Raw genomic sequence first — 72,089 nt, 5'->3', positions numbered from 1 at the left:
ACACTTCGAATGTATACAATCAAACAGTTGGGGTATTGGGCCTAAACAGTAACAGATACACAAGCAGTCCAGTTAACAGATAATCCAACAAGCTCTTTGGCCCAATAACAGCCCAGTCGAGACAAGGGTTCATGGTTTCGAATCGCAACTAAGGATTGCGACTCGCAATCTCGGTTTCGGCCCGTCATGCTTTGGTTCCGAGTCGCAACCAGAGATTCCGACTCGCAGCCTTTGTTTCGGTTCATCATGAGCTGCTTGCGAGTCGCAACCGGGAGATCTCGACAAATCATGCTGTGGTCTCGAGTCGCAACCAAGGGTTCCGACTCGCAACCATTGTTACGTGCTCCTGAATCCTTCTAGAACCTGTGCAGATGTACTATCCAATAACATTGCATTTTCATGAAATATAACACTAACCAATGAAATTGCATAATCATGTTTTGTTGTCTAACCTTTGTCTAAAACAGATCAAACTCACCATTTTGAATATTCAAGCAACCTTCAAAGTGTTCATCATTTATCATCAATTGTTCATCATGCTTAAAACTTTCTAATATAAATCGGATAACAAAACCATTTTTATATTCAAGATACTCAATCATCATGCTTATTCATTCAAATAGACACCATTTTTAACACAAGCTACCCGGTTAACCGGAATCATGAAAGCTAATAGTATCCACATAAACCGCATGATTTCGAACACCCTATGCTACCATTCTTTAGTTATTTCACAAGTTCTAGCAACACATTAGCCATCAATTCATCATTCAAAGTAACATCATGCATATTATCAACAACATCACTTCTTTCCTAGCTAACAAACTTCAAAATCAATAAGCAACCAAGTAATCACCTAAAAAGTCACTAACCGGTTGATGAGGTTCAAGGGTGAGAATGAAGCTTCTAAACGGGTGCACGTGAGAGTCGATCCGAGAGCTTGGTTCCGAGTAGAAGGAAGAAGATGATGGTGGATGTTGGTGTTTGTAGGGTTTTGGAGAAGGAGGATGAGGGTGAGTGAGAGGAGTGTTGTAAAAATGGCAAAGGGGTGTGAGGGTTGGGTTATATAGTGTTCCGAGTGGGCTTAGGGGTTCCGACTTTGGGCTTCTCGGTCGCAAGGCCCTAACCGGCCCAACACTTGCTGTTCACTCGAGACCAAGCGGTCTCGAGTCGGGTCTCGGGTTGGTTGTGGTTTTGGGTTCCGGCTTGTCTCTCATACACCCACTATTATATATATATAAATACATATATACGTACAATTCCTCAACAATTAACACGTAACGATAAATCACCGATTTTCATTTAATAATAATATATAAATATATACAAGTTGATTAATTACAGGAATGGTTGTCCGGGAAAACCCGAAGTGTCACATTATCCCCAAGTTTGAAGAACTTTCGTCCCGAAAGTTAAGGCAGTCACTGTCAAGCTAGTGTAAGCGAGAATGTTTCAACCGGGGTGTCACATCATCCCCCCGTTAGTTTGGAATTTCGTCCCGAAATTCGGCTGTAGCTTCAGTGCTGGGGTTTTCGTTTGGGAACAACTGGGGATACTTGTGCTTCATCTGGTCTTCCCGCTCCCAGGTAAACTCTGGGCCACGTCGCGAGTTCCAACGGACTCGTACGAGAGGTATCTGGCTACGTTTGAGGATTTTGATCTCTCGATCCGTGATCTCAATCGGTTCCTCAGTAAAGTGTAGCTGTTCATTAATAGTTAGTTCTTTGAAAGGAATTACGAGCGTTTCATCTGATAGACACTTCTTCAGATTAGATACGTGGAATACGTTGTGTACCGCACTCAGTTCTTCAGGCAGGTTCAATCTATAAGCAACCTTACCGATTTTCTCGGTAATTTCGAATGGTCCGATATATCGTGGATTAAGCTTGCCCCGTTTACCAAAGCGAACCACACCCTTCCAGGGTGAGACTTTAAGTAGAACCCGGTCACCGACCTGGAATTCCAATGGTTTCCTACGCTTATCAGCGTAACTCTTCTGACGGTCACGAGCGGCCGCCATGCGTTGTCTGATCTGGGCAATCTTTTCCGTTGTATCTACCACCATTTCTGGGCCCGTGATTTGACTATCACCGATTTCCGCCCAGCAAAGAGGTGACCGGCATTTACGACCGTACAATGCCTCAAAAGGTGCTGCCTGAATACTAGTGTGGTAGCTGTTGTTATAAGAGAACTCTACTAGCGGTAGATGCTTCTCCCAGTTCTTGCCAAAATCGATCACACACGCTCTAAGCATGTCTTCTAGAGTCTGGATGGTGCGTTCGGACTGTCCATCCGTTTGCGGGTGACAAGCGGTGCTCATGTCCAAACGTGAGCCAAAGGATTTGTGCATAGCTTGCCACAATTCTGAAGTAAAACGAGCGTCTCGGTCAGAAATAATTGAGGTTGGCACTCCGTGCCTCGAAACTACTTCCTTTAAGTAAATCTCCGCCAAGGTAGAAAACTTGTCTGTTTCCTTAATAGCCAGAAAGTGTGCGGACTTGGTCAATCGATCTACTATTACCCAAATAGTGTCATTTCCGCGTTGAGACCTAGGTAGCCCTGTAACAAAATCCATGGAAATTTGCTCCCATTTCCATTTCGGGATTTCTGGTTGTTGGAGTAGGCCTGCTGGCTTCTGGTACTCTGTTTTGACCCTTGCGCAAGTCAAACATTTGCTGACGTATGTTGCTATGTGGGCCTTCATGCCAGGCCACCAATATGTAGTCTTCAAGTCGTGGTACATCTTGTCCGAACCAGGATGTACTGAGTAGCGGGACTTGTGGGCTTCGTCCATCACGAGTTCACGTAAGTCTCCATAGAGAGGGACCCAAATGCGCCCTGTGACATAGTAAGCGCCATCTTCCTTCTGTTCTAATCGCTGTCTCGATCCTCGCAGAGACTCAGCCCTGATGTTTTCCGGCTTCAATGCTTCGACTTGAGCATGTCGGATCTGGGTAGGGAGGTTAGACTGGATGGTAAGTTGCAATGCTCGCACGCGCTTTGGTATAGTGTCCTTTCGGCTGAGGGCGTCTGCCACGACATTGGCCTTGCCCGGATGGTATTTGATGGCGCATTCGTAGTCGTTTAAGAGTTCGACCCAGCGGCGCTGTCGCATGTTCAATTCTTTTTGCCTAAAGATATGCTCGAGACTCCTGTGATCGGTGTAAATAGTGCACTTGGTACCGTACAGGTAATGTCTCCATATCTTAAGAGCAAAGATCACTGCTCCCAATTCCAAATCATGCGTAGTGTAGTTCCTTTCATGCGTCTTAAGTTGGCGAGAGGCGTAGGCAATAACTTTCTCGCGCTGCATTAACACGCAACCGAGCCCATGGATAGACGCATCGCAGTAAACCACAAAGTCGTCAGTGCCTTCAGGCAACGAGAGAATAGGAGCGCTACAGAGGTTATCCTTTAGCCTTCGAAAGGCCGACTCCTGAGCTTCATTCCACTTGTAGGCAATGCCTTTCTGAGTAAGAGTCGTGAGGGGTTGTGCAATCTTTGAGAATCCTTTGATGAATCTGCGGTAGTATCCAGCCAATCCCAAGAATTGGCGAACTTCGGTTGGAGTCTTGGGTGTGGGCCAATTCTTTATCGAGTCGATCTTAGCGGGGTCGACGTGAATTCCGTCCTTGTTGACCACATGCCCAAGGAAATGGACCTCTCGGAGCCAGAAGTCACACTTCGAGAATTTGGCGTACAATTGCTCATTGCGTAAGAGTTCGAGGATAAGGCGTAGGTGTCGTTCATGCTCCTCTTGACTTTTCGAGTAGATCAGGATGTCGTCGATAAACACAATCACGAATTTGTCGAGGTAAGGCTTGCACACTCGGTTCATGAGATCCATGAAAACCGCAGGTGCGTTAGTCATTCCAAAAGGCATAACGAGGAACTCGTAATGACCGTAACGAGTCCTAAACGCAGTCTTGGAGATGTCTTCATTACGAACTCTCAGCTGATGATAGCCTGATCGCAGGTCAATCTTAGAATAGTAGCTCGATCCTTGCAACTGATCGAATAGGTCGTCGATGCGCGGGAGAGGGTAACGATTCTTGATGGTGACCTTGTTCAACTCACGATAGTCGATGCACATTCGGAATGTGCCATCCTTCTTCTTGACAAAGAGTACTGGCGCTCCCCAGGGTGATGAACTAGGACGGATAAATCCTTTATCCAATAGTTCTTGTAGTTGCGTAGAGAGTTCTTTCAGTTCTGCAGGGGCTAGACGGTAAGGTGCACGAGCTATGGGTGCTGCTCCGGGAGCTAGCTCGATTTGGAATTCGACCTGACGGTGGGGAGGGAGTCCAGGTAGTTCCTCAGGAAATACCTCGGGATAGTCACGTACTACAGGGAAATCTTCAATCCTCTTTTCCTTTTCGTGGGTGTCGGTGACAAGTGCTAGGATAGTGGTGTGCCCTTTTTGTAAACACTTCTGGGCTTTCAGGAGCTAGATAATGCCTGTGACTTCTCCACCTTTGTTGCCTTGAACGATGAGGGGTTGGCCAGAACGACGAGGTATACGAACTGCTTTCTCTTGACAGAGGATCTCAGCGCGATGTTTGGATAACCAATCCATACCGATGACGACGTCGAAGCTTCCAAGCTTGACAGGGAAAAGATCGATACTAAACGTGTGGCCAGACAATTCTAGTGTGCAGTCGTGGATCACGTGCGTGGCCTCGATGTTCCTACCATTAGCTATCTCGACGACGTGCTTAGAACTTAATAATGCAGGCGGGTGCTTAAGTTTCTTACTAATGCGAAGGGATACATAACTGGCATCGGCACCGGAATCAAATAACACAGAAACATAACGATCATCAAGTAGGAACTTACCCGCCACGACGTTGGGGTCGTTCCTTGCTTCTCTAGTTCCAATCACGAAAGCTCTTCCCCTTGCACCATTCCCAGCGTTGTTGTTTTGCTCATTGTTCCCAGCTCCCTGATTGTTGTTGCGATTCTGATTCAGTTCAGGGCAATCCTTTCGCATGTGCCCTGTTGCCCCGCATTTAAAACATGCTCGGTTGTTTCCCTGCTGATGTTGCTGTTGGGGTTGTTGCCGATTCTGCCTTGCTGGGAACTGACTTCTACAATCCTTGGCTTCGTGCCCCATTTTGTGGCATCGCTGACACTGACCATTGTTACATGCCCCATTGTGGTGCCTGTTACACTTGTTGCACTTAGGGTAGCTTCCCCGGTAGCCACCCTGTTGCTGAGTGCCTTTGTTGTTGTCAGTTTTCCTTTGCTGAGCTGGGGCTTGAGTAGAGTTAGCATCTTTGCCCTGATTTCCATCCCACTTTCGTTTGCCATCATTAGAAGTTCCTTCCGCAGCACTGATCCTTTTGGGCAACCTGCCCTCTTCCACAGCCTGGTTCGTGAGTTTGTGGGCAAGACGAACCACAGGCTGTATGGTAGTGAGGTTGGCCGAGGTCACATGGCTCCTGATTTCTGGGGCTAAGCCTTTGATGTACAATTCGATCCTTCGGTACATGGGTCGGGACATGTTTGGGCAAAGAGCAGCATAGTCGTTGGACAGCTTGGTGTAGGTCTCAATCTCTGACCCAACCATCTTGAGTTCATAGTACTCGTCCTCAAGTTTGTGGATGTCATCCCTGTGACAGTACTCTTCCTTGATCATATCCTTGAAATCTTTCCATGCAGTAGCGTTAGCAGTCTCCAAACCAAGCATTTGAATTTGCGCCTTCCACCACGAAAGTGCGCTTCCCTCAAGAGTACCAGTAGCAAACTTCACCCAATTAGCAGGGGGACACTCGCAGACAGCAAAGACAGCTTCGACCTTCTCGATCCAGTGCAGAAGACCTATGGCACCCTCAGTGCCACTGAATGGAAGAGGCTTGCAATCCATGAAGGTCTTGAAGGTACAGACACGTGGTTGCACAGGCGCATGCTGATCTGTTGTGGGAGCGATACGAATAGGTTTAGAGGTGAAAAGACGATGTGGCGGTAGGAACTAAACATCCTAAAACAACGAGCTTACCTATAGGGTGAGCTGCGAAAGCTGCAGCCACCGTGTTGAGCAGGTTAGTGAACTGAGCCTGGGTCATGTTGACGTTTCCTCGTCCGCGTCCACTCATTGTCTTCATAACCAGAAAACATAGTATGAGTGTGATGTCGTAATATAGCGAGAAGGAGATAGAAGAGGGAAGGCATATCTATCTAATCAGGCAAACTAGTACGTATAGTAACGCAGAAAGCATAAGACAACAAGCAAGTAAATATGGGTCCGAGCTATGAGGTCAGATAAGTCGAGCCTTGCACTTGGAGTGTAGTGTCGTCACGAGTCACGGGTTATAGTCTGGTTTTTCTCAAAAAGATTTTCCTCTTTTTAAAACCAAGTTCACTATAACCAATGGCTCTGATACCAATCTGTCACACCCCCAAATTCCACCTGCGGAGTAACATCCGCTTGAGGGCGTGACCGACCAGGATCCAGCCACCAATTATACTAAGCATTGGTTAATAGTAAAGTAAATTGCTATCTTGAGTAGTTTAGCAACATCTTAGTTTAAGTTTGATAGTAAGTTTAAACAAAACAGCGGAAGCATAAACCAAGTAGTTTTAAAAGATAGTTCATGGTTCAAGATAAATAAAACCCAACACACGGGTTTTGACGATCACTACACATTCCCAAGCAGCAGCTCCCCAGTCACTGGTTACCTGCAAAGCATGCAGTAAGGGGTCAACAATAACGCTGAGTGAGTTCACTAGTTGTCCAGTTTTAATTACCAAAAACTTGTTTCACCAGTTAATTTATCCGTTTATACATGCCATGGGGAGCTACCCCAAAAGTTAGCGACTAAACTGTTTTTCCAATACCGAACACTAGGTAACCGTTTGCGTTTCCGCAGGATGCCCCGATGTCAATGTTCTATCATCATTGACGGATGCCTGAGTACATTAGTTCACGACCGATCCCAAACCATGGCACGGTGTGAGGTTGGTAAAACCTAAATAGCGCTATCAACTAATAACCCGTTCGCCTGGCCCCGGCGACTAATCGGTATTATGTAGTAGGGACTTGAGTGATAGAGTTTCGTTTAGTGCCGTTAGTTGCAATCCGTATAAACAGTAATTAACCAAAGGTTCCCAATAACAAGGGAAGAAAAGTAAGTTGTACCCCTCATAGGGGGATAGTGTTGTATGTAGTTCCGTTTCCCAAACCACCGGGATCGCATGCTTTAGGTTGTGAACTCACCTTGGGTTGCTCGGTAGATATTTTACTTGGTCAAACACGTTGGTCACCACGTCCTAGCATGGTTACCAAATATAGGTCAAGTTGGGGTACAAGTAGCCACATATAGCAAACACGTATAAACACACTTAGAATGTATACAATCAAACAGTTGGGGTATTGGGCCTAAACAGTAACAGATACACAAGCAGTCCAGTTAACAGATAATCCAACAAGCTCTTTGGCCCAATAACAGCCCAGTCGAGACAAGGGTTCATGGTTTCGAATCGCAACTAAGGATTGCGACTCGCAATCTCGGTTTCGGCCCGTCATGCTTTGGTTCCGAGTCGCAACCAGAGATTCCGACTCGCAGCCTTTGTTTCGGTTCATCATGAGCTGCTTGCGAGTCGCAACCGGGAGATCTCGACAAATCATGCTGTGGTCTCGAGTCGCAACCAAGGGTTCCGACTCGCAACCATTGTTACGTGCTCCTGAATCCTTCTAGAACCTGTGCAGATGTACTATCCAATAACATTGCATTTTCATGAAATATAGCACTAACCAATGAAATTGCATAATCATGTTTTGTTGTCTAACCTTTGTCTAAAACAGATCAAACTCACCATTTTGAATATTCAAGCAACCTTCAAAGTGTTCATCATTTATCATCAATTGTTCATCATGCTTAAAACTTTCTAATATAAATCGGATAACAAAACCATTTTTATATTCAAGATACTCAATCATCATGCTTATTCATTCAAATAGACACCATTTTTAACACAAGCTACCCGGTTAACCGGAATCATGAAAGCTAATAGTATCCACATAAACCGCATGATTTCGAACACCCTATGCTACCATTCTTTAGTTATTTCACAAGTTCTAGCAACACATTAGCCATCAATTCATCATTCAAAGTAACATCATGCATATTATCAACAACATCACTTCTTTCCTAGCTAACAAACTTCAAAATCAATAAGCAACCAAGTAATCACCTAAAAAGTCACTAACCGGTTGATGAGGTTCAAGGGTGAGAATGAAGCTTCTAAACGGGTGCACGTGAGAGTCGATCCGAGAGCTTGGTTCCGAGTAGAAGGAAGAAGATGATGGTGGATGTTGGTGTTTGTAGGGTTTTGGAGAAGGAGGATGAGGGTGAGTGAGAGGAGTGTTGTAAAAATGGCAAAGGGGTGTGAGGGTTGGGTTATATAGTGTTCCGAGTGGGCTTAGGGGTTCCGACTTTGGGCTTCTCGGTCGCAAGGCCCTAACCGGCCCAACACTTGCTGTTCACTCGAGACCAAGCGGTCTCGAGTCGGGTCTCGGGTTGGTTGTGGTTTTGGGTTCCGGCTTGTCTCTCATACACCCACTATTATATATATATAAATACATATATACGTACAATTCCTCAACAATTAACACGTAACGATAAATCACCGATTTTCATTTAATAATAATATATAAATATATACAAGTTGATTAATTACAGGAATGGTTGTCCGGGAAAACCCGAAGTGTCACAGCTTTAACCATGCGCTGAAGGGGATTAGGATGATGCCGATAAAGGCCATCATTGAGCGTACTTTCGACAAGACGGTGGGGCATTTTCTAATGAACAACCAGGTTGCCCACAATTGTAGAACCCGGTTAGCTCCGTATAGGTACGAGTGGTATCAAATTCGTTACCAAAATTCAAGACACCATTGATTACAAGAGTATAGTTACGTTAGTGGAAGGTACCGAGTTATATCAAAGATACAGACAAATTAATGCGGAGGCAACGATTACACCGTTGAGTACTACAAAAAAACGTGCACATGTGGTAAGTGGCAAATGCAGAGGTTTCCTTGCTCGCGTCGCAGTCAGCCAAAACAGAGGGGACTCACCGTACAACACCATTAATAAGATATACTATAATGCTGCTTACAAGGCGCAGTACGCAGGTGAGTTTTTTCCATTGGACGACCCAAAAACATGGGTAGAACCAGCTTGGAAAATAAAACCAAACACGTCAAGAATAACCACTAAACATGGTAGAAGGAAGTCAAGGCGTATTCACAACGAGATGGATTGGCCCGAGCACACAACAAAGTATAGATGTGGAATTTGCCATCAAAGAGGTCACAAGAGGAATGCATGTACAAGCCATCACCAGTGATTAGCAGTGTCTTTTATTGTCTTCTACTTATCATTAACGTATTTCCTTGTATTAACGTTATGTTAAGTTTACCATTTGTACTGGTTTCATATTAATGTAAGCATGTACGTCGTTGGGGTGTGTTTTCCTTGTATTAATATAATGGTCCCACCCGAGAACCCCAAATCACCATTTTTCACCGTTTTAAAAAATGACCGAAATGGGACTTTTGGGGTGCCGTAACTCGCCCGTGCAACTCCCTCGGCCGGCACTAAGGCCAGCATATGTTAATCTCAGGGGATTGAACAGGAAAACACATGGGTTTGTGTCGTCGGATGGTGTTTTCCTTACAGAAAAACCCACCCAAGAACCCCAAATCGCCATTTTTCACCGTTTTCAAAAATGACCGAAATGGGACTTTTGGGGTGCCGTAACTCGCCTGTGCAACCCCCTCGGCCGGCATGAAGGCCAGCATATGTTAACCTCAGGGGATTGAACAGGAAAACACATGGGTTTGTGGGAAAACACATGGGTTTGTGTCATCGTATGGTGTTTTCCTTACAGAAAAACCCACCCAAGAACCCCAAATCGCCAGTTTTCACCGTTTTCAAAAGTGACCGAAATGGGATTTTGGGGTGCCGTAACTCACCCGTGCAACCCCCTTGGCCGGCACGTAGGCCAGTATATGTTAACCTCAGGGGATTGAACAGGAAAACACATGGGTTTCTGTCGTCGGATGGTGTTTTCCTTACAGAAAAACCCACCCAAGAATCCCAAATCGCCATTTTTCACCGTTTTCAAAAATGACTGAAATGGGACTTTTGGGGTGCCGTATCTCGCCCGTGCAACCCCCTCGGCCGGCACGAAGTCAAGTATATGTTAACCTCAGGGGGATGAACAGGAAAACACATGACCGAAAAAACATAATTAAGAACAACTAACATTAGGCAGTTTTATTTAAAATTTCTGAAAATTACAAAACACAAAATACATCTACCAAAACACAACCTTGCATTTTATTTCATTCATGCTCTGCTCTGGAATCAAAAGGATGAATCAGAATTGCTATCAGTCTTGTAATAATTTTCCCATGGGTCATCACTAACGACAGCGTCGTCTGATAATGCATTAGAGTCACGATCGCTGTCGTATTGGTGCTTGCACAGATCTCTGAAGATGCATCCATACCTACATATCGGGAGGCGTGGTTGTGAAACACTCGACGACCTACGGTTAGGTTTTCGTACGATCGAGGGACCCTGAGGTCGTTGCATGAAGGAGGTACGAATTTGAGGTTCGTGTTGAACATCTCGGGGTGGGTATAGATGTTGGTGCAGGGGTGAAGGGTCGGGTCGGCTTGCGTGTTGTGCACTGAATGGCAAAACAGTGTTGTCATTGGGTTATGGAACAATAAAGTGACGTATGGTTTGTGGTTCGAGAGAGTTATAGTTTTGTTGTCGTACAACTGAGCTACGGTTAGGGTGTGGGTCAGTGTTTGCAGGGTTTGGTTCCGCATCGTGTATGTGCAAATGGAAGTGAATGTGGAGTTCATTATCAAAATCTGCCATTTGACAAAAAACTAGATAAGTGAAGGTATGCAAGTATATGGGTGTGATGGGGGGTATATATAAGGGGACTTGAGATAGACACTCCATCCACAACATGTGTCATTTAGTACACACTCCATTCACAATGGCGATTTCTGTCATTTAGTGATCATCGCACCGCTATAAATATGGATACATAAACCTCTTTAAGTTTGCACCAAAACAATCGCCAAGAACATTTACCACATATAATGGAGGACCATGAAGATTCGTTACTAGAGTTTGAGGTAGTTCCCGACACACCCCCTGAAAAGATACCCAAAAAGAGACGCTGGTATTATCACCCAACCGAAGAGTCAAAGTACTGGTCAAAAAATGTATTGGACTTCTATGTAAATGGGGATTCTTCGTTCTGTTATTGCGGATTTCTCGAAAGAAAAAAACTCGGCTCGGAATTTTGGGGGGCCCTGCTTGGATATGAAAACCACGGTTACTTGTCACCACTGGTAAGTATTTTGACTTTAACTTTTGTAACAAATATCCTTTAATTCCTGTATTTTATAATTGTCCACCCTATAGCATGTCGATGGTTGGGTCACCAGAATGATGAGGTTCCGGTGGATTTTAATAAAAAAAGTCTAAAAAACCAGAGCAGTTGTATCCATGGACCATTCTCCCCTCACAATTTCTGGACCTTTTGTGCGAGAAACCAAACCACGGTGCCTTACCTTTTGCCATTGGATTGAAGGAACACTACCCTTCTTTTTGGGACATTGATACGGTAACACCGTAATTAATATATACATTTTTTGGAAGCAAATGTTAGGCCTAAATATTTCAATTAACAACTTCGTATCTTAGGTTTATATTCCAATATGTGTCGAGCTACAAGACTGGTTCATTATTCGTGTTGATATGCGGACACTTCACCTTACATTGTACTTCACTGGAACGTCCGGTTCAACCAGTTCTTCTGATGGATCAAACTTGATTCAAGTTAGTGTTTACCCAACCCTAGTAAAATTTGAAGCACTATTCAAATCGTTTTTGGACCAAATTTCGTACTGGGAACATTCAGGACGCCCATTCATCGAAAAAACAATGGTTACACATACTGAAGTTTGCCAGCAGTGTAAGGAAAACCCAGGCGCTAATTCAGGGGTTTTAGTTTGTATGTTACTAACAAACCTAGTGAACGACGAGCAAGTCAGCGTTGAGAAAGATCTTGAAGAGGCTTGTGCGAAGTATAGACGACATATGGCAGATGAGTTTTACGCAGCCCGTTTTACACCGGGAAATGTGTAATAAAACAATAAATATTTTCCATGATATATGTAACATTCCGCTGTACCGCTGGTTTGTTTAATCGGAACTAGTGCAGGTTCCTTGTTTTAATAATTTGTTATCTGTATCATTTGTCTGCTTGTCATTCGGCTATGTTTGTTGGGATTTAACTTGTACTATGAGGTTATGTTTTGTTTCCAAAACAATCAAGTAAAATTCTAACATTGGATGAATTTGATCGCTTTTATTAGAAAACAATAAAATAGTATACTACACATAATTATATAAAATGTAAATACAAACAATTTATTTTTTAATAAAAATAAAAAAATGGAGTTAGCCAACTTTACATCTATAAATACCAATGCAACTCACCAATACTCCACAAGTGTGGAAATGGATGACCGGGGTAAGAAGCGTTTACCTCCGTTCTCCTATTTTCAAAAGGGTGTAATGTCAAAGGAAGACATCGAAGCTTGTATAGAGCATGCCTCAAAGCTACATGATTCTCGTGAACGAAACAAATCGAAACCTGCAGGTGAAGGAAGTTCCTCTACCACTGTTGTTGTTAGTCGGGAGGTTGCCAAACAGAAAGATAAAGATGTAGATGGGAAGCACAAGCCAGCTGAAGTGAATCCTGTTCTTAACAAGGGTCGTGAAGCCACTAAGGAAGAACTTGGTTTCAACCCTAACCCAGAGGAGCATTACGACCTGGAAGTCTTAAAGGATGCATGGAACTATGAAGAAGAAGAAGAAGATTGGTCCTGTGTTTGGCACAACCCATATTCAGGGGAAGATTCAGATTCAGACCTATCATCGCGAGGAGACCGTCATTGGAAATAAGCTGTTGAGGTAGTTTGTGTGTGGTTGGTTGTTTGATGTTTGTTGTAGCATGTTGAATATGCTATTAAATAAATTGGAAGGTGTTGTCTTATGATGGACGTATTATGAACTTTTTGACACTGTTTTAATTTATATTTCTTATAAACCAAAACCATAATATAAGGTTTTTCATCTACACCAATTAATTGTTACAGAAAGAAAACAATACAACACAACTTTCCTTTTCGTAATATAACAAACTGTTTAATTAAGTAATTCAACAATATTACACAACATTACTATAGGATCCACCAAACGCTTCGTAATTTTAATGAAACACTTCTAATGGAGATTGAAGGTGCCAAACAGAAACTAAATGAATTTCCTCGTATCCTGCTTCTTCGGATATCGAGGTTGTATAAGGTTGAAAGGTCGTAACCGGCTCTCGTACCTTCAGTAACGATTCTGCAACTCCAGTGATGTTTGGTGATTTTCAAAAGAATGGATACGCGTGAGAGGGCAGGCTAAGCAAAATCCCCGCTGATGCAGTAACATTACACAACATTACTATAGGATCTAATCAACACGTTTTCATCTCCAAGTCACATGGGGTAAAATGCGACTTCAGATGTGTTGTAATCCTCATCACCTACCGAAAACGGGTCAGAGAATGATGGTTCTCAGACCATGTACCATCACCAAAAGCTACACAAAGTTTAAAGCTAAGGAACACGTCATAAAGCAGGTAGAAGCATCTATAAAGCAGAAGGAGGCACCACAAAACATTTGGGGTGCCGTTATTATTGTATACCATAATTGAGAAGGTGGTGGAAAAAACGAGCGTTCCCCTCCACATACGGTCTTCTCAAAAGGTATACAAACTTTAAAGCTTAGAAAAATGTCGTCTTGCCATTCTGAATGGCGTAATCTGGAAATTTTGAGAGTGGGAAATTTGGTTTTACAGAATGTGGAGAATACGGGTTTGTGTGAGCATATCTAATTTTCATAGGGAAATTTGGTTTTACATAAGGTTGAAATCTATGGGAGTGAAATGTGGTTTTCCAGAATATCTCGACTCACTCTGCTTCATATATTATGAGGCAATCCTTTAATTGTTTATAAATATTTTGCCATTTCAAATAGAAAATTCTGCATATTGACCACCTTTTCGCCATTTCAAATGGCATTTTCTACAAAGATTGTACAATTCGCCATTTACAATGGCTAGATGTACCTTTTCGTCATTTATAATGGCTACCTTCTACCTTTTGTATCTTTTCGCCATTTATAATGGCTACTTGTACTATTTCTCCATTTGTAATGGCTACTTGTACTATTTCTCCATTTGTAATGGCTACTTGTACTATTTCTCCATTTGTAATGGCTACTGTACTATTTCGCCATTTGTAATGGCAATCGTGCAGCTTTTCAACAAATTTCACCATTATAAATGGCATTTGTTTAGAACTTTGCAGAACATGTCAGATTTTGCCATTTTAAATGGCGAAATCTCATAATTCTCCAATAGCAATGGCGAAATTTTACATTCCTAATGATTGGATCTGATTGGATTCTGATTATTCTTGAAAGTAGCCTGACACCACCCTATAGTTTTAAGGAATTCGCCATTACTAATGGCAATGGCATTACTTGTGCAACATTTTTGAACCCAACATTAGTTGTGATCATCATTCCAATATTAGCACTATTTCAGCAAAAAACTCCCTCCTCCTCCCTCTTCTCTCCCGTTTTTCCTGCCACACATACATAATCCTCCATCCTCTTCTCTCCCGTTTTTCCTGCCACAGCCCACGCCACAGCCACCTGCACCTTCATTGGCCCCTCTTTCAATATCTTAACAAAAACCGAACACACACCTGAGTGAATCATATGATCCACAGAGATCTTGGAGGAATAACAATGGAGTTGTGATGATGAGGGATGACAGCTTGACATGGGTTTAACCAAGTCAAAAGTAAAACTAAACAAAAATTATAAAGAGTGTTAATAAACAAGGGTATTTGGTCATTTAACATGGACTTAGCTGAGAAATTTAACTGATGTTTGGGCTGGGGACCAACCGAGTTCATTTTTTACAAGTTTTGGGACCACACGTGTAATTAGTAAACCACTAGGACCAAGTCTACAATTTTTGAAAACCACAGGGACCAACCAAGCATTTAACTCGTTTGTTTTTAGGTAATTAACTAATTACCCATCCTGACCCATCGTCAAGTTTCAGCAAACCCATCCGGACCCACGAAATTCCTTTTATAATTTATACCCCGGACCCATTAGGAAATAATGTACAGCCCATAACAACCCATGGCCTTAAATTAAAAGTCCATTTGAACCCATTTTTAAGTGGGTGGGTTTAAATTGTCAGGTCTAGTTTAGATCTATAGTGAGCTCAATACCCAATTTCATTAAGGCGTAAGGGCACGTTTTTTCGAGCTCGAACAGGGTACACGAATTCTCAGGGCCGGCCTTGTTTCTTTTGATAACTATTGAAGCAAACATACATCACACATGGTTCAAGATGAATAAGATGAATGATTTGGCTAGGGAGAGGTAGCATATTGCTTGAATGATGAGATGTGATCTGAACAAACACCAGACTGACTGTTAGACGCGGTACAGTAAGAATGAATTCCTTCATGTGAGCTCCAACATGAGGATAACTATATGTGTAAAAGCGAGATAGAAAAGTGTAGATAATCTGACTATTTTTTCCATTCATTAAAGCGAAGGAAAAGGACAAAAAAAAACTGGATATTAACCGAAAAATTTGACCAGATTTTGTTTTGGATGAAAATGGCAACAAAATTGAAACAACAGGGACCCGGATTAAAAAAAGTTTGAGTTTTGGACTTATGTGACAAAAATGACCAAACCTCATGGACCATTTTGACAGTTTACTTTTAAAAAAAGTTACAATCTTATATTTGAAATGCAATCTTTTCGTAGAGGGTATATTTGACACAAATTGTCTATATAGTATAAATGCTATGGTAATAATAAACAATAAAGTATCGTATAGACTCCTTATACATCATCTCATTAAGTTATAAAAATCAATACAATTTATAAACAATCTAAATCTATAAAAGCTGCAATTTATAATGTAGTAAACATTAGAGACAAAAGGAGTTATTCCTATTCACTTTTGGCTACCTTGTCTACAAAATGGCATTTGAAAGTAGGTGTAATGTCATTCTCAAGTCAATATTTTGGCTTTCCGACTCTTTTACCTTAAGTTTGTCTCTCAAATAATCAAAAGTAAGGTATCCAATAAATTGCGCACGTCCCCTTTCAATCAAGTAATGTACTTAAGTGTTACCTCATCACAAGTTTCCAAAAGCCAATGGATAAAAAAATGCAAATTTAGGCTTTATTTTTCCCTACATTTTAACCTTTTTTTTTCTAAAATATGAAGATATAATTTGTTGATTGCACAAAAATGTATCGATTTTATCATTGATTAAAATTTTCAAGAAGTATATTTTTGACATAACATATTTTCACCACCTATTCGGATTGCCTATCTCACAACTAAAAATACAAGAAAAAACGCCTCTTCTTAATTCATTTCTCCTCCCTTCTTACATAATCTGTTCGACCCATCACACGAATGAACCATCCAAAAACGCTTAAAAACATCAAATAAGTAACCGAGATAAGATTTAGGTAACCGAATAAGTAAAAATATATATATATATATATATATATATATATATATATATATATATAATGTTGATATAGGAGAAAACAATACATACAGTTGCACAAGTTCAGGCATTTAGTTGTAGATAGGCCTATCAAAATATCTACATATCTTATCTATGTGAATTTTATTTAACATCCAATCATGTTAATTTGTCTCATTTGTTTTGTATATTTATGTTGCAGTTTATATACCGGATCGATAGCTAAACAAGCACCACGGGCTTGTTACAATGAGCTCACCAATTTTCTTATTCACAAGTCCTTGGCCGATCCTTCATTATTTATGTACCAAAGGGACAATCAAGCTTTGCTACTTCTTAGTATATATGTCAATGACATTGTCATTATTGGAAGTGATAATATCTTTCTACAAAAGGTTGTTGACACTAAAATGGTGTATTTTAGTATTAAAAAATTATAGAAGTTGTAAAAACTGTTTGAGGTAACCATTAACCAAACTGGATAAATGTAGAGACTTAGAAGTAGTATTAGAAGGGTCTCCAAGTTAGCCAGTAAATAAATAAATAAATAAAAACCATTAACAAAAACCAAATCAAATGAAAGTTAACTACCATTCAAAAAAACGAATAATAACTGACCTTTCACACAAGGGCAATTGTAGAGGTTAATAGACTTTTAATTTTGTTTTATATTTTGCAATGTTTGAGTTTGAGAGTTAAATGTTAAACAGGGAATAAAATTAAACATGACTTATATATTTTGTTGTGGCACACTTATTACCATGTCATGTTTCGAGTTAATCTGTATAATGTTCATTTGTGAATACTAGTAATGCTCTAATGACTTAGTAACAATTTAAACAAGTGACTTCATGTAAAAGTAATGCTCTAATGACTTGGTAACAATTTAAACAATTGACTTCATTTAAAAAAAAATATAGTTGTTACCTTTTTAATTGTTTTTGTCTTTTTTATCTCAAACTCCTCGTTTATATATTTAGCTTCAGATTAGATGAACCGAATGAAAAGAGTTGAAGAATGAGAATGTAGTTGAGAGTAATTAACAAAGTTGATGGAAATGAAAACTTTTAAAGGGTTCAAAAGTGAAAATTGAGTTCACTACTGAAATTAAAGTTTAAACTAAACAAATTTTCAAACTTTTACTATAAAAACTTTAAAAAAAAATATTTTTCTCTTGAATTCATCTAGTTAGACTCTTTTATGGACCCCTTAAATAGGTTAACATATTATTAAAAATCCGTGTTCAGGTTAACATGTATATCTAGTAACGAGACCTATTTCGTTACACCATTTAATAAATGGGCATATTAGTCGGTTGATTATGTTCATGTTGTGTTTAGTGTTCATACAAGAATTACCGGGCTAATGTTCATGATGGTTAATATACTTCTTTCACACTTGCACGATATATCCCTATAATTAACGGTTTAAAGTTTAAAAAGGTAATGTATTATTCCTCTCCACATGCTTGTTGGCTTTGTATAAAGTTTTACCCAATCATTTTGACTTCAACTCCACACAAAGTAATCTAGACCTATAAATTCCCACATTCCCTCTTTATCACTTATCAAACAAACTTTTTTATCCCACCATGGCAGTTGATGTTTGTTCTTCCTCCGAACCCTTCATAAGCCCAAGAATCTCTTTCTCCCATGATCTCAACAACCAATCATTCGAAACAACCGCCGTTAGTTCCACCGTTGCCACCATCACCACACCCTTTGATTTTTGTATCACTCCAAACGTTACGTTGCCACCAATCATATCCGCAGATGAGCTATTCTTAGATGGTGTACTCCTCCCTACCCAAATCAAGAAGCCCAAAGCCGCAGTGTCAGTGTCAGAAAATGAAGTCATGGATGTCCATAGAAAACGTCTCAAAGAACTATTATCTGAAAACGACGATAAACAAGAAAAATCTTCATCAAGATCATTGTTTTGGAAGTTTACACGAACTACAAGTTTAAACTCTAGTAATGGTACGGGACCAAAAAAGTTGTTTAGATCTTTATCGTTAAAACGATTGTTACATAGTCATCCGACAATACTAAATCCAAGGGGAAATGAGGATATGAAGGTTATAAAAAAGTCAAATTCACGAAAAGAGCCATTGTCATCAAGCTGTTTTAGTTCGATTCATGTTGATACACCGGTATCTTTTGGTTGCAATGGTAATGATTCACGTCGGCGGTCGCTAACAAGGAAGGATTCCGGTGGTGGAGTTCAAATCAATCCTGTTTTGAACATTCCACCGGCTAATATGAACTTGTTTGGGTATGGTACTTCATTATTTTGTAAGGGTAAATCCAAAAACAAAAACAAATAAGTTATTATTTCTTGTAACGTTCTTTTTTTGTAGATGTATATTCTTGTTAACCTACATGCATAATATCTATTTCACTCCCATTTTTAATATATTGATAATTAAACTTTAAACATTAAGTTATGCTATCCAATATTTGAGCAATGCAAATAATATGACCAAAAGCAATTTTAACTTTTTTAATTCGGTAAGCGTTCTAAATAAATTTTGGTAGGTCTTACATTAATAATAACTAGTTTCGGAGCCCACGCTTTGCAGCGGGGCCGTAGGAGGGTGCTGGTGAGGATGCATCTGTTACATAATATATCGATGATTTATTATAGACCATGCATGCTTTAATCTATACAAGCGTAAAAATAAGCAATCGTATGGTTAAGCAAACATCTTTAGAGTTAAAAGTTAGCCTTAACTATAATCAAGTAAGTAAAACAATAAATAAATTTGTTACTTGGTATATTAAAGGGTTAATTTAGACCATGTAGGCTTTAATCTAAACGATGTTAAATATGCACGCAACACAACTAAATAACATCTTTAGAGTTAAAAGTTATCTTTAATTATAATAAGTTAAATAAATAAATAATAAGTAAAATAGAAAAAAAAAATTAACTTATAAAAAAGATAAAAGAACAAATATTTGTTAAAAAATGAACTTTATTAAACTTTAAGTATCATATGTTAACTCTATTAAAGTTTAGGGATTGAAACGTAAACCGTTCATTGGAAGAGAATTATTACTAAAAATCTTATAAATTTTTTGGGTTTATAACAAAAAATTTATTGAAGTTCAGGGGTCGTATGATAACTTTATTAAAATTTAGGATTAGAAATGTAAGTTATTTAAAGGAAAAAAAAAACAACAATATTGTATCCCTACAAACAAAAATCAAACCCATAAATGTTATTATATAGAATCACTAAATCTTATTATATTGAATTAACACTGTTCACAATTGCAAATGTTAATATATAGAACTAGTACAGGTACTCCGTGCTTTATAACGAGAACTCGGTTGGTATCGTTTTGGTATCGTTTTGCTTCTTTAAGGTATCCTCACTCGCTACAATAATCGAAAGAAAAAGCCCAAGTCTAGAATATTTTTGAATTAAAAGAACAAAAAGAGTAAACCAATAAATAAAAAATATATTCCTATAACTAAATATAAAACTTTCCTAACAGAGATTTATGGAAATGTATATGTATATGTTATGTTTGTATATTGATAAGATTTGTAATAGAGTTATACAAATCTTGCTATTGATGTTTAACTTCGTAATCTTTTTACCGAAGCAAAAATTTCAGCGAATATGTTTGTGAAACTTTGTTGAATTTCCTAACCATTGACCACAATTGGGTGCTGATTAGACTTGTGTTTGTTGAAAGACTTTTTGACAATCATCTTGGAAGGGGGTTATTTGAATATAAACTTAAAATGCAAAACATAATAAAATTTTTATCTATATTGATAAATAGATCGATAAGAAACGTTGCATTATAGCCTAGTGGTATCTTGGGGGTGGGATAAGATTTATGACCATTTGGTCATGGGTTCGATTCCCACAAAGGGGGTTTTTCCCAAATTTATTGGGTTTCCTCCTGAATTGGTGTATAGGCATTATTGCCTAGTGGAGATGGATATGATCGGGTGGTTCTGCTGGTGGCACGATGATACTCCAGTGGTCCGTCAGTGATCCAAATTTGCCGTTCAAAAAAAAAAGAAACGTTGCATTAGAACCATTATTAATTTGATGATTCAACCCGATCATAAATGGTGTTACTACATATCAATTATTATAAACGTGTGAACATATATGTGTGTGTAATGTCTTTATAAAGCATTTTCAAAAGAAAACAATAATAAATGGTTATGTAAAAGCTTGGTTGTAGCTATAGATCGTATAAGTGGTGGAAAAATGGCAGAGATAAATTCATAACATGTCAAAGATTTCGAGAACAAAAGAACACGTTACCTTGTTTTAAGGTGAATTCTCATTACCATTCTTTTCCTTTTGAAAATGTGTTCCTTGCTTTAATAATTGCATGTCCTGTTATATCAAGATTGAAATGCCTCCCTTTTCTTCTTTGTCTTTTTGTATGAAGTTTTTAAAGAGAAAATCGCAATATTTCTATCGAGTCCAAAAAGCGCATTCTAGGGTGAGTTACAAGCATTTTTATGTTTTTCTTCATGTTTCGTGCATTTTATTTTTGGGTTTGTGTTTGGCCCATGGCCTTTTTATGGCTCGTTTAGAATTTATGTTCTTATCTAAGTTTTTGTCATGTAATTTGGATGGTCGTCTATCAATTTTTCAATGAACATCCTATCATTTCAAATTATATGCCCTTTTAGACGAATTTGAGGGTTTGGGAAAATTTATCACGGGTATCCTAAGAATCAACGTGATCAATTCGTCGTTATAGTTTCACACACCACATCACAAAGCTTAGCTTTATATGGAAATAAACACCTTTATATCACCTGACAAAAACTATTTTTTAAATCTTATACTGAGACACATCAAGGGAAAAACTCTAAGAGAGAAAATTGATATTGATATAACATTTAATATCTAACCTATTACATCAATCCTTCTTCTATTGGTAAAAGTAAATTTGACAACTTAAGTCAAATTTAAAAAACAAAAACTAAAATTCACTACCTAATAACCAAACTAACTTTTACACAAATCAAATCCGTGTGTTTACCATCAAGAGAAAATAAACTAGAAACTGCTAAACTTAAGGAACCGTTAGTGTTTGAATCAAGATTTCAGATGATAAATACGGGTCCAACAGTTGTGACAAACCGTGTATGACAGTTTGTCATATTATCTACACATGTTTTAATTTCGGTGCTACGAAAAACCGAGCGAAAACGATCCGTTCGATTCAAATTCAATCCGAGCATGAGCATCACTTTTGTGCTCGGTTTTGCAAATTCGATCCGTTCGGATCGGATCGGTTGTAATTCAATCCGAGCACGAGCAGACCCTCGATCGGATCGGATCGACTCATTAACACCCCTAATTAAAACGTTTATGTCCATAACGTACATCTAGACAAAGTGAAAAATATGCCCGTTTTATGTTACCTAATTTTCTTTTTTCATCTACCCATGTCCAACTGCTCGAATTATACTGCTTGCATTAAGTAACCTTGCATTACATACCAAATTTATTTGATCTAGAAAACTGTGTTAGACAAATATTATCTTTTTAATAAAAATAGGGGAAGAAGATTATAACTGAAGAAGCAAATTCATGAGTCTAGAAATATATTTCAACAAAGTAAGGATTGCTGAAGAAAATTCGATGGGCCTCGAAATCCACTTCATATAGTGAAGAGTTACTGAATCATATAACTAATCAATATTATGTGGTATCTAGGTATATCAAAGTTGTTAGTTAAAAAAAACTAATTCGTATTACATACTTACATCGTATTTTTTTTCTAAGACAGGTCTTTTGAAATTGGCCCAAGGCCTTTTTGAGCATCAATCGCCTATTTAATAATGGTTATCAAGGCCCATTGTCACGGAGTTATATCTTTAACTCGTGTGCGGGCTTAAATCACCGTCTAAGTAAGTTTTGCCGACTTAGTGTCATTGGGTTTTGGTTATGAAAGTCTTTGAAGGGAAAATTGGATCGCAAGAGTGTGGCTTGTAATACTTAAACACAAGTATATAAGAGAAAAGTTGTGTACAAAGAAAGTTTACAAGAGTGATTATGTTTACAAGTGTTTGAGCATGTCTCAAATGAGACCCCATCATACCTTTTATACTACTTGGTTAGCTATCTAGTGAACACTCTTTACAAGAGCTCTAACTTTAATATCTAGATAATTCAAATATAATGATACTTTACTAAGTTCTTACAGTACTCTTGATAGATTTTTAAGGTTGATTTGACTAGTCTTTTCTAGCATTTTCTAGGTCTTTCTTGGCTGAATCTTGGTCATTCTAGTGTCCCCAAGTTGCTGGAAAAAACGGGATGTTCCGAAGTCTTACGAGTGGCTCCTGAAGCGACTAGATGGCCCCGGAAAGTTCTAGAATGCTAAAATTTTATGCTGAATTTTAGTGGCGTGACACCATGCTAGTGATGGTACAATACCGTTTGGACTATGAAAATGTGATATGCATAAAACATGAGTTGCTATGTTTCATGTTCAACCCAACTTTGAATCAGATGTATTGCATTGAATTGAAGTTCTTTTTGATATATTGTAATCATGTTGTGGTTTTCAAGAATATAAGCTTGTACAAATAAAGATTAGGTTAGAGTGAAATCATGATGATCATTCTTTCTTAATGTGAAATCAAGTATTGGTCCTATATCTAGATTCATATACCCGTACCATGGATTTGATGCAAGATATGTTGCTGATAGTTTCACAAATGTTACATGTTCAACCCATCTTTAAACATTGTTTTGCTTTTTAAAATGATCACTGACAAAAAAATAATCCACTGCATCACCTCCATAAATCCATCACTTTTTTAATACTTATTCAAACTTTTAATCTTAATTAGTTAATTTGTAGAAAGTTGTATTCAACAATAGTAGCATAATTTTCTATCCTTTATGCATTGATAATTTATTTCACATGTAACTATAAATAAAGCAACTATATTTTGCTTAGAGGAGTTGTAACATGTGTTTGGAGAGTATTTCAAAAAAACTTGATTTTTCATTTTTAACCCAAACATTTCATATGTTATATTTTGACCCCTTTTATTTTTTTTACTTTTAACCCAAAGTTTTCCATCTTTTATAATTTAACACAACACTTTAATATCTACAACTTTGGTCCCCTATACTTTTTATCTTTCGCAAGTTTTTCGTTTTACGTTTTGTTCAGAATTTTGCGAGTTAACATGTCGTAGCGTGCATGTGAGTTTAACGTTTTTTGCTCTATTTTTTCATATTTAACAGACCCGTCGCAACGCGTCCATTTTTTCCCTTTTGAAAAGTTCGCCGCAACTGACAAGTCCTAGATCGACTAAGTTATTATTTTCTACATTTTACGTTTCTGGTTAATTTCTTCGCATTAACACACTGTAACGGGTGTACGTGGTTCAACGATTTTAGTCTGCTTTTCGTTTAGTGTAATTTTTACCATTTATCTATTTTATTTTTTTACGATGTTGAGAGTCGATGTCGTTATGGCATTGGTACTGTTGGCATGGTTTTACGAACGTTTTTAACCTATTAAATTTTTTACTCATATTTTGTTTCGGTTTACCCCTCTACTTCCTTTACTTAAAAACTATTTTTTACGTGCATATTTTATGCACGGGTATGTATAAATATGATTTGTTCTACATTCCGATGTAAACTTGTTTTATAGACGAGTCAGATCAAATATAATACGTTTTCGTTTCTTTTTACGTGCATATTTTATGTACGGGTATGTATAAATATGATTTGTTCTACATTCCGACGTAAACTTTTTTTATAGACGAGTCAGATCAAATATAATACGTTTTCGTTTAAAGAAACCATTTTTACGTGCATATTTTTATGCACGTTTTGGTATAAATTCAAGTTGTTCTACGTTTCGATGTAAACTTTTTTGGGAAATGATTCAGGTCAAATATAATATGTTTTCGTGTTTATTTTATGTATGTTTCGTAAAGTTTGTTTCGAACCGAGTGGAGTCAAATTATGGTTTCTTTTTCTCTCCTTTTTTCGAAAGCTCTAATTAATCCCTTTCGATTACATGTGCATATTTTCCTTCATACCCGTTACGTTTTTTATGTATGAGTTGGGTCACATATAATACGTTATGATTGTTCGATATGAATTTGATTTACTTTACGTTTGATCCAATCACAATGCTTATACAAGTTACATTGAATTCACTTGGATACGTCGAAATGTGTGTTTTCATATGGTTAATGTATCATATAACGTCTGGACTAATTCATTCATTGTTTACGATATACCCGCGCCGCAACGCGGACGGTTCTTAACCCTAGTTAGTAACATATTTTGCATCAAATCCACTTTTATTTTAAAAAGTACACCTTGTCATTTTTAAAATCTAATCTACTCATAATTCTATACAATCATCCATTGTGGGACTCAAACTCTCCATTGTTAGGTCATTTGTTCCTTTGGTAGAAACACAAATAGTTAAGAAAGAATATTTTCCACATAGGCCACGAATCCGACGACAGATCGTCGGATCCTACGTTGTGATGGTCTGAGCCTACTTGGGGACGGTCAAACCCGACATTAGTCGTCAAATGCAAACTGGTTCAAAGTAACTTCCTTGCAACAAACGACCACATGACATCCGGTTAGGGGTGGTCTAAGAAGATGCATTAGTTATTATACTTCAAACATAACCATCTCAATATCACTCAAGTAGTAAAACTACAATAATGCATACATGTTTGGAATTCATCATAATATTAGTATTAGACTAGGAGATGTTTGGATCAAAGATTAGATGACCAAGCACCAAGCTTTACAACTTAAAAAGATTTGGGGAACAATAAACCAAGTACACGAGTAAAGATAATTGAGAAAAAAAAAAAAAAGATTGATTGGAGGAAGGAGACACAAAACTCACATCATAGCATGTATATAATTTCACTGTATATAGCTAAACAAGTACTAGATATGTGCTTATTTGACTTAAAATCGACTTATACAACCACCATACCAACTAACACAACTCGCTAAATTGATACATATCATAGTACTAGGTGTCTAGGTCCTTGTAACGTATCCAATCGCATTAACTAGCATCTTCTTCAAAACATTTTGACAATTTGGATTGCCTGAACAAGTTGAACGATTCATTATAGTAATACTAACATCTGCAAATTATAAAATCAGTAAATTCCTATCGGAAAAACAGCAAAGATTTGGAGAATATATTAAACCACGAATGAACAAAATTCTAGGACCGAATCTTCATCACTAACTGCTATAATTCATATATGACTCAAAACCTAGTGTAAATAAACGAAGTTTTGTTTCACCATTTTGCCCTTTGCCCTCCCGAAAACCACTATACATGTAGCGGGGACCACCAATATTGGCAATTCTTGCACGTATAAACCAGAAAGAAGAACTTCTGCACATGAAATTCCATCAATAATCACAAAGCATCCGCGTAAAGATATTAGAATAAGATTGTACTTCGTACAACATTATAAATATTACAAATATACCCTACAGTCCCGAGATTGTAACATGAAATAACAGACAATAGTTGAACAAAAAGTTGACTTTTTATTGCATCAGGATATAACATAAAAATACAAAAAAAAAAAAAAAAAAAAATGGTAACATAAATGCAATCAACAACATTTGATCTTGAAATAGATGTTTTCTAGTTTCTACAAAGATCGGAAAAGAGTCGGTATATGAAGTATGATACTAAACAATAGAACTTAACTACCTAATGTCAAAAGATACTTACATATGATGTTTACCCAATTGAGCTAATGTGCTGAACATATCAGTTTATTTTCGCAATCGTCAACGATTAGAGAGAAAGAATCCTTTAAACTTCAATCACTTGGTTTCCCATCACTACCTCTGCTTTAAAGGAAACAAAACAAGAGAACAAAATCAAGACTCTAGAATAAAAAATAAACTGGATTTCAAGGACCAGTAATAAAATGTTCTGAAATATAAACCAGCATACCTTTTTTGTATCGGAAACTCTATAAAGATCAGCGTTTATCTCAGTTAACCACAAGCCAGGAAATAGAGTCTGCCATAACGTTAAAATGAACTAAAGTTATTACATATCAACAATGGTCGGAAACCCACAATCCGCTCAGTAAATCAGTAAGTTCTCAAATAGTGTTGTAATAATTGGGATTAATTGGTAATTGGTAGTTTAACGAGTAAATTTCACCAAGTCAGACCTAGAATCTGTAATCGGTCAAAGGCAGTCGATTCAAAATCGGTCAAAATCAATCAAAATAAGTCAAAATCTTTGAAGTATTTGAAAAATCATACTTATAAATCCAATCCGATTAATAAGTTCGAAAATTATACATAAAGTTCGAAAATTTTTGTGTGTATATATAAGTTCGAAAAATTACATACAAAATTCCAATCCGATTAATCGCGTGTCACCGACAAGCACCTAGCAATTTTTACAACCATGTTCTCAAACCATATGAATGTTGCAAGTATTACATAGTTTAGTTATCGATATATGTATTTGCTTTTCATTACAAACAAAGTTCTCAAAGAAATGCAAGTTTAAAAAAAGTCACTACACTTTGAATCTACGTTGTTTAAACACATGAGGTGCGCGCCTAGGCGCAGTAAGTGGGCTGCGACTGGTGAAGCGCACTTTTAGGCACCGAGGCCATAGTTGTCAATAGCGGCTATAGCGACCGCTATAGCGCGCTATGTAGCGAGGCGACCAAGTGTCGCTATTTGGGTCATAGCGACCAATAGCGTGAATAGCGACAGTTAGTTTTTTTTTTTTTGATGTAAATAGCAATTAGATATAGCTATAAAATAGCTGGATTTATAAGTTTCTGTTAAATATACATGTAAAATAGCATATATACCAGGATATTTTGATGTAATATACATATAAAAATTTTCATAATTCTTTTTCTAGTGTATCACTATTCATAAAATAGCGGTCGCTATTTGTCGCTATTCGCTATGTAGCATATAGGTCCCTTGTCGCTGTTTGTCGCTATTCGCTATTAACAACTATGACCGAGGCACAATTTCCAGCCAAATTCAGGCTAAAAGTCGTCTGAAACGCCTAAAAGATCCTAAACCAACCATAAATAAGTCCTAAACAGCCCTAAAACATCCTAAAGTAGCCTTAAACAAGCCTAAAACATCTCTAAAACCCCTAAAAAGGTATTTTATATCATTCTCCTTATTTAAAAAAGCTCTCGTTTTTTAAGCGCTTAGAGCCTAGGTTCCGGGCTCGGCCTATGCGCCTAGGCGCTTTGAAAAGGTAGCTTTGAATGAATCAAGCGGATATACCCAGAGGGCACAGTCTACATTACTCTATAATAACTTCTTCCCCGTTAACTTTTTGCAGAAACAACGATTCAGTTACCAAATAGCCAATACATACGGTTAATTTAGTCGAATTCTGCGGGTATCAATGTAATAACAATCTATGTTAACAAATCTTGATTACAACTGCAGAATCTTTCAATATATAATATTTATTTCATTTACATCTACACAATAATATCTCTACATACATGCTATAACAAACTCATCAACTAACATGAATCAAATCAATGAACATCAAAACACGACTTACATCCAACTGATTCTGAAGAGATTTGGGCCGCTTCTTGGGCTTTCTGGGCAACCTCCGTTCTCCCATATCCTCAAAATCCTTCTCCATCTCCCTCCGTGAAAGCGGAACCGAAAACTTTGCCCTAACCCTAACCCCATCTCTCTCCTCAATTCCACCACCACCGCCACAGCTGCTACTATTGACCACATCAGAAGTCAACGCCGGCTTCAATTTCTCCTTCTCCTCCTCTGCAGCAAGCTCCTTTTTGAAATTGAGAATAATTTTCTCCCAATTGGCTTCTGTGTCGGGGTCTTTTGCTTTTAATTGAAGTATTAATCTGTCAACTGTTGCTGCTGTTGGTGGCCAGCGATTCAGTTGACCGTCGGCGGCGGGATCGACGGGGAGTTGTGGTGGGTTGGTGCATTTGGAGAGATTTGATTGAGATGTGAATTTGGAAGAAGGCATTGTGGAATTTGTGAATGGGTTTGATATCGGTTGCTTGCTTGCTTCAGTTGAGTTGATGTTGATCTAACCATCAAGGAGTTATGTTTGGGGACCTTTTAACTTTATATACACTCGTCGCTTTGTCCCCAAGTTTTTACAGCAAGACCAAAAAAAAAAAAAAAAAAAAAAAAAAAAAAAAAAAAAAAAAAAAAAAAAACATTCTTAAATATATGTTTTATAATACAAATAAAAAGAAATGGTAAAGAAAAACTAACATCCAATATATGTTTTAGAATCCAGTTATAGCGGTCCAAAATTAAATAACGGTCAAGGGGCAGTGTTTAAGAGGGTAAGGATATAATAGAAAGTTTATTTTGGCTATGAAATCATCCTCCGACTCCACATCAACCAAGGCATCCAAAATAACGGTCAATATCACTGAAATTGCGGTCAATAGCGCTGACATTAGCAGATTCACTATTATGGACCGCTATTTGATATCGCTAGTTTGGAAGAGCCTGATAACTGCTATCCTACCACTATTGATTACTTAGCTAATATATTTGATTACGTTTTCCGAAAAGAAGGGTCAAAGCGATTAAAACTGATTTGAGAAGAAAATGATTCTAACTTCCTTTGACGAAACCAAAAGTTTGGTCCCAAAAAGTGGTTTTTTGTATCTGTATATATGATTATAATGTATTAGCAACATTCACATGTATAACAAGGTGTTTTCTTTTTCATATAAATAAACCAAATATATTGTCATATTGTTTATCAACTGATAGTCACATACATACTCTTAAACTAATATTTTAACATAAATTAGGAATTTGTGTTGTGTTTGGTAGGTAGATATTATCTCCAAAATAACGGGTGATTATAATTGGACATCTCCAAAATTATTTTTACGTCTCCTATACGACGCGTATAGGGTTTAACCTGCAATAAATAAGTCCCCCTATATGACGCGTATAACACTATATGATGCGTATAGTGTTATACGCATCGTGTAGAGGGTTGATTGATGTGTCTGACCCAGGAATCATGTAGCGAAAAGTAAACCTTATATGACGTGTAGCGTAATACGCCACGTATATTGACTAACGGGTACAATCCGAGAATCCTGGGGGTTGGTAGGTGTAAAAATAAACCCTATACGACGCGTATAGCGCTATACGCGTCGTATAAAAATCCTTTAAAGCTATGCAATTGGTTGGATTTTAAATAAAACGAAATCTCACAACAAAAGTCATCTGATCGAATCGTATCACGATGTCGTCTTGGGTCGTTAGTTATGTTTTTGCCGAACATTCGAATGAGGCATGGGTCTCAGAATACGTTTTCAGACCCGACGTTGAACGAGGATAGGTAGTTGTGTCCGTGATTTATTGTGATGACAGGAGAGTGTTGCCTGATTTGAGGGAGGTAAAAAATCTCTATAAGATGTGATGCCGTAATTTTTACCAACGTCTCACTATTTAGTTATTTCAGGAGTTCATAGAATAAGCTAAACCATCTTACGTGGCACAAAGTTATCCTTAACACACATACGTGACTTACCATTTACACGTGGAAGAACAACACATGAGAGAGTACGAGGAAGATGCTAACGATTGCGAGACAAAACCTAACCCGGATGTTTCATTGTGTTGTATACGACGCGTATAAGAGTCGTATGGGTCACTGATACGTGAATGTTAGAGAGAGAAAGTGAGTTAGAGAGAGAAAGATAACAAGAAGGATTTCACAACCAACCAACTGTTCTGTTATTACTCCACTCCTTAAGTACACTATTACAACTGTCATTAACTGTCTTAACAACTATTAACAGTAACTATTATAACAACCCCCCCCCCCAACTGTTACAATTTTACAATTAAGACCCTGTAGTATATTCACATATCAATACCCCCTTCTTTAAGTAATTTTGTCCCCAAAATTACCAATTCCTTAACAATTTCAACTCCCAAAGTCAAAATCAGGGAACCGCACTTTCATTTCTTCAAGATTCTCCCACGATGCCTCTGTCAATGGTAAGCCCTTCCAACTAATTAACACATCCACACTGACACGATTATTCTTCTTAACCATCTTCCGATCCACCACTGCAGCTGGATAAAACAAGAACCGAGATTGCACTGGTAAAGGAAGAACAGTAGAATGATCACCTCTTGCTGGTTTCAACAACGACACATGGAAGGTAGGATGAAGTTGTGCTTCCGCCGGTAAGTCAAGCTTGTATGCAACTTTACCAACTCTTTCTAAGATTAGGAATGGCCCAAAGTACTTAGGGCTTAACTTGCTATTTGTGTGTTTCCTTAGAGAATGTTGTCTGTGATTCTGTAGTCGCAAATATACCCATTGCCCCACATCAAACTCTCGTTCACTTCTTTTACCATCTGCCACTTGTTTCATCTGATTCTGGGCGACCAACAAAGCCTGTCTCAGCTGTTTAATTGTTTATTCCCTTTCAATACACAATTCATCCACAGCTGCGATAGTGCAATCCTTAGGAATATAGGGAACAAAAATAGGCGGTGGGTACCCGTACAAAGCCTGGAAGGGTGTAGTCTTGATTGAGGAATGGTAATTTGTATTGTACCACCACTCAGCCAAGGTTAACCATTTAATCCAGGGCAGTTTAGTACTGAGTGTCATGCCCCTCAAATAAGACTCAATGCACCTATTAACCACTTCAGTCTGGCCATCAGTTTGAGGATGGTAGGCAGTTGACATGTTCAGCTGTATACCATGCATTTTAGTGAACTCTTTCCAGAAACTACTTAAGAATAAGGGGTCTCTGTCAGATACAATGGTTTGAGGCCATCCGTGCAGCTTAAAAACATTATCCATGAAAGCTTGAGCAACCCCAGCAGCTGTATAAGGATGTCCCAACGGAATAAAATGACCAAACTTAGTCAACCTATCCACCACCACCATAATAGAATCCTTTCCTTGCACCTTAGGCAATCCTCCTATGAAATCCATTGAAATATCGGAAAAAATATACTTTGGAACAGGCAAAGGTTGCAACAATCCAGGATATGCCACATTTTCAGACTTAATCCTTTGACACACATCACAGGTTCGAATAAAGTATCGAACTTGTTTATGTAATCCCTTCCATTTAAACATGCCCTTGATCTTTTGGGTAGTGGCATGTACACCCGAGTGCCCTCCCATGCTTGAATCATGGCACAACCTAATAATATCTCTTTGTAATTCCTCATCATTTCCCACTATCACCCTGTTATTCTTTAATAATACTTCCCCATTCCACTTATATCCTTTTACAGTTTCTCCCTTCATCAATTTTTGTATCCTTCTTTTAATCACACCATCCTCTTGCCAAGATTTCTTAATTCGTTCCCAAAGAGTGCCATCCAATGTAGACAAGGACATAGTAAACAAGGCAGGACTTTGGACTCTAGACAATGCATCAGCCACTTGGTTTTCCACCCCCTTTTTATACACTATTTCATAATCATATCCCAACAATTTGGAGAGCCAAGCATGTTGTAAGGTAGTTAACCTCTGTTCTAGCAGGTACTTCAAACTTTTTTGATCTGTTCTGATAACGAAACGGCTGACAGATAAGTAGTGGTGCCAATATTTGACTGCATAGATGATAGCTAACAGTTCCTTTTCATATACTGATAAAGCTTGCTGCCTGGGAGATAGTGCTTTGCTGATAAAGGCCAATGGATGGTTGTCTTGCATTAAAACAGCCCCAGTCCCTACTGCAGAAGCATCAGTCTCTAACACGAAGGGTTTATCAAAATCTGGAAGAGTCAAAACTGGCGGTGAACAAACTGCTTCTTTAAGTTTTTCAAAAGCGCTTGTAGATTCCTCCGTCCATACAAAGTTATCCTTTTTTAAAAGAGAAGTCAATGGCTTTGCTAAAACACCATATGCTCGAATAAATCTTCTGTAGTACCCTGATAACCCGAGAAAACCCCTCAACTGTTTGACATTGGTAGGTTGTGGCCATTGTTTGACTGCTGCAATCTTCTTCGGATCAGTTGCTACCCCCTCTTTTGAAATAATGTGACCCAAATATTCTACAGTCACTCCTCCAAATGCACATTTAGAAAGTCTCGCATACAACTTAGCTTCTCTCAAAACAGTCAAGACCTCTCTTAAATGTATCACGTGCTGATCTACTGTTTTGCTGTATACCAGTATGTCATCAAAGAATACAAGAACTGATTTCCTCAAAAACTCCTTAAAAGTATGATTCATCAAGGACTGGAAGGTAGCCGGAGCATTGGTTAAGCCGAAAGGCATTACCAAGAACTCAAAGTGACCTTCATGAGTCCTAAAAGCCGTCTTATGTACATCATCAGGTTACATCCTAATTTGATGGTATCCTGACCTTAAATCTAGCTTAGAGAATATTGTAGCTCCCCCCAATTCGTCCAGCAGTTCTTCAATCAGAGGTATAGGGTACCCATTCTTAACGGTTGCATCATTAAGCCTTCGATAATCAATACACATTCGCCAAGATCCGTCTTTTTTTTAACCAACACCACAGGGGCTGCAAAAGGGCTGGTACTGCCCTGTATAACTCCTGTGTCCAGTAACTCCTTAGTCATCTTCTCTATGACATCCTTTTGTGCAGCCTGATACCTATACGGCTTTTGACTAATAACCATGGATTCATCCTTGAGAATAATCCTGTGATCGTAAGCTCTAGATGGTGGTAAACAATTAGGAGTAGCAAAAACATCCCCAAACTCCTGCAATAAAGACTGAATCTTGCTATCAGCTACCCCATTAGGAACCACTGCCTTATGTTGGTAATGCTCATCACCCTCAACTTGTTGTAAACTGAACAATTGAGATTGAACAACTTGGCTGCCCTGTGATGTCAATAGATGACTCATCAATTTATTCGAACATAATGAGACTCTATTAGTATTACTTCCCTTCAATTGGTAAACCTTACTATCTACCCGAAACTGCATAGTTAAATCTTGAAAATTCCACACAATATCCCCAAGAGAAGACAACCATTGGACCCCCAACACCATGTCGTAACTGGCCAGTGGTAATACTAGTACATCAGCCTTCATCCACAAACCCTGCATTTGCCATTGAAATCCTTGACAAACTTTCACACATAACAGCTGAGAACCATTTGCTACTCCCACCTTCATTCCCTCTATGTCTTTCATTACACACCCCAACTTAACAGCCAACTTCTCATCAATGAAATTATGAGTAGACCCCGAATCTATCAGTATTTGTAAGGTTTTTGTACCAATATTGCCTACTACTTGCATAGTAGATAAAGAGGGGATACCTGTCAAGGCATGAATAGAGATAAGAGGATCAGTCACTGTAGTGTCAATCACCGTATCCTGAGTAACATCAGCAGTTGGGCCATTAGTCATATATTCCCCATCATGTTGTCCCTCATCTTCCCCATTAACCACTTCTAACACAAACAATTGTTTATTTGGACATTTGTGGGTAGGGGTAAACTTGTCATTACACCAGAAACATTCCCCTTTTGACCTTTTATTTTCAATTTCTCTACTGGTCAATCTTCTAGTGGTAGACAACTTCTGATTGGGGTGAGGATTAGGTAACAATGGTAAGTGTGATGTGTTAACTGGTGGTTTGAAGGTGGATATAGGTTTAGGATTATGTATAAATGTGGAAGACGTTGGTTTCGAATTGAATGAAGGTTTAAACTGGGATTTCATTTTTTCATTAGCAAAGTTTCTGTTTCTTTGCCAACATATAAGCTTCTTTCATGGTTTTTGGATCAAACATACTAACCGGACCCCCTAATTCAGGTTTAAGACCCTTAATGAAAAGACTAATTGCATACTCTTCTGCTATAGTTACCCTTAACAAGTTTTCATCAAACTCATCACAATAAGTTTCCAACTCCCCATCTTGTACAGTAGAGGATAAAATCCCCATAGCATCTCTAGACAATTGCTTAGAAAATCTATCAGTGATTGTTCTAGCATATTCTGCCCATGAAACACTAGCAATAGGTCTAGTTTTTGCAAAATTATTATGCCATTTAATAGCTCTTCCTTCCAAATGAATCACAGCATACCTGACCTTGTAGTTTTCCGGAGTATCATCCACATCAAAAAAGTGCTCGCACTTACACACCCAGTCTTCAACGTCTCCGGAACCATCATACTTTGGAAATTCCAGTTTCCCCATTCTAAAGAATCTATCATTCCGATTGAAATTATTGAAATCTTGATTGGTATTACCTGTGTCGCTGGAACCGGAATGATTATTGTTGTTATTGTTAACCAATTTCTCCAATAATTGTTTGAAATCATTGAAGGTATGCTCTGTTTTCGCCATGAATGCGTCAATCTTGAGCAATGAATTCGCATGCTCCTTCAAAGTTTTTTCAATTTCAGTTTAACCTCTTGTTGCTGTCATAATTGCTGAACAAATTGATCGAACAATGATCAATTTTGAGTGATGAAACGAAGAACACGAATAGAATTGACCGAACAATGATCAATTCCGAATCGAATTGAACTGAATCAATCGAACAATGACTGATTCTGTAAGACCCTAATACGTATTTGACTAAAAGTCGCAGCGGAAGTTCAAGCCATAAACTTTCTTTCATTATAAACACCTTAACTTAATTAAAAATTAACTTTAACATAACTCTTTCACATAAATCCATCAATCGACTTATTTACTAAGTAAAAACATAGCTTATGTTTACTACATTATATACATCAACATTCCCGTACAATCTCACTAGTGACTCGATCCTCGATCTCTATCCCTTGATGATCCTCATGACTCGTGATTCGTACAACCTGCACTCACCACATACATTCATCACATTAGTATACAATACATAAACAAGACTCAATACATGTACACTTTCCATTCAGCTTTCTCTCTAGCTTTAAGCATATCATTAGCGTATCCATTCCCTTGTGAGTCTTCAATAATATGCCTGCATAAATCTTCGTTTTCCAGGTACATAATTAATATCATTAACACTTAACGTATCCAAAATCATACTTCATATACTCGTGCATACATCCATATCTCAATACATACATGCCTACACCCATACGTATCTTCATATATTCATAAATACACTTCTACATATGTACCTACATTTATACGTCTCTACCTTCATGCCTACGATCACTCGTACTCGCATACATACACAAATACACATTTGCATACATACATACATATCTACGCCTTCACATATATACATACTATCATACGTATCTTCATATATACATAAATACGCTTCTACATACATAAAGGAAATTCTTAACTTAGAATCCCACATTTAGGTATCATATTACTACATATTCTTTAGGATCCCACCTTTAGGTACCATATTACTACATATCCTTTAGGATCCCACATTCAGGTACCTTATTACTACATATTCTTTAGGATCCCACCTTTAGGTACCACATTACTACATATCCTTTAGGATCCCACATTTAGGTACCTTATTACTACATATTCTTTAGGATCCCACCTTTAGGTACCATATTACTACATATCCTTTAGGATCCCACCTTTAGGTACCATATTACTACATATTCTTTAGGATCCCACATTTAGGTACCTTATTACTACATATTCTTTAGGATCCCACCTTTAGGTACCCTACCCGTCGGCGACGCCCTCTAGTTTTTTTTTTTTTGCAGTTTTCTGCAGGTTCGTTTCGTCGTCCGTACGCACTAAAACGCACGTAACTTTTGAACCGTTTACCCGTTTGACCTCCCGTTTCTTCCTACATGCTTGTAAATTCACATTCTATCATATGAACTTAAAATCCCATATCCGGATTAAGGAAATTCTTAACTTACACGCTATCGCCTTATTATTAATTTATGATTTATTCGACCCGTTCATGCCTTCATCCACAAAACTAGTTTGTTTGACCAAGACTTCTTATGAACCTAATAATGTCCACATTGTATATCATACAAGATTAAGTTATCGGATGCCTTGCATCCTCTTGACCCATTTTCGCTCAAGAGCTTATTTTGACCCGTTAAGGGTATTTGCGCATTTTAAGGTCTTTAGCTTACGACAACCATACTTCTCGCTTTCTTGCTTTTTCAAAACATTCATTTAATCAAATAGCTTGTTTGTAATCAACTTTTAAGACCATTTGCTCGTTTTACCCATCAAGGGCGTTTTTGTCAACTTCGCTCTATCCTTAACAACAAAGGACTCCCATGCATAAGTAACCAATCCTACTACTTAGCTACAGTTCTTAATCACATATACCTCGCTCGGAGATCCGTTTAATACTTCATCGGTCTCATACAATTCTTTCCTACTTGACCTCGATCATCATACTTAATTAAATTGCACATAACTTTCCATAAACAACTAAGAAGTGATTACAAAGAAATCACTTACCTCGTGCGTCCATGTTCATACTCGTTTCCTCGCCACTTTTGACCCGTTAGCCTTTCGTGCTTGATTCCGTCTCGACATGATTCCTATACTTCCATGTCATCGAAATCACATTCTTATTAGCATACATAATTGTACATGTTAACGATCATATCGATCGCATAATTCCTATTTGACTTTCATTAGTTACTTCTAGCAAGCATAATACATGTGACCAAATTCATATCATTTCAAACTCATGTAAACCATCATGTCATCGCATTAAACACACATTCGTCAAACGCGCTCCATATAACTTACCTTAATCTTACAATTAGGACAACCCGCCTAACCATCCTTCTTATACACGGTTGACTTTTAGAAGTCAACGGTTCATTTAGTTTAACTTTCGACTTATCATTATATACTCGCAACATCATAATCGACTATACGGACGACAATACATACATTTTATCATACGATTGGGGTGCGTACCATCTTTTAAGCATAACGTACAACTAATTCATGCACAATCTTCTAAATTCATACATAGTTCATCAAATCCTTCTACTAATCAACATGTGGTATTTAAAATTAAACATCATACATATTATCTTCACATTTCGTCCACTTCATCTAACAACAATTCACCATTTCTTATCCAATTTCTTTAAACACTCACACACATGTATGATTCCAAGCATTGTTAACATAAGTAAATCATCAATTTACATTACATCATCTAAAACCCACTTCATAACTACTTATTAATCACTTACAAGTGATCTAATCTTAATTTCTTCATAATTTCATCATGCTTTTGATATGTGTACTACCTTGTAAGCATAGTGTACAACTAGTTCATGCATATCCTTCTAATCTCATACATAATTCATCAATTTCTTCCTTCTAATCAACATGAATCATACATGCATAAACATCAAACATACTAGTATCACATTTCTTTCAATTCCCCTCATAAGAATCCATCTTACAAATCAAAATACATCAATTTTAAGCATGAATTTAGACATAGATGATTTATCCATGTCATCATCTTCACCATAACAAACGGGTTTCACCCTTAAACATCAAATTAACCTAAACCATGCATAATCCATGTTCTATATGATGATTATAACACATACCAATGCTCAATTTCACTTGAACTCACGGATTAGAACATAACCCATTTTACACATGATCACCAATCTTAGATTTTCGACATACCTTATGATCCCCTCGTGTTGGTGATCATTAATCCATGCTCGGTTATGAGTTTAAGCATCATTTAGCCTTCCAATTTGATGATCTTTCATGTTTAGGGTTTGAGACTCCATGGGAGTCTCCTGATCGATCTAGAACACACACGAAGGTGTGTTTGTGTGTGTTGTTATTTTCTTTTAATAACACAACTTCCATCTTGTTCCACTTTAACCCCTCGGGTTTGCCTTTAAAACATAACCGACACTACCTTCATCATTTAATACTTTTGACCATACCCTTAACTAGGTTAAATAGCCTAGTTATTAATTTCATAACGTGTCATATATGAACACACGACAAATATTTACATTCTGATTTTTGGGGCGTTACAAGTCTACCACCCTTAAATGAGGTTTCGTCCCCGAAACCTTTCTTACCTTTATTTAATACTAATTATTACTTCTCTACGTCCACTCGACATAACCACGAGCTCATCACTATGACTATCATCCAATTTCAAGAATCCATCCCAGAATTCTTATTAATGTTTCTTTCATGTTTATTTCATTATTCATATCATTGACTTCTTCCTAACAATTCCATACCTTCCTTATCATACTTTCGCATATCATTTTCATTTCCTTGATCTGTCAATAACGGGTCTATATACATACTTCCTCAATCTGTAATCATACATACATTCGTATGATCCGTTCCCAACGGATCTACTACAATCATCCTATCTCTTAAGATTACATTCTACACATATATTATTTAGCATTTAGTTCTTGTTTTGTTACCACACAAAACTACTATTTCATGATCACATATACGCGCTTCACTTCAAAGTTAACATCATTCTATCTTTTCTATAACTACTTGTACCATACATACTCTTACGTTATCTTCCATTCACCTTGTTCATTCTACATTACTATTCCTCTTATTTCATGCATTATTTCGTTTACATAAGCCCACATGTCACGCAAAATCATTATATGAGAGTTTAGCGAATTCTCGAAATTTTCACTTCAAACCTTTGAGATTCATTCCTTAACGACATAATCTTCTTCTTAGGTCCACTGTTAGGAATCGAACATTCTGTACTATACCATACTCATTCCACCATACATTTTTGTAGGGCGTTTTCAACTTACAAATTCATACTTATCTGACATAAATTAAAGCATTTTACTTACCTCGATTTCCTTCCATACTTCAGCGATCCGTAAATCAGACCTGTCCACATTCTTCACGTGTACTAGCCGTACTAGACTAGATTTCATTCATCCGTGCAATGTGCCTTCACTCGTGCACAACCTCCCACCAAATCGATGGGTTTCATCACCTCTAGGTTCCTTCTTGTGCGTACTTATATCATGGTCCGGGTATTAGCCCGTCATTCATTTTGACTCCTAGTAGTCGATTACCGGCACTTTTAACACATAACTTATTCAAAACTTCTTTCTTTCATTTTAAAATTTAAAATTTAGGTTTGCGTGCCAATCCTGATCATTCTTTCATCCAGTTACTTTACATTTACTCACATGATTCGTTTGACACAACCATGGTCAAACCATTGACACATCGCGATGTGGGCTATTTTCATCATTTCTATATTTTAAACTCGTCCTGCGTACACAATCGTAGCATCCATACCTTTCATTATTTTTTATGTTTTGTATCCGACTAGAGGTTTCAAGCATTCCCTTCATGTATTGCATACTTTGAATCCGTCTCGCGGATTCAAACATCCCATTCATGCCTTTCATACCTTGAATTCGTCTCACGGATTCAAACATCCCATTCATGCCTTTCATACCTTGAATTCGTCTCACGGATTCAAACATCCCATTCATGCCTTTCATACCTTGAATTCGTCTCACGGATTCAAACATCCCATTCATGCCTTTCATACCTTGAATTCGTCTCACGGATTCAAACATCTCATTCATACCTTGTTGATCCGCACTTTCTTACGGATTCAACATTTTTTTTTTCATTCTTAACAGGCATGTTTTTCATTCTTACATAGTACTCTCATTTTTCCGAGAGTCTTACTTCCCATTTCACCCACACGCCCGCCTGCTACCCAACTCTACCGGACATACCTGTAACAATTATCATGATCTCACGAACGTCGTACGTTTCTCGTGTACTGGCCAGGTACACAATACACATAGTATTTTCGTGCCTTCATGCAATTGCCACCTTATGTCCGTAGACTTAGGTTTCGGCGCGTGTATCACTTTCAATACTTCATTACATACAATCCTTGTCTTTCATTCAAAATTTTCCTTCCTTTACTGAGTTTTACCCTTACATATACCCACATATTAAATTCACGTACCTGGGGCTCATTTGCCTATTTGTCACTTGACGGTTCTAGTTATTCATCTTAAACTGCTTTCACGGATAATCCTCTTGAAACACTTATGCTTACCTTGCACATACAAACCGTCAGTTTCTTCATACGTATACATAAGTACATACTTACATTAGCTTCTATCTTTGGATCTTGATCGAGTCTTAGATTGTACGGGTTTCTTATCTCAAGAGCACACAAGTTTGAGTTCAAGTACTTACTTTCTCGTACTTGATTCCCTCAAACCAGGGCTCTGATACCAACTTGTAAGACCCTAATACGTATTTGACTAAAAGTCGCAGCGGAAGTTCAAGCCATAAACTTTCTTTCATTATAAACACCTTAACTTAATTAAAAATTAACTTTAACATAACTCTTTCACATAAATCCATCAATCGACTTATTTACTAAGTAAAAACATGGCTTATGTTTACTACATTATATACATCAACGTTCCCGTACAATCTCACTAGTGACTCGATCCTCGATCTCTATCCCTTGATGATCCTCATGACTCGTGATTCGTACAACCTGCACTCACCACATACATTCATCACATTAGTATACAATACATAAACAAGACTCAATACATGTACACTTTCCATTCAGCTTTCTCTCTAGCTTTAAGCATATCATTAGCGTATCCATTCCCTTGTGAGTCTTCAATAATATGCCTGCATAAATCTTCGTTTTCCAGGTACATAATTAATATCATTAACACTTAACGTATCCAAAATCATACTTCATATACTCGTGCATACATCCATATCTCAATACATACATGCCTACACCCATACGTATCTTCATATATTCATAAATATACTTCTACATATGTACCTACATTTATACGTCTCTACCTTCATGCCTACGATCACACGTACTCGCATACATACACAAATACACATTTGCATACATACATACATATCTACGCCTTCACATATATACATACTATCATACGTATCTTCATATATACATAAATACGCTTCTACATACATAAAGGAAATTCTTAACTTAGAATCCCACATTTAGGTATCATATTACTACATATTCTTTAGGATCCCACCTTTAGGTACCATATTACTACATATCCTTTAGGATCCCACATTCAGGTACCTTATTACTACATATTCTTTAGGATCCCACCTTTAGGTACCACATTACTACATATCCTTTAGGATCCCACATTTAGGTACCTTATTACTACATATTCTTTAGGATCCCACCTTTAGGTACCATATTACTACATATCCTTTAGGATCCCACCTTTAGGTACCATATTACTACATATTCTTTAGGATCCCACATTTAGGTACCTTATTACTACATATTCTTTAGGATCCCACCTTTAGGTACCCTACCCGTCGGCGACGCCCTCTAGTTTTTTTTTTTTTTTTGCAGTTTTCTGCAGGTTCGTTTCGTCGTCCGTACGCACTAAAACGCACGTAACTTTTGAACCGTTTACCCGTTTGACCTCCCGTTTCTTCCTACATGCTTGTAAATTCACATTCTATCATATGAACTTAAAATCCCATATCCGGATTAAGGAAATTCTTAACTTACACGCTATCGCCTTATTATTAATTTATGATTTATTCGACCCGTTCATGCCTTCATCCACAAAACTAGTTTGTTTGACCAAGACTTCTTATGAACCTAATAATGTCCACATTGTATATCATACAAGATTAAGTTATCGGATGCCTTGCATCCTCTTGACCCATTTTCGCTCAAGAGCTTATTTTGACCCGTTAAGGGTATTTGCGCATTTTAAGGTCTTTAGCTTACGACAACCATACTTCTCGCTTTCTTGCTTTTTCAAAACATTCATTTAATCAAATAGCTTGTTTGTAATCAACTTTTAAGACCATTTGCTCGTTTTACCCATCAAGGGCGTTTTTGTCAACTTCGCTCTATCCTTAACAACAAAGGACTCCCATGCATAAGTAACCAATCCTACTACTTAGCTACAGTTCTTAATCACATATACCTCGCTCGGAGATCCGTTTAATACTTCATCGGTCTCATACAATTCTTTCCTACTTGACCTCGATCATCATACTTAATTAAATTGCACATAACTTTCCATAAACAACTAAGAAGTGATTACAAAGAAATCACTTACCTCGTGCGTCCATGTTCATACTCGTTTCCTCGCCACTTTTGACCCGTTAGCCTTTCGTGCTTGATTCCGTCTCGACATGATTCCTATACTTCCATGTCATCGAAATCACATTCTTATTAGCATACATAATTGTACATGTTAACGATCATATCGATCGCATAATTCCTATTTGACTTTCATTAGTTACTTCTAGCAAGCATAATACATGTGACCAAATTCATATCATTTCAAACTCATGTAAACCATCATGTCATCGCATTAAACACACATTCGTCAAACGCGCTCCATATAACTTACCTTAATCTTACAATTAGGACAACCCGCCTAACCATCCTTCTTATACACGGTTGACTTTTAGAAGTCAACGGTTCATTTAGTTTAACTTTCGACTTATCATTATATACTCGCAACATCATAATCGACTATACGGACGACAATACATACATTTTATCATACGATTGGGGTGCGTACCATCTTTTAAGCATAACGTACAACTAATTCATGCACAATCTTCTAAATTCATACATAGTTCATCAAATCCTTCTACTAATCAACATGTGGTATTTAAAATTAAACATCATACATATTATCTTCACATTTCGTCCACTTCATCTAACAACAATTCACCATTTCTTATCCAATTTCTTTAAACACTCACACACATGTATGATTCCAAGCATTGTTAACATAAGTAAATCATCAATTTACATTACATCATCTAAAACCCACTTCATAACTACTTATTAATCACTTACAAGTGATCTAATCTTAATTTCTTCATAATTTCATCATGCTTTTGATATGTGTACTACCTTGTAAGCATAGTGTACAACTAGTTCATGCATATCCTTCTAATCTCATACATAATTCATCAATTTCTTCCTTCTAATCAACATGAATCATACATGCATAAACATCAAACATACTAGTATCACATTTCTTTCAATTCCCCTCATAAGAATCCATCTTACAAATCAAAATACATCAATTTTAAGCATGAATTTAGACATAGATGATTTATCCATGTCATCATCTTCACCATAACAAACGGGTTTCACCCTTAAACATCAAATTAACCTAAACCATGCATAATCCATGTTCTATATGATGATTATAACACATACCAATGCTCAATTTCACTTGAACTCACGGATTAGAACATAACCCATTTTACACATGATCACCAATCTTAGATTTTCGACATACCTTATGATCCCCTCGTGTTGGTGATCATTAATCCATGCTCGGTTATGAGTTTAAGCATCATTTAGCCTTCCAATTTGATGATCTTTCATGTTTAGGGTTTGAGACTCCATGGGAGTCTCCTGATCGATCTAGAACACACACGAAGGTGTGTTTGTGTGTGTTGTTATTTTCTTTTAATAACACAACTTCCATCTTGTTCCACTTTAACCCCTCGGGTTTGCCTTTAAAACATAACCGACACTACCTTCATCATTTAATACTTTTGACCATACCCTTAACTAGGTTAAATAGCCTAGTTATTAATTTCATAACGTGTCATATATGAACACACGACAAATATTTACATTCTGATTTTTGGGGCGTTACAGATTCTTATGAATCAAACGGACCAATCAATCGATAATGGAGCTTCCGAGGATCGGAGAGCTCTGATACCAATTGATACGTGAATGTTAGAGAGAGAAAGTGAGTTAGAGAGAGAAAGATAACAAGAAGGATTTCACAACCAACCAACTGTTCTGTTATTACTCCACTCCTTAAGTACACTATTACAACTGTCATTAACTGTCTTAACAACTATTAACAGTAACTATTATAACAACCCCCCCAACTGTTACAATTTTACAATTAAGACCCTGTAGTATATTCACATATCAGTCACTAAGATAAGTAAATAAAAGATATAACAGCTTATTTATTATTTAATGTAATTAATAATCAATATTATGGAATGAAATTCATTGAGAATAATTATTCCCTACAGTCTGCAACACAGAAGCGTGGTCGCTAGGGTTTATCTTTCTCCCAAATCGATCGAGAAACACAACAATGGCGGAAGTACGTGAATCAGAGTTACAGATATACAACACGATGACGAAACAAAAGGAGAAATTCAAGCCAATTGTGCCAGGCAAAGTCTCCATGTACGTCTGTGGCGTAACATCTTACGACTTCAGTCATATCGGTCACGCTCGTGCTTATGTCGCCTTCGATGTCCTCTTTCGGTATTACCTTTCTCTATTTCACACACATTAATAACGATCAAGTACTTGTTTTACGCGTTTGATTATAACGATCTGATTGCATGCATGTTGCAGTAGGAGTTTTGCAATTGAGTGTAAATTGCTGTGTTTTTGTAACTGAAATTATAATGTCATGGAATTTGGGTTTCTAGGTGTACTTTTGAATGTTTTGTTATAGCATGCAAGGCGCAAGATGATTATATAAATTTTCTATATGTTTTTAGGATCATTTACCCAATATTTAGACACAAATAAGCTTTATATATGTTTCCATATTGAAATCACGTACATGTACAACCTGAAAAGCATGATGTACCACAATCTGCTGCACAAAAATATGGCATGTACATGTGACGCACGCCTCAGAGTCGATTTTTCACCAAAAAAGCATGCCTCGGTTGCGCTTTCTGTATAGCCTGCGCCTCAGGTTGCATCAATGTTGTAAAAATCAGGACTCGTCGGCGATTAATTGCTAGTCGGCTGGGCACTGATTAGCATAGTTGTCGATAGCAAATAGCGACAAGGCACCTATAGGCTATGTAGCGAATAGCGACAAGTAGTGACGGCTATTTTATATATAGCGATTACACTAGAAAAAGAGTTTCTGAACAGGAATTTAATTGAACTAACCCGGGTTTTAAACGAGAGGCTACAAAGCAGTAGCTATAGCCGCTATTAACAACTATGCTGATTAGTTTTTCGGTAGTCGGACCGGCACAAAACCTGTAAATTCTCGACAGTTTCTAACCAAACCATGTAGATTCCGGCAATTACATACTTAAAAAATATTTACCTATAAAGATGTGTATATATATGTGTATATCCAATCTACTTAAAATATTTACCTATAAATATGTGTATATATATAAAAGAAACTGAAAATTACATATAAAATTAAAAATCCCAATCCGATTAATCCCGACCCGATTAATTGCTAGTCGGTACCCCTCCGACAGTCTAGCGATTTCTACTACCATGGGTTGCATAAGGCGATAACATGTTTAATTAGTAACAACTGAAAATAGCATGCACTTACTTTGTTTCTTTGTTGTTTTTGGGTTAAAACTTTTAACCCGTGTAGTACACGGGTTTAACTTAAAAGCTTTTTTTCTGGTCAATAACATTTTGCTGGTAACATGTTTAATTAGCAACAACTGAATGTAGGTACCTAAAGTTGTAAAAAGATTCTTTCTTAATTGGATTAACTGAATTCACCGCACTCGGCTGGTGTAAATTTTTTTATATTCTTGCTTTTTAGTTTGTATTATTTAACTAACCAATTTAAAATTTACATTTTTAAGGTATTTGAAGCATTTGGGCTATGAAGTAAAATACGTGCGGAACTTCACTGACGTAGATGACAAGGTAAGATGATGATCAAAGCTTACGCTGTCTCTCATACTCTTCAATTAGTTTGAATGAATTCTCCTTATTGATCTTTTGTTTCCATTATTGATCTTCGCTTATGGTTCTTATTTTTCAACACTTTTCTGTTCCTATATACAATGATAAAAAGGGCAAACCTAATGCACTTGGATCCCGCTTGCGCGGGGTCTAACGGGGTATCAGGCCAACGTGGGCCTGATGTACGCATCCGTACCCTGCATTTCTGCAAGAGGATGTTTCCACGACTCGAAAGCGTGACCTCCTGATGTACGCATCCGTACTTATAATATGATTTTAAGTTATTTGCTTGCAGATTATTAAAAGAGCCAGTGAGGTTGGGGAAGACCCGTTAAAGCTAAGTGGTCGGTTTTGCGAAGAATTTCTGACGGATATGGCTGATCTCCAGTGCTTGCCTCCTAATGAACAACCGCGAGTTTCAGATCATATGGATCAAATAAGGGATGTGATTCAAAAGGTGTCACGTTTTCCAGAATTAAAAAAAGATAGATATTACATAATTCGGATTAGGATCAAATACAAAGGATCCTAATTGTAAGAAGTGTAAGAAGGATTTATAGAGTGACAAGTGGCCAATAACCTAAAAAAACCCACTACACAAAAAAACCCCGCTACAAAAAAAAAAAAAAAAAAAAACCTTAAACATCCACCACCACCAAAAACCTAAACCCCCACCCCCACCCCCACCCCCCCCCACCCACATCACCCACCCTAAATTTTTTTTTTTTTTTTTGCCGAGGGAGTGGGGGGTTTAGGTTTTTGGGTGGGGGTGGGTGTTTAGTTTTTTTTAGATTTTTTTTTAGGTTTTTGGGGGGTGGGGGGGGGGGTTAGGTTTTTGGGTGGGGGTGGGGGTGGGTGTTTAGGTTTTTGGTGGTGATGTAGTGGGTTTAGTTTTAGGTTATTGGACACTTGTCACTCTATAAATCCTTCTTACACTTCTTACAATTAGAAGCCTTTGTAGAATAACTTGACCCTACATAATTCACATATTCACAGTTTCACACGTATTTTACATTTTCCGTATGCAGATTATTAACAATGATTGTGCTTACACTGTTGATGGGGATGTCTATTTTTCCGTTGATAATTTTCCCAATTATGGACGGTTATCAGGAAGAAAGCTTGAGGACAACAGAGCCGGAGAGCGGATTGCTGTCGATTCACGGAAGCGAAATCCTACTGATTTTGCCCTATGGAAGGTGCGTTATTAAATTTAGAGTAAAATGCCATTTTCGTCCTTGAGGCTTGACCGGTTTTGTGACTTTTGTCCAAAGGTTTGTTTTTCCGCACATCTGGATCCAAAAGATTTGAAATCTTGCCATTTTCATCCGGCTCGTTTACTCCATTCACTTTTCTCCGTTAAATCACGGGTAGTTCTGTCCTTTTTGTGAACTTAAAGGCCAATTCTGTCCTTTTTAGGGGTATTTGGTCTTTTTATATGCAGATAAAAAATCCGAATTGTCCTTTTAAGTTAGCAAAAAAAGACGGAACTACCCCTGACTTAACGGAGAAAATGGATGGAGTTAACAAGCCGGATGAAAATGACAAGATTTCAAATCTTTTAGATCTACATGCGGAAAAACAAACCTTCAGACGAAAGTCACTGGCCAAACCCCAGGGACAAAATTGGCATTTTACTCTTAAATTTATCTGGATAAAGATAGGAAATTTTGGCTGACGTTGACTGACAAACAGTTATTGTTAAATATTTTGTGAATAATTTTTCAGGCTGCGAAGCAAGGAGAGATCAGTTGGGCCAGCCCGTGGGGCCCAGGAAGGCCTGGATGGCACATCGAGTGCAGTGCAATGAGTGCAACTTATTTAACCGAAACATTCGATATTTAACAAAGTTGTGCTGCATGCCCAAATAGCAATATAAGTTACTGGATGCATAATGGTTTCGTAACCGCAAACGACGAAAAAATGTCAAAATCAATTGGAAACTTTTTCACTATTCGTGAAGTCACAAAACTATACCACCCACTTGCGTTGCGACATTTCTTAATGGGCACACATTACCGATCACCAGTTAATTACTCAATCACCCAGATCGAGATTTCCTCGGAGGCTATATTTTACATATATCAGGTAGAAATAATTTTTGAGTAAAATGCCATTTTCGTCCCTGAGGTTTGGTTACTTTTACGACTTTCGTCTGAAGGTTTGTTTTTCCACATCTGGATCCAAAAGGTTTTGAATCTTTACCATTTTCATCCAACTCGTTAACTCCATCCATTTTTAACGTTAAGTCAGGGGTATTTTCGTCTTTTTAGACATTTTTGTGATGATTAAAGGGTTTGGGTGGGGAGAAAGTCTACAGAGGTGGATCTTTATTTCTTATAGTGTTTTTTATTTTAATAAAAAATGTCTAAAATGACAAAAATGCCCCTCATTTTCGGAGAAACATGGATGGAACTAATGAGTTGGATTAAAATGGCAAGATTTCTAACCTTTTGGATCCAGATGCGGAAAAACAAACAAACCTTTGGACGAAAGTCACAAAAGTGGCCAAACCTCAGGGACGAAAATGCTATATTGATACTTTTGATGTGTTGACTTTTTGTTTGGTTGATAGACCTTGGAATCTTGTGGCGGTGCTATCTCTCAATTTCAGGAGGAAATTAAAACTAGCAGAAAGAAATATTCGACGACTGATGATGCACAAGAATGTATCAAGAATCTGAGAAGTCACTTTGAAGAAAAAATGTGTGATGATTTACATACACCAACTATTCTGAATGCTGCTCTTCAAGTTGCTTTAAAATTGATGAACAGAATTCTTGATATGCTTAAGAAGAGGCTTCAAAAACCACAGAAGTTATCGAACATCGAGTCTCTTATTGGGTTAGAGAAAGAAGTGAGAGACGTTTTGGACGTACTGGGGCTGCTTTCCAGTTCGACTTATACTGCGGTTAGCTGCATAAGTTTTTTTTTTTTTTAATGGATATAGATTTTGAAACTTGGTGCTAGTTATACTGTACAGGTTTTGACACAGCTAAAAGAGAAAGCGTTAAAAAGAGCAGGATTGACCGAAGAAAATATACTGCAACGTATAGAGGAACGAGCATTAGCTAGAAAGGAGTCGGATTTCGAATTGGCTGATCAAATTAGGAGTGATTTGACCCCTAAGGGGATTGCTCTGTTGGATTTTGGCAATGACACCATTTGGCGGCCATGTGTACCAGTCAAACCTGCTAAGGCGTTAGATCAGCAGATTCTGTAAAATCATGATATATAATACTTGTGTTTTATACAATGTTTTAAAAACCGGTTTTTAAATCAAACCGGATTAGACTAAAAAATGGTTCAACCGGTTGAACCAGGTTGTACCGAGCGGTTCAACCGGGTTGACTAGCTAACTCTATAATTTAATAAATTACAACATCAACTCAAAAGTTAATCCAAAAATACATGATTAGATATTAAAAGATGATCCAAAAGTAAATCCATAATAAAAAATAGTCTAAAAGATAATCGAAAATCATTCAATTTTTCAACAAGCTCTTTTAGATGAAAGTGTACGATATGTTTAAGTTATTTGTGTGTTGAATACATCAACTATTTTCGTTTCATACAATATTAAATAAGAAATTATATTTACGAATAATCATAATATATAAAAACTATGTAAGATAAGTAACATATATAATAAAAATAAGTAACAACCCAAACTAAAATAACCCTAGGCCGATACCGGTATTACGTTTCAAACCGGTATACCGGATTTTACCGCCGCTACAAACCTTATGCCGTTTCACTTATTTACCGGGGTGTTTCATACCGGATTTACATTTGGAAACGATAATACCGGTATAACCGGTCGGTATTTACCGGTTTTTAAAACATTGGTTTTATATTTGTCATATGTTGACGTGCTGACGTGCAATTGCAATTTTGAGCTTTTGTTTTGTTTTGATTTGATTTTAAATTAGAATGCACAAGTGGATTTGTAAGCAGGGGTGGATCCAAATTTTTTTTTTTTCACTTTTTTTTTTTTTTTTTGAAACTAATACACAATTTCAAACTAAATCACAATTGCATTAACATTTAGGAAATTAAAAAAAAAATTCAAAGTTTAGTGGTTTACCACTTTGAAAGATGAAACAAATTTGTTGAAAGTAAAACAATTTAACTGGTTATCTTAGTTATAGGTTTGTTTTTAAACTTGATTTGTTTTGTTTAAATATGTTACTACTTGGAAGCAGTGGGCTTACTCATGGGCTAGTGTAAATATGTTAATACTTGGAAGTAGTGGGCTTATTCATGGGCTAATGTAAGTGAGAAGGTTTTGAAAATGAGGCTGGAGTGAGCGTGACCTGAATTAAAATTAAAAAAATTACAAAAAAATATACGAGTGGGATTTGAACCAGTGATAGTTTCTTAGTTAGCAAAGGACTTTACAGATTGGAAATAACATAGAAATTTGTCTTTTAACACTACCATGACGGTCAAAGAGTTTATGGGTCAGTTAATGTGGGCAACTCAACTCATGAACACTACCATGACGGTCAAAGAGTTTATGGGTCAGTTAATGTGGGCAACTCAACTCATGAGGAATTGTTTTTGCAGTCGACCCAACTATATTGCTTGGAGGTGGCAAGATGGATCGGGTTAGGAAACACTATAATGGGTGTAAATGGGTTGGGTTATCCAGTTCTTAGTGTTTCTAAAACAGTTAATTAAAACATTAAATATGATTAAAAAAAGCAATATAATTACAGTTCTCACGATTTTCAACTCGGTTTACTGATTCAACAGATTTGGATCATACCCTTTTTTAGCTAATTTTTTTATTTGACCCATCTTGATGGCTGGACCACTCACGTTATTGTTCTTTTCTTGAGCAAACACGCCACCATATTTTTATGAACGAGATTGATTACTGTCCTCGTCTAATTTAGGAATGTGATTAAAAAAAAACCTAAGGTAACGTTCGTTTCATGGAATGGAATGGGATGGAATTGGGAAGTTTTTCTTTGTAAAATTGATCTTGGTTTGGGGAGGGAGGAATTTGAAATCCAATGAATTTCTTTAATCAATGAAATTTGTGACTATTTCAACATTCCATTCCATTCCTTCATTAGAGTGAAGGATTTCTAAGGAATGTTGAAATAGTCACAAATTTCATTAGAGTGGAGGATTTCAAATTCCTCCCTCCCCCAACCAAGATCAATTTTACAAAGAAAAACTTCATAATTTCATTCCATTCCATTCCATTCCATTCCATGAAACGAACGCTACCTAAATGCGAGAATGAACGTAATGATTCTTTGATATTAAACAAAACCTAACATTACCTTGATCTGTAGAAGTTTGAGAAGGTGATGTTAAGAGAGGGAGAAGTCGGTGAAACCCTAGATGCGAGAATGAATGTAATGATTCTTTGATATTAAATTAGAAGGCTATTAAATTAGATGCGAGAATGAACATAAAGAAGGCTATTTTTTCTCGAATTTGGATGTTGTCAATGTTGTAAACGTGGTATGTCAACGGGATAGATTACTGATTACTCTTCTCATCTCCCTTTATTTAATTTGTTTAACCTGAAATATATCATATGTCAATGGGATAGATTACTGATTACTCTTCTATTCTCTCTTCATTTTATTTGTTTAACCTGAGATATCTCAATTGTTCATTTCATGTTTCATATTAATTTCAGTTTGGTTTTAAATTTAGGGATTGTATGAGATGGAGAAGAAGCTTTGGTTGTGGAAGAGGAAACCCTCTGACCAGAGTCACTGTGAGATTGAAAGTTTCACATCCATATCTTTGCACTGTGAGATTGAAAGTTTCACATCCATATCTTTGCATTATGAGAGTGGCTCTAACGAAAATGTGGCGATTCGATTTGTATGCTTAATGAGTTTAAGTTCATAGCTTTTATGAACACATTATGGTATTATATTGATTTATATCTTCATTTTCACTCATTCTAATTTGTATTGATGATTGCAGATATATATTTTGCAATAATTACGTTGAACCAACACATTAGTTCTAAGGTTTAGGTGCCCATGATAAATTAGTGGCCGATTATTTTGCCGACAAACCTGTGTACACGGCCGTGATGTTTAAACGTTGTTTCCAAATGAGTCGTCGACTGTTTTTACGTATAGCAGACGACTTGGCGCGGTCTGATCCGTTTTTCACACTTCGATACGACGCTAGGGGCCATAGGGGATTCACCACTTTACAGAAATGTACGGCGGCCATTCGCCAACTGGTATATGGGACGACTCCCGATTCGTTGGACGAGTATTTAAGGATGTCCGAAAGAACTTCACGAGAATGTTTGCAAAAGTTTTGCGAATAGATGGTGAAGCTATATAGCAAGAAATATCTACGGAAACCAAACGCAAATGGCGTCTAAAAATTATATCAAGCGCACCAAGAAAGGCATGGTTTTCCAGAAATGCTCGAAAGCATTGATTGCACGCAGGAGCGCAGTAGCTTTGTAGGGGCCGGGGGGGAGCCCCCGAACTTTTCGCTCAGTAGTGTCGTGTCCGGTATATAGTTTTCGTATAGATTTTTTTAGGTATATATGTTTTCGACCCCCTGGTTTTATAATTTTTTTAGGTATATACGTTTTCGACCCCCCGGTCGGAAATCTCAAGCTTCGCCACTGATTGCATGCATTGGCCATGGCAGAACTGCCTTACTGGGTGGCGAGGACAATCAACTCGGGGCGATCATGTTCATCCAACTATAATATTATACTAGAGGCTTTTGCGTCACAGTATCTCTGGATTTGGCATGTTTTTTTTTTTTTTTTGTTCTGACTGGTTCATTTAACGACCTTAACGTCATCTACCAATCAGAGATCAAACGATGTAATAGCAGGAACTGGTCCAGATACCAGTTTTACAGTTTCAGGGGTGGAATACAGGCACGGTTACTACCTTGCGGATGGAATATACCCAACGTACTCTACAATCGTTAAAACTATTCCGCACCCGACAGATGATAAAAGAAAGAAATTTGCCAAGTTTCAAGAGGCGGCGAGAAAAGACATTGAACGGTGTTTTGGGGTTCTACAAAATGGCATATCATTGAACATCCAGCACGTGCCTTTACACCACAGAAGTTGCGATACTGTATGTATGCTTGTATCTTGCTGCATAACATGATCATCGAAGACGAAGGTAGAGCGATTTGTGAGTATGACGAAAACGCGCCTAACGGGGTTTCTATTCCAGTAAGTGTAGAACAACAAAATTTAAACGAATTCTCCCTACGTAACGAGTACACACGTCAAAATCTTCAAACGGACTTGGTAGAATACATTTGGAACAACGCACAAAACGAACCCAATGACGACATGCCGGATGAAGACTAGTAGTTTTTTTATTTTATTTTTAAGTTTAGCTTGTTTTTTAATGTAATATAGGAATTAATATTTATTTTAGGGTTTAAATTAATTTTAGTTTTATACTCTTATATATTGCATATTTAATTTGTCAAAATTTAAAAAAAAAATTGGGGGAGGATCATCCTCCATTTCTCTTGGTCCATCCTTGGAGGGGCATCCTCCTTGGATGTTGACGTGACGATGATGTGGAGGGGCATCCTCCAAGGACTTCCTCCTCCACACCCCATAGTCTTACAGTACAAAGGCTTTTGGTATAGAAGCAAAAATAATGGTCGTATTTCTTTAAAATTCTAGGGCTTGTTTTTTAAGCACATTTAGGGTGTTTCTAAAATCAAAATAAAAACTTGAACATAGGCTTATATTTTGAATAGCCACACCTGATGGGGACAGTGCAGACTCGATGGGCTCAAAAAAAGATATAAATGCGAAGAAGACGATCGGAAAAATTGCTATCGTTGAATGCAAAATCGAAGTCACCGTGGTCGCAGCCATCTTCAGAAAGCGAATCCATGACCACCGATCTAGGATAGAATACATCAAAATTCGATTCTCCCATCACAGATTGGCTTGCGAGTAGCTGCGCACGAAAATATCCGTATCTCAAACTGGACGAGAAAAAACGCAGAACCAGTTATTTTTGTAGCCGGGTTTATTTATAGAGTAAATTACAAAAATCGTCCTTTATGTTGATACCATATTCTTATTTGTGGGTTTTCTACATATGGGATATGGGGTGTATAAAGTTTATAACTTGCCCATTGTTTCAAGAAAAAGAAAGAGAAGAAAAAGAAAGAGACTGGTTGAATTGTTAGAAGGCTTGATTGCAATTGTGGATATAATATTGAGTAACTTACAAAACTCGCGTGTGGAGGTGGATGTGGTGGTGGTCCAGTGGGGTGTATGGAGGTGATGGTAGGTGATTGGTGGGTGGTGGGTGGTGGTGGTGGTGGTGTATGGAGGTGGTGATAGTGGTCTGATGGGGTGTACGGAGCTAGTGAGTTTTTGAGATTGAGGGAGAGATAGTGAGTTTTGAGATGGAGAGAGACGGGTCTTTTTATGTTTACTATTTTAGTGCTTAGGGTAAAATGACTAAAATACCCTTATTTGGAGTTCATTTGGTCAGATTTAACAATGAAAATTAACTAAGTTATGACTAAAGGACATAATGTGCAAGGGTTTGCAAACATCGAGTACGTTTTTTTTGTACTTTTTAAAAGCAAAGGACACAATTTGCAATCTAGTGTTAACATAAATGCTGATTTTTGTAATTTACTCTTATACTCATAACCGAAACCGACCCTACATGTAGGGTATGGATAAGGTGTACATTTTCAGCTCAATGCCCGTAACCAAAGTCGTACCCGATATTTACCCAAAAATACATGTAACCGGTAATACCCTATACCCGTTCCCCGGTTATACCCGATACCCAATACCGGTTTTTTTAATACCAGGCATATTACATGAATTTTTAGATTATATTTTTTTATGTTTATTTTACAACTATTATATTCAGGTTTTTTTAAGAATGCATATTATAAAACAAATAATTTGTACTTGAGTGAATTTATGTTATTATAATTTATTTTAATTGTTTTTACAATCTACAAACCAAATTTAATTTTTAAACGAATTAACTTTTGTGTGAAATAATTAAAAAAAAAACTTATTTTTAAAACTGGGTATTAATACCTCGAACCATATCCTGTTCCAATATCCAATTAAACCCAATCCCGATCAAACCATATTTGAGTATACAAGGTATGGTTTTTCTCCTCAATACGCGTACCCAAACCCTACCCGGTTTCTCTAAATACTCAATTTTTCAACACCGATCATACCCGGAACCGGTTCCATACTCGTAACCAAGTATAAAAAAAACCTAATATGTGAACCTCTACTTGCGAGGGTTGGGTCAGGTGGCCAAACTCGAGTAGAGGTGCACAAAATGAGTATTTTCAATGCCCGATTCCAGGTATTGATTTAAAAAAAAAAACAAAAACAAAAACCTCAGGTATCGTAAGAACCAGGTACTGTTCCGGTCCTTTGACAAAAAACCAATACCTTGTGTATCCGGTTCTGGGTAAGGTATAGAACCGGTTCTTCAAGAACCGGACGTAAAAACCTGGTATTCGGGCATTAAAAAAACCCATATTAGGTAGGGTATGGAACCGGCTCTTCAGGAATCAGGTATGTTAAATTTGAGAATGTGAAAGATCTATTTTCTTAATGAATAGAACAAGATACAAAATACAATATATAGAAAATACATTTACACTTTAACTACCTATAGAATATCATAATAACACTAATAATAAATCTTATATATTATATAACATCCCCCTACAAGCTGAATGGTGGTGGCCCGATGCGAAGCATGTGTCTAAAAATGTTAAACCGAGAGCTTGGAAGACTTTTTGTAAAGATATCAGCCACCTGAAGCTTGGTTGGAACAAATTTATTAGTTAGATGACCCGCAGTCACTAATTCACGTAAAAATGATAATCTAGATCTATGTGTTTGGCACTTTTGTGAGCAACGAGATTTTGAGTTACAAAAATAGTGCTTTGATTATCACAGAGAATAGTTGGTCTTTCTGGAGGAAGCGCATGATGTTCTTGAAGAAGATGAGTTATCCATACAATTTCCACAGCAGTGTTAGCCATAGCCCGATACCCGGACTCGCAGCTGGGTCTGGCGACGGTAGTGATGAAACAATGGTTAACCGGGCAGGGTTAACTCACTAGTCTCGTCAAGAAGGGTTAATCCCTTCCTCTCGAGGATCGCTGGCTAGATCACCGGTGGGTCAATCTCCTGCACAAGGAAACAAACCGTGACTCGTAACAAGGAGGATGAGGTGGGGGGTGCTCCTTGTTACCACTCTCCGGCGTGAGAATCAGTAGTCTGCTTGGGAAGCAAAGTATGATAGTAATAGTAGTGAGAGAGTTGTCCATAGATACCTCAAACCTGGTTTGGGGTTGGTATTTATAGCCGAGGAGTGAATGAGGAGGTGGATGGATAGACTGACGGCATGCTGCACCCTTGCAGGTGTGTCAGACATGTCAGCCGGGGAGGCGACGCCACGTCAGTCTGTTGCTTATGTAGTCCTGACAGGCGGCTGCCATTGGTGCTACTTGCTCTGTGGTGTTAGTCCCACTTGATGAGTAGACAGGGTGCGGTGCAAGCCGCATCGCTGTTTGCGGTAACCGTAGATGTTCCCGCGTCTTACTCTTTGATCAAGAAATACGCGAGATGCGGTGCTAGGCCGCATCGTCGTCTGTGGTGACTGCTGCTGTTATCTAGCTTCTCTGTATTGATAGAAGTGTTCACTGGATGTGGTGCGGGGCCGCATCGCTGTGAATACTTCCGTTTTCATACACCAGATGCGGTGCCAGCCGCATCACTATACCGTTCTCATATTCCAGGTAAGTCCTCCTCCATCACTGGACAGATTGGATTCAACCACTGTGTCGATGCGTTCCCGCACGGACATAAGTAGGTTGTTAGCTAGTGGGGGTTTTGATAAGGGTAATGGTCACTCGCGGTCGATGCTGACGCGAGATCTGGGACCATACCCCTTCAGGTAGGTTGTTTCTTAGCACTCCAAGAAATCAAATTACCCCCTAAAAATATAGAGTAACCATAAGTGGATCGACGAGTCTCCAAGCAACGAGCCCAATCAGCATCAGAGTAACCAAGCAATGAGGTAGAGGTGGGACGACTATAATGTAATCCAAAAGCAATAGTACCCTTGATATATCGCAAAATCCTCTTAACTTCTTGAAAATGGTTCGTTGTCGGAGCATGCAAAAACTGACTGACTTGATTAACAGCATAGACAATGTCAGGTCTTGTGATTGTTAAATACTGGAGAACACTGATGTAGAGAGTGAAAACCGAGCGTTAAAGTGTTTAACTTGTGTGCTTTATTCGGCTCTAAGTAATTATACGTGTCGAATAAAATAACTACGAGTTTTTATGGTTTTACAGGTTAAACAGGTTAAACCGACATAGTTAGCGAGCTTAGTAATAAAAAGGCACAAGCATCAAAAAATTAACATCACATGAAACATCACGTGACTTGAGGCCATGTGCACGTGTGTTTGGTGGTGACAAGAATTAGAAAGGCATTTGGGAAATTATAATATGGCACATGCAGACTTGGGGAAAAAGAATTAAAGACTTCACAACAATATATTCATCATGGATTGGGCCGATTTGGAGGGTTTTTTTTTTTTTTTTTTCTAAAGACATATCATCACATCACATGATCCACTAGGATTATCTCACGCAGACCAAGAGGTGCACTAGGGTAATTGGCGGCACATCTTGGAAGGATGCTGTTGGATCTCTTTGAGTGGGCCGCTAACACAAAAGACCGAGAAAACAAATCACATGTGGGCCGACATATTGGACTTTATGGGGGCGCACATGATTGTGTGTTGAGGAGACTATAAGGATTTAAAAGAAAGAAAAAAAGAGATGATCCTTATCATCGATTTTTAGAAGATCGATTGGGGGAAGCAGCCGACATAGGCAGACACGAGGTTCGAACAAAATCACGTGAGGGTTTCAAGGATCACAACCGACATGCGCGGCTAATCTCCTAAGGGTTTCACCCTGTGTAGACTTTGTAAGAATTCTAGGGTTTCAATATTTTGTTTATGATTTAATTGTGACTAGTTGTATTTAACCATTTGAAACTTATATCAATTGTCTTGCATTTGTATTGGATTCATGAATTGTCGAATGAGTTATTAAATTTGACTTTGTGAAATGAATATGTGCAATTATGCCTTGCTATAGGTTAGGATTTACATGTTCTTGGTAACGAAGTGTAGTGCGGTCCGTTGTCTATGGACGTTGATAGCTCTTGACACCTAAGCCACGTAATACTAAATCCGTTAATAATCAAATGCAACTAAATTAAGTCTAATGTGTAGAAACTCTAGGTCTTGCAGTTGTCGAACCGGGTGTGACCCTTGTTTTTAACTTGTTATTTTTACTCATTCTAATTAGTGGTTTATAATAATTTTTCTAAACAAACTAAAAATAAAAATTAGCAAGCTTCATAATTATTTTGCATATTTGTTTGTAAATAACTTTGGCTAATCGAACAACTAGTGTGATACTGACCACATGCTCTTCGTGGATACGATACCCGACTTACCCTAGCTACCTAGGTTTAATTGGGTTTTTGACTGATCGGGACGACACGGTCACGTCAAACACCCACAATGGATTTGTAAAGAGTAGATCTTGAAATATAGTACCTGTGGAAACAAAAGAGACATTGGCACTCAAAGGTGTTGGAGCAGGTTTAGCATCCAACATCTTTGTACGTGTTAGAATGTCTAAAGCATATTTAGATTGATTTAAGAAAAGACCATTTTGAGTGTAGGTAACCTCCAAACCCATAAAGTAGTTGAGTTTCCCAAGATCTTTTATAGCAAATTCGTTATTGAGGTGTGAGATAAAAGGTTTAAGAGTCGATTGATCATTTCCGGTGAGAATAAGATCATCATATACGAGCAAATACATAATGCACGAGTTATGATTATAAATAATAAGAGATGGATCGGCTCGACTACATAAGAAACCCTTGTTTAGGAGAAACAAACTTAGGCGATGAAACCATGCCCTAGGAGCCTGTTTTAAGCCATAAATGGCTTTGTTTAATTGACAAAAATGAGACGGAAATTGAGGATTAATAAAACCCTTTGGTTGTTCCATAAATACCTTCTCAGAGAGATGTCCATACAAAAAGGCATTATTAACATCTAATTGATGAAGATGCCAGTTGTGAATAACACTTAGAGCTAAAACAGTACGAACAGTAGTTGCTTTGACAACCGGACTAAAGGTGTGAAAGTAATCGAGACCAGGGACTTGGCTAAACCCTTGAGCAACTAGACGAGCTTTGTGTCGCTCAATAGATCCATTAGATCGAAATTTGGTTCTAAAGATCCACTTTGACCAACAACATTCGCATTATTTGGACGTGGAACGAGGTCCAAGTATTATTTTTGATTTAGAGCGCTGAATTCTTCTTCCATAGGATGAATCCATTTTATGTCTTTGGATACATTATGAAAGGTGGTGGGATCATTTGTTGCAAATAAAGCATGATGAAGCGGTAGGGCGTGCGTGTGCGCTAAATCCAAAGGAGCACTTCGAGTTATATAAACTAGAGTCACTAACCATAGGTGGACTGGTCAACTCGAATAGATCTACCCATACACCAACGCCTACCAAAATTAATGATCACAATTCCAAATGACTTAGTTCGCGATAATAATTCCACTCGTGTCCAAATAAAATATATATGTGACCAAAACTCTATACCTGATGTGCCATCAATTTATACATGTTTGACTTTGGAGGTAAAATAATTTATACTAGTCATTTATAAGTAAATGAGTCGAAATGTCACTTGTACTAGTCCCAGCTGCTGACATGTGTGTTTCAAGTTATCAAACATCATGTCTCTTGTTTAGTTAGAGAAAGAAGTGAGAGACGTTTTGGACGCGCTGGGTTTGTTTTCCAGTTCAGTATGTACTGCGGTTAGCTGCATAAGTTTCCTTTTTTCTTTTACGTTTTTAAATGGATATAAATTCTGAAATTTGGTGCTAAGGTGCAACGCATAGCGAACGAGCATTAGCTTGAAAGAAAGCATTAGCTAGACCGAACAAAGAATTCAGATTAGTTGATCAAATTAGGAGTGATTTGACTTCAAAGGGGATTAGGATTACTCTCATGGATGTTGGCAATGACACCATTTGGCAGCCATGTGTACCACTGCAGGGTCCACCTGATACATCAGATAGTCAACAGCTGATATTGTTCAGGTTAGCAGGATGCTGTAAAATCATGATCTATGAACTACAAATACTTGTGTTTTATATTTGTCATATGTTAAGGTGCAATTGGATCGATTTTGAACTTTTGTTTTATTTTTTATGCACAGTGGATTTGTAAGATATTTATTTGTTCTTGAGGGTTGCTTGAATAGGAAGGAAGGTAGTGGAGTATAACCATGCATAAAAAAAGTCAAAAGTTTAAAGCATAGGGAAAGATACTCATTTTTGAAAATACATATGAAATGATGAAAGAAATCCATCTTTTGGGTGACAACACTTGATTTATGCAGCCATAGTTGGATCTCAGGTTTAACCATTCACATTGTTAATTCTAAAACGATAAGGCTCAATTATTATTCATTTCACATCTTATATTTGTTTACGGGTGTTGTTTATCTGATTTAAAGATCTGCGTAGAAGTTTTGATTTGACTTTTATGTTTAGAATGACAAGTATTCATCTATACGCTAGTTGTTAATCGTTTAACAACCAATATTTTCATTGAGAAGCGTTTTTTTTCAGGTATCTAACGTGGATATAACGTTTACACTGACTACAACCTACCATGACTAGACATGTCACAAGTGTTTTGCCATGACCAGATAGTTGATTACTTGGTTTTATTGGGTGGTAATATATCAATCTTTAAATGGATAGTATTAAAGGAAAGAAAACACGACAGTTAACTTATAAATGCAATACATTTTAGAACAAGCATGGGCATGAGAGGTCGAGTTGATAGACATTTTTATCCGTACGTTTGTAAGAGGTGAGAATACCAACACTTCTTTTGTCTAACAAAAGCTATTATAATGTTATTAATAATATTTTTATTGTGAAAGGTTATTAGGTAAGAAATACTCATTTACTGTAATCATCAACATAAATCAAAAGTTCTTTATCCTAATTAAAGCAATATCTCATGTAAATAAAATTCTATATGCCATAATCATATTAAGTAACAAGATACTTATTAGGCATTGGCAACACACCGGAGCACAAGGACCTTCACGTTAGACTTTTTCCAGCTAAAAGATCACATACCCTACTTTTCCTACAATCCCCCCTTTCCTTCTCGTTTATCAGAAATCGTCCATAAACATCCTTGCATATGAACTTTGGCATAGGGAAACCGTGAGGTTTGTCACCCACTGTCTCTCTCCCTCTCTCCTCCTCATTGGCGTCTGTTGATGTCAACGGACCAATGTTGTTATGTATCCCTCGCATGATATTAACAAGCTGGTTTCATTCATAACGGATAAAGTGAACAAATAGGTTTAACTTAACTTCCTATTCAAGTCATTTTCATGAACATAACATCACTTGTAACCTTTTTGTTCGGCGAATGCAATACGTCTTGAAATTTGTATCATCCAATAATCAAACACAACTTGTGAAAACTAAACAAGGAACTAAAAAAACCTGCATGGTCTTGATATTATTCAAGTTCTGAATGATTGTTTGTTCAACAATAGAATTCTTGTTTTTTTTTTTTTTTCAACGAAAATGCTAAGCCAATAAGGGGAACTTGATAAAAGATATAGTGGTTTTGTGACTTTTGCCGGATTTTATGTAGTATTAGTACATTTATAATGTAGGTTGATTATACTTTTTTCCTTACTTTAATACCGAAAGGGAAAATTAACTTTTATTAACATTAAATGATCTTAAAGTTATATAAAATTATATATAATATATAATATTCATGATATTATGTATCCACAATGACCAATTGAATCTTCAAGTAACACAACAATAAGCATTTGATTATCTCGAACAGAGTCTCAAATTCGAATACAGCCTCTATTAATTTAATTTTCTATGTGAATACTTTTGAAATCAGCTACTCAACACAAAGTTATGTTTATCAATTTTTTATAGTTACAAAAGAAATTATCATTTGAAAATAATATTATTTGTTAGTATTTAGGATACAATTTGTTGGTTCCACATTTGCCTTGTGATTTTTTTTCTTGGATGATCATTAGTTGTCACTTATCACACGATATTATGTGTTTTATTATATTTAATTATTCTTTAAATTAACGATTAAACGTATTGACAGTTGGAACTTTATCAACAGACTTTAAATATATTGAATTTTCAGAAAGAAAAAAAAGAGAGAGAGAGAGAAACCTAATTTAGAGTAAATAAGTAAATTAATAAATAAATCATAATTTACAAGATCCAAGTGGATGAACGGCTTCTCCAAGCCGAGTTTACAGTGAAGCCGAGTTTACTAAACTAAAAGATTAAATCTTTAACAACTGAACCGAACCGAACTGAGCGGAGCCGAAAAAATTAAAATCGATAGCAGTTGAACCGAACCGAACCAAACGGAGCTGAAAGATTAAAATCTTTAACCATTGAACCAAGCTGAGCGGTGCCGAGCTGAGCCAAGGGGCTTAAATCCAAAGCCGAAGCCGTGGCTCGGCTAATCTCTAGAGGCTAAGATGCAAATCAAGCCCAAATGTATCATCAAAGGTGGGCCCACCATCCCCTCTCGAAAACCTACTCAACGAAGGCACGTCTTCATGATAAGACAACCGGTTATTGGGCTGAGGCCCAATATGTGTCAACGAGGAATCCCCTACACTGCCGGCATACGATAACGACCCTGGACCTCTCCCACCGGACGGTGAAGATGAACCAGACGGCAACACACATCCATGCGACACGTGGAACCCGGGAGCGGCGCGTGGAACGTAAACCCACGACGGAGATGCGACGGCCGACGACGGGATCACCATCGGACCGGTGTTAGTAAGGAGGTGAGGCGGCGGAGCGAAGGCGGAGATAATAGGGTTTCTGATGTATGAAACGGCAGCGTTTCGAGTTGCTTGCATTTGTGCACGTTTTAACTGTTGACGTTCTTTTTTATGAGCGTTTTGATGACCACCTAAAGCTTGTGAGTTAGCGAACTCACGACAGCAGTACTGACACTCGTATTTTCGACCGTCCGAGGTGGGGAAACAACCGACGGAATCTAGAGATTCTGTCGGTGTTTTGGTGGAGTCAACTTCTTCATCCTCGTATACATTGAAACCAAAAATCTTTAAACTTGTTGTGTTGTTTTGGTTATTCTTCGATTGATAGTGATCAATATCTGCCATATTATACATATAATATATATATATATATATATATTATACACGCCTTTGTGTGTGTGTGTGTATATATGTATAGATCAATATATATGAAACTATATGTGGGTATATATGTATAGAGTAAAAAAAGGGTTGATGTTTAAGGAGAGAAAGAACATGAGATGTGTGTACCAGGACTAGGAGAGATCTTGCATGGATGGTGGTATTTATAAGGTTTTTTTTTTAGAGAGAGAGAGAGAGATTGAGAGATGGTTGCGGACATAACAAGAAGTCAAGAACCGAAGGAAAAGTGTGTGTAAATTTAGGAAGAGGACCCAAAAACACAACATTGGTCCCACTTTGGATGCACTTGTCTACTGGGAATCCACTTTCTGGATTTTAAATATAAAATCAGTTTTAATTTTTGAATAATTTGTCTAACAAATAATACATAGTTTAAGAAATAATACATAGATTTTGACAGATACAGTGAAAGTTACGTGACCGTTTTATATATTTTTGAATAATTAGTCTAAGAAATAATACATAGTTTTTGACAGATACAGTGAAAGTTACGTAACCGTTTTATATATTACAGTTAAAGCGAAATGTATAATTATTTATATTATTTATATGTGTTTTTATAGTTTTTTTATTTGAAATTAACTTTTTTTTATGTAAACGCCAAATTAAATTAGTCCATGCAAATGTTAAAGAGGTGACATGAAAGTAAAAAAGATTAGAATTTATATGGGAGTTGGTGGGGGCAAGGGAAAAGTAATTAGCTAGTTTTAATTAAGGTAGTGGACATATAACATGTGATCTTAGTTGGATACCATATTAATAAGGGATAACATACTTATTATAAGTTTAATCATGTGTATATAAACGTACTAATTTGTGAGATGATATAAATGTATTACCAGTCAGTATTTTGACTAGAATTGGTATTATAGGGTTTAATTTGTTTAAATGGATTTATGTGTGATTTTGAGGAAAAGAAATGATATTAATGTTGGATGTAGAGATGACAATCGAACCCGGATTTAACAGGGAAACTTGAAAACCAAAACATTTAGAAGTGATATACACGCCAGTATGGGGTTAACTAGTTGTAAAAAAATTCTCTGGTATAAGATTAGGTGATATCCGACTCAGTCACGCCAAACCATATACCCGTTTACGTGAACAATATACCTGAAATTTATACTAACAAATTAGTTTAATTTTTAATTGACTATTATTGTCTAGTAATTTTACATTCTAATATAGTTTCATTGTGTCAAATGAATTTTTGTTTTAGATGATTCAAATTTCTATAGTAATATTGATATGTATGTATTTCTTATATTATATTTTAATTTGTTGTAGTTGCTAAAAAATAAAATTATACAAAGTTTAGAAAGGTAAGAAAATAAATGTACACGGAAATCCTAATGGGTATTTGTTTTAGCAAACTAGCAGATACCCACAATTATGCCTAGTATTCGACAAGTAAATACCTAACACATACCCGATTGATATTAAGTCAAGTATGAAACACATTTTACAATCAAGTTTAAGAGTAAAATTACCAATATGGGTCTCAAACCAGTCCTATTTGCCATGTTGATAGGAGCGGTAGCGTCCAAATTTGAATGGAGTGAAATTAAGGAAGGGTTAAAGAATGTGATACATGTGATTGTTGTAGGGTTGTTGAACTATATATCAAATGATTGATTGATTTCAAAACTGTACAAATTTATGCTATTCAATTAACCATGTTACTACTACTTTTCAAAAGTTGTCAGATATGAAAAAAACTATAAACTTTCATGAGTTAATATGCACTATAATTCATCATTGTTATTACTTTTGCTGCTGACTTTGCAACCTATATAAACTCCAACATTAAAAAGCAACACAGAACTTAAAACAAAATTAAATTATGTACTTACTATGTATGACATGTGTCAATGCATATGTATGTAAATATATATGAATGCATGATTACTTTCATGTCACCTCTTTAGATTTGTTTGATGTAAATATATGTACGATGATAGTTGTATATGTATGCATGATTACATGGGAGTAGGTATTTACGTATGTATGCATATGCATATACGTATGATGATAGTTGATGAATCATGAATCTACGAGTTCACAAGAGATAAAACGAGGGTATTACACTTAATCACTTATATATGTAATTATTTATCTATAAAGAGTGCAATATTAATCAATCAAATATACGTCTTTTGCATCATACTATGCAGTATACTTTTTTATTTTGCATCTTAATTGAATCCCAATAATAAACATTTAGACATTAAGTATGCTTAATTAAGCATGCTATCTTATCTAATACTTTGCCCAGCGGCGGATCTAGAAAATCCGCCAAGCCGTAACGTTTTATAAATAAGCCGTAACGAAATCGAAAAAACCTCAAATTTTTCCAAAATTTACACTAATTTTTCCAAATTTTTCCGCGCCAAGCCGTAGCGGGCGTTGCCCCCCGGCCTAAGGTATATCCGCCACTGACTTTGCCTATGGTATTATAGCCTGGTGGTAGGGGTGTAAACAAGCCCAGAGACTCGAGAGCTACTCGTGACCGGCTCGGTTAAAAGCTCGAACGAGTCGAGCCTTAACGAGCCCGAGCCCGAGCTCGAGCCTAAAATAGAGCTCGTTTAGTTATCGAGCCCGAGCCTGAAATACAAAGCTCGTTTAGGCTCGCGAGCCCAAACGAGCCTAAACAAAATTTTAGTTTTTTATATATATAATATAATAATGATGACTATAACATTGGTGAGCCGAGCTTTGGCTCGCTTAATCGCTGTTGAAACGAGCTCGAGCCGAGTTTTTAGCTCATTTGAGATTGTTCTCGAAATAGCTCGAGCCGAGTCGAGCCGAGCTCGAGCTTTGAATTTTACTCGCGAGCCGAGCTCGAGCTCAGAGAAGTAGGCTTGAACCGAGCCGAGCTCGAGCTCGAGCTTCATAAAAACATAACGAGCCGAGCTCGAGCCTAGTCTTAATGACCATGAGGTCCTAAGTTCGATTCTTACAATGGGGTTTTCTCATATTTATTGGATATCCTCTTAAATTAGTGTACAAACATCATAGCCTAGTGAAGATGGATATGATCGGGTGATTCCACTGGTTACAGTGTTACACGATGATACTCCAATGATCCATCAGTGGTACAAATTTGCCGTTCAAAAAAATCTAATATATACTTGTATATGTTCAAGTTGATTATTCATTTTTTTAGATTTGTTTGATGAAACTTCAGGTGTATTAAATGAATATAAGGTACCGAAGCCTAAATGACACGTAGTAATATTTAGGTGTTAAAATGGGAATGTTCCTTTTAAATAGTGAATTTTTAAATCACATTGTCGGCAAATGATGTAAGTTAAGGTTTCGAGCAAAATAACAAAAACAAGAATAAGAACAAGAACAATAAAAATAATAAGAATAAGAATAATAAAAATAATAATAATAATAATAATAATAATAATAATAATAATAATGTAAAATATACTTGCAAGCTACAAATTTTAAGCTCACTGATGAGATTCATTGATGAATCATGAATCTAGTGAGTGTATATATTAATGTTAACTTGAACCAAAAATTTATATTGTTTCATCCGAGCACGGTTATCCATTTTTTTTTTCAACGGATTAAATTCATCCGAGCAAGTTATTTTAACTTTATGGTTATTAATATATTGTGGGAAAATTAATTTTTTTTAAAGTTGTGCTTATTATATGAGAGTGGGGTTCGGCTACAAAATCTATTTTTCCTACAAAGTGTACAAAGTCACAAAACACCAAATTTCAGCCATAAAACACACTCAGACTCATAAATAACATAATAAAGATCATTAAAACACAATATATAGACCCTAAGGGTAGGGGTGGTCACTAGTGATAGAATTCTATCACTACAAGCACCCAATCAAGTTCCGTCATGTCATCAACCATTTTTACATCACTCACAACCTTTTTTGGTGGCAATGGTCATCACTCACCACCACATCCAACAATTTCCCCCAACCAACAATTACCCTCACAAAAAACCATCACGGCCATGGAAAAAATAACGAAATCAGATTTCGTTATGCTATAACGCGTTTTCGTTTATGGTGGCGGTGGCATGATTCATTGTATAACGCGTTATTTGGCTTTATCACGTAAAAATAACGGAGCGGCCCTTGTCCCCTAAGAATCCTTAAAAACTTCAAACACACCATCGTAGAACTATGAATATAAAACACAACATGATAATCAACATAAAACATACTGTAAAATTACATAATGTATATTCAGTTTTTATGCTTTCCTTATCTTTTGTCCTACATATCCTTTTCTAATTCTGTTTCCTTTTTTGAGAGGTTCTTGGGCTCCCTTTTGTCGGTGGTGGGCTTGTCATTGGGCTGCTGGTTTGGTGTTGCTGCTGGGCTCCTAGGGTTAAAGTTGGAGCTGGTTATATACCTTTGCTGGGTCGCTGTGCAGATATACGAACAACTATACTCTCTCACCAGTTCCTTCTTCCAGAAGTGTCATATTATCAGCTCTGTTCATACATTTAAGAGCTTGATTTCTTTCATATTTTTATATATTTTGATAGTATAATTGTCGTCTTTTACCTTTTATCAAACAGTCAAGTGTGTCGACTGATTTGCTTATTGAACTTATCATAATCGAAGCTCTAGTTTCAAACTTGTTCATATCAATCTTGAAGTTTTGACATGGTATCAGAGCCCAAGGTCGATTTGGGGCTCTAGTAGTCTTCCGCTGTAAGCTGTGTTTAATCAGTGAGTTCTGGTTCAGATCAAAGGTTGCCGTTCAGATCTCAATTTTTGAGGGTCGATTATAATTTCTGAGGTGCTGGTTGCGGCTCTTGCTGAAAGATTACTTTTCTTCTCTGGAACTCGCCTTCTGGACTTTCTTTGCATCCCAGTCATATAACCCTAAGTGAAGGTTATAGGCTGTGATTTTATAATCTTGGCGAACCCTAACTTGGGAACCCTTCTCGGTGAGATTGTTCTTGTTTTTGAGTCTTAGTTCTTGGTGGCTTGTGGTATTTCTTGTTGATTAATTTTTATATCATCTGTTTTGCTTGTCTACTGCTGTTCCTTGGTTACCTTTCGTATTTGGTATTTGGTTTGATATTTCTTCTGCTGATTGCTTCTTGTTATCATGACTAACAAAGATGAGTCTTCTGTTACCTTGATAAGTAAGTTAGATGCTAGTGATCCGTTGTATCTGCATGCTAGTGATTCTAGTAGTCTTTCTATTGTTAATATTAAATTAAAGGGGACTGAGAATTATGTGGTATGGTCTAATGCTATGAAGCTTGCTTTGATGGCTAAGAACAAGTTAGGATTTGTTGATGGAACATGTGCTAAGTCCGAGTCTAATGATACTTTGGCTAGACAATGGGATAGATGCAATTCAGTAGTGTTAACCTGGATTCTAAACTCTGTTTCTGATGAATTGTATGTTGGTCAAGTCTATTCTAAATTGGCTTCTGAAGTTTGGAATGATTTAAAGGAAACATATGACAAGGTTGATGGTTCTGTGGTTTTTGGGTTGTATCAGAAAATTAATTCTGTTAGTCAAAATGGTTCTAGCGTGTCTGAATATTATCATAGAATTAATACTATGTGGAAACAATTTGATGCTATGCTTCAGTTACCATCTTGTACATGTGATGCTTCTACCAAGTTCAATGAATTTAATCAATTAATAAAGCTTATGCAATTTTTAATGGGATTAGATGATGTTTACCAACCTGTTAGAACCAACTTGTTAACCAGAGATCCTCTTCCTTCAGTTAAAACTGCTTTCTCTATAATATCTAGGGAAGAGTCTCATAGATGTTCAAACAATATTTCTAAAACTCCCAATGTAGGGTTTGTTGCTAAGACCAATTAGTTTAGTGATAATAAAAAAAGGCTTAATAAGGGTCCTAATCCCAATTTGAAATGCACTCATTGTAACAAGATTGGACATGTGATTGATAGATGCTTTGAACTTCATGGTTATCCTTCGAGTTATAGATCCAAACCTGGTCAATCTTCAAGTCAGTGGTCAAAATCTAATAACTCTGCTAATAATTCCGTGAATAGTTCTGTGAATGATAAGTCTGCTGTTAGCTCTTTGAACTCTTTAACCTCTGATCAGTTTTCTAGGTTGTTAGGATTGCTGGGTGAAAGTAAATTGGATGATACTCCTAAGCCTAATATGGGAGGTAATTGTTTTAGTGCTTTCAATTCTTTAGGATGGTATAAAAATCTTTATTGTTTCCATTCTTCCTTGTTTCACCAAAGGAACCTTAAATGGATTATAGATTCTGGTGCAAATCAACACATGACCATGAGAAGTGATAATATGTTTAATTTAATTGATGTGTCTGATTATAACATAACAGTTAAACATCCAAATGGAACTGATGCTAAGGTTACTCAAATTGGATGCCTTAAATTGTCTGAAAATGTAATTCTAAAAGATGTGTTTGTCGTACCAGAATACTGTGTTAATCTTATTTCTGTTTATAAACTTGCTAAAGATAATAAGCTTAGAGTTGTGTTTGATGAAAATAACTGTTATATTCAGGATGTGTACTTAAAGAAAAACCTGGTGACTGGTAGACAAACTGATGGTCTTTACTTTTGTGGTAATACTTATGATTCTGTCTTTGTGTGCTACAATAAGACTGAAACAATAAAGCTCTGGCATTCTAGACTTGGTCATCCCTCATATCAAGTTTTGCATGTGTTAAATTTTAAAACTAAAAGTGATAATGCTGAACCTTGTGATACTTGTCACAGGGCGAAGCAACATAGAGTACCATTCCCTCTTAGTGAACATAAATCTACTAGGGTTGGTGACTTAGTTCACCTTGACGTCTGGGGACCATATAAACAGTCAAGTCTAGAAGGGTATAAATATTTTCTTACCATTGTCGATTATTTTTCTAGATCCGTCTGGGTTTATCTGATGAAATCTAAATCAGAAGTGTTTGATAATATTAAAAATTTCTTTTATTTAATCAAAACTCAGTTTGAAGCAAGGGTTAAAATTTTTAGAAGCGACAATGGTACTGAGTTTGTAAATGCCCAGATGGATACTTTTGTTAAAAGTCATGGTGTTATACACCAAACCTCCTGTACCTATACACCTCAACAAAATGGGGTAGTTGAGAGAAAACATAGACACTTGCTAAATGTCGCTAGAGCTTTGTTGTTTCAATCTAGTGTTCCTTTAAAGTTTTGGTCTGAATGCGTGCTTACTACCTCATATTTGATTAACAGGACTCCCTCTTCTGTTCTTGATGGTAAAACCCCATATGAAGTACTTTATGGCTTTAAACCTTCTCTAGATCATTTGAAAATTTTTGGTTGTCTATGTTACTTCACTGTTTTAAATAGTTCTGATAAACTTGAAGAAAAGGCTGAAAAATGTGTTTTTATGGGATATTCTAATCAAAAAAAGGGTTATAAGGTTTGGAGTCTAGATCAGAAAAAATTTTCCTTTTCTAGGGATGTTAGTTTCTATGAAACTGTGTTCCCCTATATAAACTCCAACATTAAAAAGCAACACAGAACTTAAAACAAAATTAAATTATGTACTTACTATGTATGACATGTGTCAATGCATATGTATGTAAATATATATGAATGCATGATTACTTTCATGTCACCTCTTTAGATTTGTTTGATGTAAATATATGTACGATGATAGTTGTATATGTATGCATGATTACATGGGAGTAGGTATTTACGTATGTATGCATATGCATATACGTATGATGATAGTTGATGAATCATGAATCTACGAGTTCACAAGAGATAAAACGAGGGTATTACACTTAATCACTTATATATGTAATTATTTATCTATAAAGAGTGCAATATTAATCAATCAAATATACGTCTTTTGCATCATACTATGCAGTATACTTTTTTTATTTTTCATCTTAATTGAATCCCAATAATAAACATTTAGACATTAGGTATGCTTAATTAAGCATGCTATCTTATCTAATACTTTGCCTATGGTATTATAGCCTGGTGGTAGGGGTGTAAACAAGAGGCTCGAGAGCTACTCGTGACCGGTTCGGTTAAAAGCTCGAACGAGTCGAGCCTTAACGAGCCTTAACGAGCCCGAGCTCGAGCCTAAAATAGAGCTCGTTTAGTTATCGAGCCCGAGCTCGAGCCTGAAATACAAAGCTCGTTTAGGCTCGCGAGCCCAAACGAGCCTAAACAAAATTTTAGTTTTTTATATATATAATATAATAATGATGATTATAACATTGGTGAGCCGAGCTCGAGCCGAGCTTTGGCTCGCTTAATCGCTGTTGAAACGA

General features: G+C 37.1%; 3 protein-coding genes and 1 pseudogene across 10 annotated transcripts; 2 read left to right on the top strand and 2 right to left on the bottom strand.

Moving 5' to 3' along the window:
- The first annotated feature begins 18,280 nt into the window (after positions 1-18,280).
- Positions 18,281-19,015, top strand: LOC110915134. Its single transcript, XM_022159778.2, has one exon. The coding sequence runs from the start codon at positions 18,281-18,283 to the stop codon at positions 19,013-19,015; it is 735 nt and encodes a 244-aa protein (XP_022015470.1).
- Positions 19,016-25,572: 6,557 nt separating this feature from the next.
- LOC110915136 lies at positions 25,573-28,812 on the bottom strand. Of its 8 annotated transcripts, none has more exons than XR_004883311.1 (4): positions 28,284-28,812; positions 26,673-26,741; positions 26,445-26,566; positions 25,573-25,836 (listed from the first exon to the last, which is right to left on the bottom strand). XR_004883311.1 is itself a non-coding variant. In XM_035985066.1 (3 exons), exons 1-3 carry the CDS (start codon positions 28,725-28,727, stop codon positions 26,558-26,560), a joined length of 522 nt encoding a protein of 173 aa, XP_035840959.1. In that variant the 5' UTR covers positions 28,728-28,812; the 3' UTR covers positions 26,314-26,557. The 8 variants fall into 8 exon arrangements, 2 of the variants coding, with proteins under 2 accessions (XP_035840959.1, XP_035840960.1); XR_004883309.1 differs by having other exon boundaries at positions 25,573-25,797; XR_004883312.1 differs by having other exon boundaries at positions 25,573-26,096; positions 26,445-26,563.
- Positions 28,813-44,778: 15,966 nt separating this feature from the next.
- LOC110928250 lies at positions 44,779-49,697 on the top strand (annotated as a pseudogene).
- A 13,081-nt stretch (positions 49,698-62,778) lies between these two features.
- Positions 62,779-63,948, bottom strand: LOC110930538 (zinc finger protein GIS3). Its single transcript, XM_022173853.2, has one exon. The coding sequence runs from the start codon at positions 63,765-63,767 to the stop codon at positions 63,087-63,089; it is 681 nt and encodes a 226-aa protein (XP_022029545.1). The 5' UTR covers positions 63,768-63,948; the 3' UTR covers positions 62,779-63,086.
- Between the last annotated feature and the right edge of the window lie 8,141 nt (positions 63,949-72,089).

This window comes from Helianthus annuus, chromosome 16 (genome assembly GCF_002127325.2).
Source record: "Helianthus annuus cultivar XRQ/B chromosome 16, HanXRQr2.0-SUNRISE, whole genome shotgun sequence".
Lineage (NCBI taxonomy): Eukaryota > Viridiplantae > Streptophyta > Magnoliopsida > Asterales > Asteraceae > Helianthus > Helianthus annuus.
The sequence above is the reverse complement of the archived record's forward strand: the minus strand, read 5'-3'. Positions and strand labels throughout refer to the sequence as shown.

What these genes read in the sequence shown, in the direction of transcription:
- LOC110915136 (XM_035985066.1), bottom strand. Translation starts at nt 28,727, where the DNA reads ATGCCTTCTTCCAAATTCACATCTCAATCAAATCTCTCCAAATGCACC. An exon ending in CTCTTCAGAATCAGTTGGAT is followed by an intron (nt 26,742 to 28,283) that starts GTAAGTCGTGTT and finishes ACGTTATGGCAG; the next exon opens with ACTCTATTTCCTGGCTTGTG.
- LOC110915134 (XM_022159778.2), top strand. Translation starts at nt 18,281, where the DNA reads ATGGCAGTTGATGTTTGTTCTTCCTCCGAACCCTTCATAAGCCCAAGA.
- LOC110930538 (XM_022173853.2), bottom strand. Translation starts at nt 63,767, where the DNA reads ATGTATAATATGGCAGATATTGATCACTATCAATCGAAGAATAACCAA.